The following is a 71,507-nucleotide window of genomic DNA, read 5'->3' as shown; positions in this document are numbered from 1 at the left end:
GGAGCACGTGTGGGCCACGTCACTCAGGAATGAATCAGACCAGCGTCCTGGGGCAGTCTGCTAAGAGAATTGCCTCCTTGCGAGCTCCTGTAAAGTGTTAAAGATATTTACTGCGTGCATACATGCCGGTCCATTCCAACCCTTTCACTGGAACGCAGACTTATGTGAGTTCAATCCTTTGTCCCAGACCCCTTCCTGAGCGTAAGAAAAGTAGGATGGTGCTATAGAATCATCAGTGCGATTCATTCTGCCCTTTCCTCTAGGGCTTTTCTGGCAAACATTAAACATCACGAGGGACTTCCGTGGTGGCACAGTGGTTAAGAATCTGCCTGCCAATGCAGGAGTCACGGGTTCGAGCCCTGGTCCGGGAAGATCCCACATGCCGCGGAGAAACTAAGCCTGTGCGCCACAACTACTGAGCCTGTGCTCTAGAGCCCACAAGCCACAGCTACTGACCTTGCGTACCACAACTACTGAAGCCCGTGCGCCTAGAGCCCGTGCTCCGCAACAAGAGAAGCCACAGCAATGAGAAGCCCGCGCACCGCAACAAAGAGCAGCCCCCGCTCACCGCAACTAGAGAAAGCCCGCGTGCAGCAACGAAGACCCAACGCAGCCAAAATATAAATCAATAAAATAAATAAACATCATGACACCCCATTCAAGGGACGCGAAGTACTCATTTCACAGACGGTAAGACTGACACACAGGTTTTGCCTCCGTGACACCTTATAGCCAACGGGATAGATTTTTTTCCCTCTCCGGCAAAGTGGGTGTGAGATGCATTGATGAACTTTTAAAAATTTTATTGAGGTACAGTTGATTTAAAATGTTGTGTTAATTTCTACTGTACAGTAAAGTGATTCAGTTATTCATATAGATGTGTATCTTATTATGTGTATGTTCTTTTTCTTTTCCATTATGGTTTATCACAGGATACGAATACAGTTCCCTGTGCTCTACAGTAAGACACTATTGTTTATCCATTCTATATATAATACTTCGCATCTGCTAATCCCAAACTCCCAATCCATCCCTTCGCCACTCCCCCTCCCCCTTGGAAGAGATGTGTTTGTGAACTTAACCTAAGGCTTGGGTATGGTGTCAAAGAGGTCAGGGCTTCTCCTGACGGTCGTGGGGCTGCGGCGGGGTCTGGAAGTCTGGAGCCTTTGTTTCCTGCTCAACACTGGGCCAGGAGGCATCAGTCATGGCCAGGTGCAAGAGAACTTTCTCTACGCCAGAAGGTCTCCAAAGTGGGGGCACACACACCCTAAGTGGCACACAAGACAATTCTTTGAGGGGTAGTGTTCATGGGTTGAATTCTGTCCCCCTCCCCAAAATTCATATGTTGAAGTCCTAACCTACAGGACCTCAGAATGCAACCTTATTTGCAGATAGGATCTTTAAAGGGGTAATAAAGTTAAAGTGAGATCTTTAGGGTGGGCCCTAAAAAATATGACTAGTGCCCTTATAAAGTGGGGAAATTTGGACAGAGATACACATAGGTGAGACAATATATTTCTGTTGTTTAAACCACCCTGTCTATGGTACCTCGTCACGGCAGCCCAAGCAAACTAACACAGATAGGAAGAAGATACTAGAACTTTAGAATTTCTGTTTATATCATTTGCCATGTCACTTTGCAGTGCTTCCCACTGTGGGGGGGAATATACTCCCCCCATGCCAGTGACATTGCACTTGACCAAAGGAGTATTAGTGGACGTGGCTTGTGAACAGGGCTGTAAACGTGTTGTGTGGTGTGTGATTTGCCCTCTTGAGCTTCTGCCGTCACTAAGAGAAGAACAGGTCCCAGGTGGCTACAATCACATCAGCCTGGGCTCCAGACCTGCACAAAACCTGCAAGCTGGAACCAAGCCTGGCCAACCTGCAGCCTGAAGTCACCCAGCCCAGCCAAGATCCATTAAGACCCCGCAGGACCAGGAGCGCCAAAAAACCATAAATGCCTATCGTCGTGAGCCGCCGAGTTTCGGAGTGTTTGTTTCGTAGCATCATCGCAGGAAGAGTTGACTGTTACAATGACCAATACGCAACATGTAGATTGACCACATGGCCTCACTCAGGCTGAATGTCACTGCTTGGCATCCAGTGTGACAGGCAAGGAATGCCAAGGGAAGAGGGACAGTCCTGGAACTTGGCTGGCATCCGCCTCGCGTGATCTTTCACCTCAGTAAACGGCCTGTTACGAGTGCCATGTCGAGTGATTTGCAAATTATATGATCTTGCTCTAACTAAACTACTCATCACAAAATGGGCAAGGGGCTTGAAATGCCTCCTCTAAAGAAACCATGGCTTGCAGATAATACTATGAAAGCAACCATCAGCTAGGAAGGAACTGGTCAGCTCCGGGGTCCAGAGCTCTGCCAGCCCGATTAGGAGGAAACACCGTGATCCGAACCAGATTTGACAAAGAGTACGTTTTAAAAGTTTCAGACTTCAGAAGATCATTTGAGATGCAGATTTTCGACTTCTAGTGTTAAGAATGGGCCTCGCACACATATATATGGCCTTATGCTCTTAGCAAAAAACATTAGCACATGAATGTGATTTGTAAGTAAATAAATATACTCCAAATGTGCAAAAAATGATCACTACTCGGGTCAAGACCACTTGAAAGTCGCTTGAAAGTGAGTCCAGCCTATCAGACTGATTTATTAACCTTTTGGGCGAGTTCATTGTTTTTAATGTTGAGGGATTATTAGGGTGCCATCGTGAACATGGGAAAGACCCGTCCCCTCGAAGTGCAGTGTGCAGAACCCATGGGCCCTCCAATGTTTGGCTGTGTTCACCCTGTTTCTAAAGCCTGGGGGAGAAATTGATGTCACGCGGAAAGTGAGGACGCACCTCAGTGCCGGGCCTAAGGAGGACCTTCCAGAGCGGGGAGCTGCCGCGCTGTTCAGCAGAGAGGGTGCCCAGGGCAGGGGAGCCCTGCTTTGGGCCCAAAGACTCCTCCCAGCTTCAAGAAGTCCTGAAAGGGCCCAGCTCTGCTGCCCTGTCCCGACTCCAACACCACCATTCAGGGCATGGAGACAAGGAGACACACCCCACTCCCAACCAGAATCTCACTCTGGGCACAGACACTGGGCAGCCTGACTTCATGCCCAACTCTGATTAAACCAGAAAGTGTCAAATAATGCTGACCACTCCCTCCACTCCAGAAAATAAATATCTTCCTCCCTTGAACTCTTTTGAGCTGCATCGTTTCTTTTTCTTTTTCTTTTTGTTTTGGCTGTGCCGCACAACTTGCAGGATCATAGTTCCCCACCCGGGATCAAACCCGCACCCCCTGCAGTGGAAGCGCAGAGTCCTAACCACTGGACCACCAGGGAAGTCCCTGCATCGTTTCTATCTTCCCTACAATGCTGACCCCATTCTGTCTTCAAGTATTGTCACTTAGACTTCCGCATGGGTGCGTCCCGTCTCAAGGATGTGGGCCAGGCCTTACGGAGGTGAGGACCCCATTTTATATTCCTTTGAGTGTAGAACCTATTTAGGGAGCTGGGTGCATGAGTCCCTGGGTTTCTCTCTGGGCTGCTGTGAACATAGGGCATTGCGTGGGTTATGGGTGGAGGGGAGGGTACTGTTTGACCCTGAGGTCTCTGTTCTGAAGGATTTTCATCAAATTCATGGGAGGCCACCCATGCCCGGGCATTACTATGAAGAGACTGGGACAGAAAGGACGAGGAGGTTATACCAGTTGGGGCTGGAGCAGGGACGCAGACCACGATGAGGATTATGGAGGAAGGGCTTCATAATGGAACAAGAGCTGACCCCACTGTGGGAGAGTCTGGGAAAGGAAGGGTCCAAAGGCGAGGCTGGAGGGTCCAAGGAGAGTCACTAGCCAGCCCTCCTGCAGCCAGGCGCGAGCAGCTACCAGAGCAGGGCCACGAGGGGGAGTTGGGGGAACAGCCCACAGAAGATGTGTCTCTACGTCTGGTGGCAGGCCTGGCATGGCTGTGGCTCAGCAAGGCCTGCAGAGCAAGGACAAAACGGCCCCTTCCGGCGCCTCCTGTCTTTTATTGCATCTAACCATGATGGCCAGAGACGAGTAGCAGCTGCTTCTCTGCCACCTTCCAAATGTTGTGCAAATTTCTCTTCTGATCACCTCTAATGTGGAATCATAAAAGGAAGGGAATTCTGGAAAAGGCTCCAGCTTAGCTGAGGTGACACGACACAAAACCACCACAAGATTTGAGCTGTCACAGGGTCCGCCATGGCTCTTCTGCACAGCTCCTTTAGAAGTGAGGAGTACACTGCTTGTCCTCAAACATTTCTGTGCCCCAGGCTTGGCAGGTGGACTGGGCTCACGGAGGGAAAGACCTTTATGGGACAGCACCTTCCAAATCTCACCAGCAGGTCAAGCTCGACACTGTCCTGTTGACCCCCTTATCACTCAAGAAGAATGATTTCAGCTTGAGAGACTCAGAGAGGAAAATAGCTAAGGGCCTATGGCAGACTGTATTTTCCAAAGAGGGACTGAACTGTGTCCCCGCCCCGCCCCCCCCCCAACGAATCCGTATGTTAAAGCCCTAACTCCCAATATGACTGTATTTAGAGATGGGGCCTCTAAAGAGACAAGTAAGGTTAAGTGAGGTCATAAGGGTGGGGCCCTAACCCATTAGGATTGGTGTCCTTATAGGAAGAGGAAGAGACACCAGGGACTTGCACACACAGAGGGAAAACCACAGAGAGGGTGCCTGTCTGCAAGCCAAGGAGTGAGGCCTCAGGAGAAACCAACCCTACCAACACCTCGATCTTGAACTTCCAGCCTCTGGGACTGTGAGAAAAGAAATGTCTGTTGTTTAAGCTACCCAGTCTGTGGTATTTTGTTATGGAAGCCCAAGCAGACGAATATGGCCACCACACTATCTCCCATCCCACAGGCTCTTCTTCAAATGTGACAATGACACTCCAATGACAATACTTCCGATGGTGGTGTCTACACCCTCTTGCCTTGAACCTGATCAGGCCTTCATGACCGCCTCAACCAACAGAATACAGCAGAAGTGAAGCTATGTGACTTCCGAGACTAGGTCCTAAAAATGCCATGCCCTTCTACCTTGTTCCCCCAGGACACTCACTCTTAGAACCCAGCCACCATGCTGTGAAGAAGCCAAGAAGCCACAGGGAGAGGCCACGTGAAGAGTCCACAGCCAACAATCCCAGCTGAGGTCCCGGCAGCAGCCAGCATCGACACTAGATGTGCGATCGAGGGAGGCTTTGGGTGATTCCAGCCCCCAGCCATTGAGTCACCCCCTACCCTTTGAGCCACCCCAGAGGCCATTCTGTCCCCACTGGCCACGTCCAGACTACAGATTTGTCAGCAAAATAAATGAGTTGTTGTTGTTTCAAGCCACTGATTTTGGTGTGATTCATTATGCAGCAGTAGATGACCAGAAGAGAGGTCCTCAGAACAAAGGCATGACCGCCTAAGAGAAAATGGGGCCAAGCCAATATATAGGCTTGACCTGTTGTGGGGGGTACTGCAGTGATTTCAGACAATCAAAGCGGTGCAAACCTCCGGCATCAATGCAGAAAAACAGGCTGTCAGATGAGCGGTCCTCTGAAGCTCACACCCACTTTACGATTCCTATTCATTTTCCGGCAACTCTGAACATCTTCCCAAGGAGATTTTTTTATTCACGTTGGTCAAGCTCTGGACAGAGTTTAAAGGAAGCGTGTATACAGAAAGAAAATGGTGGAATCGGGAGGTTAAGCTGGAGGCTAGAATAATTAAAGGTTAAACTCCAGGTTTGCATTTGGTATTTATAGAATTTTCCATGCTTGGTGTGAGGGTTTTAAAACCAGGCTGAGCAGGGAAGCGCCTTTCAGCTCTTAAAGGAGGGAAAGGATTCTAACACAAGGAATCCAACCTGCCTAGTTCAAAGTTTTAAAAGGAAGGATAATTAAGCTGCTTTGTGGCTTCAAGTGATGCTGGTAAGGTGAACAGGGCTGGGAAAGGAGGCTCTGTGAACAACACAAAGCCAAACAAAACATTTTCTTTCCCTACCCGGCACCCAGGGCTGTCAGCAGCGGTTCCCTGGGTCCTCGAAAGCGGTTTTCTGCCCCTGCTGCTCCCTGCTCTGAAGGCGCCTGAGTGTTGTTTATAGCGTTTGACACGAGCCAAGGCAAGCATGGGGCAGCAGTGTTCCGGCAGGCGCATTGTGGGGGTTACCAATGGATGCGCGCGAAGGATGTGGGTGGAGGCGGAGGTAGCGGGGACCCGGCACCCGGTGCTGGCTCGCGCACAGCTGCGCTCTGAGGCTGAATGCAAACTCCCCGGAATGCACTTCTGCTTTGCTCCAAGCTTCCTCTCGCCTCCTTTATCCCCCTCCCGTTTTCAGTATAGAACTTCAGAGAAACTCCTCTCTCTGTCTTTCAGCTTGTTGTTATCTGTTTGCGGGACATGGTTGTCTCTTTTTGTTTCCTGAAGCTTTGATGGGGCTGGGGATGAAAGGTCAAAGGAGGCGAGGCCAGGGGTGTCTGCACTACAGGCTCAAACTGCTTCTCCCAGGAGTTTTCCAAATGCATCCTGCTCCCAACCTTCAAAGGATGCGGGGTGCAAAGGCTTGTGAGAACTTGTCTAAACTGGCCCTGCATTTCTTTGTGAAAATCTAGTTACTGAGACAGGCTATAATGCAGCTATTCAGAAAGATGATTATAAAGACCATGTGGCAACATGGAAAAGGCAGGCGTGACATAACATTAAACGAAATAGTAGAACTCCAAACTGTGCCTGAGGTACTGTCACAACTATGTTCAAAGTGGATTAGGAGCAGGGACTCAAACAGACACTTGTACGTCAATGTCCACAGCAGCGTTATTCACAGTAGCCCAAACGTGGAAACAACCCAAGTGTCCATCGACGGATGAATGGATAAACAAAATGATCAAAAATTCCTCTTTGACCTTAAAAAGGAATGAAATGTGGAGACCTGCTACAACACGGATGAAGCTTGAAGACGTTATGCTAAGTGAAATTAGCCAGTCACAAAAGGATAAATGCTGTATGATTCCAGTTATACGAGGCCCCTGGAATAGTCCGATTCAAAGAGACAGACAGTAGAATGGTGGCTTCAGGGGCCGGGGGGAGGAGGGAATGGGGAGTTGTTGTTTAATAGATACAGAGTTTCTGTTTGGGATGATGAAAAAGTTCTGGAGATGGATGGCGGTGATGGTGGCACGACATTGTAAAAGTACGTAATACCACTGAACAGGACACTTAAAAATGGTTAAGATGGTAAATTTTATGTTATGTATATTTTACAATAAAAAAACTGGGCTTCCCGGGTGGCGCGATGGTTGGGAGTCCGCCTGCTGATGCAGGGGACGCGGGTTCGTGTGCCGGTCCGGGAGGATCCCACATACCGCGGAGCGGCTGGGCTCGTGAGCCATGGCCGCTGAGCCTGCGCGTCCGGAGCCTGTGCTCCGCAACGGGAGAGGCCACAACAGTGAGAGGCCCATGTACCGCAAAAAAAAAAAAAAAAAAAAAATTAACTTTTTTTAAAGTGCATTAGGTAGATTGGTGACTGCCAGAGGCTGGGAGGAGGAGGGCATAGGGAATAACTGCTTAATCAGTACAGGGTTTTATTTAGAGATGATGACAATGTTTTAGAACTAGATATAGATAGAGGTGGTTGGTTGTACAACATTGTGAATGTACTAAACACCATTGAATTGTTCACTTTAAAATGGTTAATTTTATGTTATGTGCATTTCATCTCAATTTTTTTAAAAACGGGATTAGGAGGAGACTGAAAGGGAATGTGGAAAACTGAGAACTGTTTAATGCGTTAGGATGGTTAGGACTATTGGTGGATTCATTTTGATTTCTGAAAAAATGGTTAAAATACAGTTTGTGCAATGTATTTTTTACATATTAAAAAAAACTGTCAGGTAGAAAATCTGTCACAAAAAACAGAATATATACGGGATTAACATATACACGCTACTATATATAAAATAGATAACCAACAAGGACCTACTGTATACAGGGAACTGTGCTCAATATTTTGTAATAACCTATAAGGGAAAAGAATCTGAAAAAGAATATATACATATGTGTGTGTGTATATATATATATAAAACTGAATCACTTTGCTGTACACCTGAAACTAGCATGATATTGTAAATCAACTACACTTTAATAAAAAACAAAACACGGGAATTGCCTGGTGGTCCAGTGGTTAGGACTCCATGCTTTCAGGGCCGAGGGCCCAGGGCCCAGGTTCGATCCCTGGTCGGGGAACTAAGATCCCACAAGCCGCATGGCACAGCCAAAAAAAACCCAAAACAGACCATTAATCAACTAAAGCAAAGTCTCTTACTTTTTCTTAAGACTTGTGGGGCAAGATTGTACAGAGAAAAACCATAAGGAAAGAGAAATTGAGGACTGGGCTAAGATAGTGTTTGTCACTTTTTAGTATGTATTAATATATACTATGTGTCATGTATTAATGTGTTAATAATAAAGAATATATATTAATATAAATCAATAATAAAGACTATAAGAGATAATCACAGTGAGTCCTTACCAATCAATCAAATATATATATGTTTAATATCCAGTGTCCCCAGCATGACGCTGGGCCCTGTGGGAGGCCCAGAAGATGAGGCAGAGTGTCCTTTTGGAGCTGACACTGTAGGGCTAACTTGTACGACGCTGATGACAAGTGTGTGAGGTCAGAAAGAAGCTGAAGCAAGCTGCCTAAAGGGAGTGGGGACACCTCAGCTGGACTTGGAGGGGTGGCAGGGTCTGCACAGGCCAAGGGCAGAGAGAGGTCCTTCTAGGTGTGAGGGGACAGGCAGCGGGCAGGAACGCCAGTGTCTGTAGTCAGGGAAGGAAGGGGAGAGCAGAGAGGTGTGCCGGGCGAGTTGAATGAAGCCCAGTTAAAACACCCCCCTTGAGGGATAAACACCATAGACAGTGGGGAGCCACGGTTGGCTCCTACGCAAGGGATGGAAGCCATATTTTCAGATGGGGACTCTGCCAGAATGACAGTAGGCCTTGGATCCCCTTTCCCTTTCACTCAGGGGGCCCAGACAGGCCAAAACACAGCCAGACACCCCCAGCCCTGACATGGATTACAGTAGCAGCAGCAGGGAGCAATTCTGGAAACTCTGTTCTCTCATTGATGGTTTCTAGTTCCTCGTCCCCAAAGGGAACACTTTTAGAGAAAAATGATATGTCTGGTTAAAGACTGAGGATTGAACACATGCGTCCATCCCTCTGCTCCAGGCCAAAACTTCATGAAGATGATAGTAATGGGATTTTCAAAAGGCATTCACCTGCAAGTATAAAGGGAACGAGAAAGGAGAAAAGAGCCAAGAGTTCTGGAAGTTGGAAAGCAGAAGGTTGTTTGGTGACTAACTTATAGCAGGGCTGAGAACGCTGAAACTCAAACTGGCTGTGGGGAAAGCTGAGAAGCGGCCTGAATGGATGGCATCGCAGAACCTCTCCCCGCTCCAAAGACTCAGAAGTGGCAATGCCAGGTACTTCTGGAAGAGGAGGTGAAACTGGTACTAAGAACAGGAGGATCAACTGAAAGTCCATTTAAGAAGCAGTCAGATGTTCGGATGCCTTTCCCTGTGCTGTGAACCTAAGTGACTGTCCCTTCACTCCCTCACCCTCGTCTCAGACAGAAGACTGGACTTTTATTTAGTATCTGGAGAGGGTTTTAAAAAGGGTCTTTGCATAGAAAACAAACTTATGGTTAACGAAGGGGAAAGGGTGGGGCGGGGGATAAATTAGGGGTTTCGGATTAACAGATACACGCTACTGTATATAAAACAGATAAACAACGAGGACCTACTGTATAGCATAGGGAACTATATTCAATATCTTGTGATAACGTGTAATGGAAAAGAATCAGAACGTATATATAACTGAATCACTTTGCCGTACCCCTGAAACTAACACAACACTGTAAACCAATTATATTTCAATTAAAAATGAAAATTAAAAAAATAAAAATATTAAAATTAAAAAAATTTAAAATATCTCTATTTTTGGATAGAGATATAAAGCATAGTTGAAAGTAGGATGCCCAATTGAAAACAGGGAGATTAGATACAAGTCTTTTTTTTAATGAACACTGTACCCCCAGCCAAGCTCCCCTGCTCATTCAACTCCCAGAAACTTGATATTCAGGCTTGGACCCTCTAGGAAGGAGATCGAATACCGACATCAGAGATTTGCCAATTAAAAGTCTTACCTAGATCAGCATAGAGTGGTGGTTCTCAAACTTTAGCCTGCAGGGGCTTCCCTGGTGGCACAGTGGTTGAGAGTCCGCCTGCCGATGCAGGGGACACGGGTTCGTGCCCCGGTGCGGGAAGATCCCACATGCCGCGGAGCGGCTGGGCCCGTGAGCCATGGCCGCTGAGCCTGTGCGTCCAGAGCCTGTGCTCCGCAAGGGGAGAGGCCACAACAGTGAGAGGCCCGCGTACCGCAAAAAAAAAAAAAAAAAAAAGGAGTTTTAGAAAGAGAGACAGAGGGGAAGGAAGCATCAAAGAAATAATTCAAGAAAATTTCCCATCCCTAAGGGACACAATCTTACAGATGGAAAGGACCACAGAAGTATCTAACACAATGGATGAAAACAGACTCACATAAATACATATCATCATGAATTTTTAGAACATTGGAGACAAAGACCCTTAAAGCTTCGAAAGAGAAGATATATACTATATACAAAGGATTGAGAACATTCCTGGCTTTGGACTTCTTAATAGCAAGTCTGGAATCTGGGAGAAAATAGAAAAATGCCTTTCAAAATTCTAAGGGAAAGTAATCCAATTTAGAATTCTATATCCAGCCAAACGATCGGTTAAGCGTGAGCACAGAAAGAAAACTTCTCTGACATGCAAGGTCTCACAAAGTTGCTGCCTGTGCATCCTTTCTCAGAAAGCAACTGGAGGAGATGGTCCACCAAAATGCTGGAAAACATCAAGAAAGGGGAACACGCGGAATCCAGGGAACTGGGGATGCCACCCAAGATAGAGGCAGAGGGAATTTCCATGATGAAGGAGGCAACCTCAGGGTGACGGCTGAGCTCCAAGCATAAGAAGCGACCAGCCTAGATAGGAGCTGCTCAGAAGCCTCTTGATAAGCCAGGAAGAGGGACTTGAGGCGTCCGGACACAGTGCAAATCTAGTAAATTGAGAAAGAGTGTGGGTTGCAGCAACCTTCTTAAAGCAGAGGCAGCCAGAAAGGTGGTAATAAAGCTCGGTGACTACAGCCTGAGCTGAATTCCAATTTTCCATACAAAGATGAAAGGTCCTGGCTCCCGCCTCTGCCTCCCTCCACCGACAGCCACATCCCCATGCATATTTGGGAAGGCAGAAATATCTAGGCCAATTTTATCATACTAAAAAGGAAGAAGAATCATCGAAGTTCAAACTCTCCATCATCAGACGATCTCAGAGTCTCCCCGATGTGAAATTCCAAATGTCTGGGTCCAGGTGCTCTCATGTGTAGAAGGGAAACTGGTGGTTGGCAATGTTCATTGTTTTATTGAACAAGAACTTGCTTGCTGGGGTATAATTAGATGACACAGATTCCTTTTTCATTTTTTATAGGGAAGTATTTTGCCATTACCTCGGAGCATAGCATGATATGTTTTACGGCCAGGGATTTTTTTCACTGTGTAGTCTTTCTCTCAGCGGTTTATTTAAAGTCAAAATGACACCAAAACGGAGAGCGAGTGGTTTGCGTTCTCACCCCAGTCCCACCCCAGAGCTGCAGCACAGGTAAGTGTCTGTCACCTTGAGACAGGCTGGGACCTAGGACCCTTTGCTGCAGTGCTGGCACCTGGACCTTCGAGCAACAGAATACAAAAAAAAAAACTATAAGGGGCTAAAAGTAACTGCACGCATGCCCAGTTGGGGCAAATTAGGAACAACAAGATACAAAAAGAGCAAAAACCCAAGTGCCACTTCTGAGGTGTCAGGAGCAAAAGCAGGGGACTGTGCGTGATCCCTGAGCACAGCACCGCCAAGGGGGTGGGCAGACCTCCCAGGCCATCCCTCTGGCCCAACCCCTGGACGCGCCCCTACCCCCACCCCATGTAAGGAACCAGCTCATCCCCCCAATCAGGGAGCCAGCAAGGACACCTGTTACTTGTTTTCGCTCCCTCGTGCTGCAGCACGAGTCCCATTAAAGCCTCGTCTGAATTCCTCCTATGGCCTCTTAACAATTTCTATTGATTTAAAGAGTCCAAGAACCTAGGTCGGTCACAACCTAACACATTTCCCTTCGGTGGAACTGGCCACCTTTAGTGATTCACATTAGGTAATGCAGTCCCATTCTGCAACTTTCGTGGCATAAAATGTAGGACTAATCAGGATAGGAAGATATCTCAACAGGTTGAAAGAAATAACAAGTCCTCTGCCTGTGGCCTAAAAAAAAAGGCACCAAAACAATCCATCCCATTGCTCCATGATACAACCAAGAGTCCTCCAAAGGAGACAAGACCCTGTGGACCAGGCTTTGGTCCCGCCCTGCTGCCTGTCATGATGCGCCCACCCGCCATGATGAACAACTGCCCGACACCCACTGTAAGCTCCTTCTGGGAGTCTGGCAGACCCTCTCCAGCTTCCCCATCCCACACCTCCTCTCTCCAGACCAGGGGTCCCTTCCAGACTGAGTCCAGACAGGCCAGCAGCACTCCTACCTGGTCCCTGTGCCCCCTACCCACTTACTTAGGTACCTTTCTCCCAGGATCCCAGGACTGGTCACTGCCATCTCTCCTGGCACTGTGGCCAAGGGAGGGTGGAAAATATAGATGATTTCAGCTTTGAATCTGAGCACCTAGCAGAGTCTGGCATGGAATCGTGCCTAATAAATACTTGTTGAATGAATGGGTCAATGAACAAAACGAATGTATGGATAACTATGACTTAGGGGCTTTGGTAAATGCCAGATGAATTTCTTGTGTCATGTGACCGCCCCCAAAATGCTAATACCAGAGGCTTAATGCTGCAGAGTCGTGGTCTTTGACACTCCACTGGGGTGCACCAACAGCTTTCATTTCTCCCTTATGTTTTTAGGATAAAAAAATCTACATAAAGTCATAATGTAAATATTAGTGGAGATTAATTTCTTTTTATTTCTAGATTAAAATCAATGTGACTAGTCTCTATGTTTACTGTGCAGATCGCCACTTAAGGATGCCCTTACCTGGCCAGTAGGACTGTGAATCGCAGTCACGGGTGGCACGCACGCGGCTTCAGGAGAAGGGCAGGAGGCTCACTCCGTCCTCCACTGTCAGCATATTGTGACGCATTGCGGCTTACAGGTGCCTAGTGATGTGGATTTACTGATCATATGACCTAGTTTTAGCTTAACTCCCAAATGAGCCATAGGGCTTAAAAAGATTCCTGCGAAGAAACCATGTGTTAAAAATAATACTAATAATACAAGCACGCTTGAACAAGATGGAGGCCGAGCAGATGTTTCTTCTACTATGAGCTCTTTGTCAGCCACATCATGTGGCAGAAACAGCCATAATCTAATCAGATCTGAGCCGAAGTCAGCCCCCAAATTGAAATTATCAAGAGACAATTGGAAACATGAGTTTCCCATCACCGCTGTCTTAATGACAAGCCTGGCCTTGAGTGTATATGGTATATGGGGACTATCTGGTGAACGTCACAAGCCTCCAGAACAGAGGTCCTTAACCATAAATAAATACATCGGATTACAAAGGAAACCAAGGAGGTTGAAATCTTTATCAAATTATTCAAACAAATTTGTGTTATAGATACGTACGTATGGGCTTCTTTAGTAAATCGTTAAGTAACAAGATCCGTGGCAGATCTAATGACTACCATCATTTCACAGTGTTGATGAGCATATGTGATATTTTAAGATATCTGCTAATACTACTGAGACTTGTTGCCTATGTAAGTAATTGAAGGAAATGCTAAGTTGTAGTTAGAGGCTAGTGAAAATGGAGATGCCGTGTTTCCCCCATCGAATTCACAAACCCTGTGAATTCTATCCTTGAACCGCAAGTCAAGAACTGCGGTCTAGTGCGGATCAAAGGCTATTGGTCCCATCTCGCACAACCTTGTTACCAGGTGTTCTGTTAACAGAAATCACACATAAAAACGTTTATTACAAGCAGGCACAAAAACCAGTTACCCAATCTGGCTAAAAGCTACGCTGGATATAGAAGTGACAATATTTAAGTGGCAGGATCCGACTAACCCTCCGGTTAGAACAGGCACAATGTCCTCTGTTAGGTGGCAGGCCACAGGAGTAAACGAAGTCTGTGGCCTGGGATGCCACACCCCAGGGTATTTCCCCTCTAGGTTCCTCACGTTCACAGACCCCATTCAGGCAGCAACAGAGGTGCTAGTACAATATTTCTTGCCAATCCCCATGTCTTTTTTTTTTTGAAGTACAGTTGATTTACAATGCCGTGTTAGTTTTAGGTGTACAGCACAGTGAATATATATATACATTCTTTTTCAGATTCTTTTCCCTTAGAGGTTATTACAAAATATTGAGGACAGTTCCCTGTACTCTGTAGTAGGTCCTTATTGGTTATCTACTTTATTTATAGTAGCGTAGCCAAGCCCCATGTCTTGAAAACCACTTATTTTGTCAATATAAACTTTCTTCTAACATTTAAGAATGCTAATCAGTGAACCCTCTGGTACAGATTTAGATGGCGGATGTGTAGTAGGTGTCTTTGGACTGTGGATTTCCGATTCAGGTTTTTCGAATGTTAACTAACCATCCCAGAGGTGTGCATCCTTCATCAGTGTATTTCAAATGGAAACCCACCTCTTCTACAGTATAGATTTAAAACAAGCTATCTATACTGAGGCACTTTGTTATGGACTGAATTGTGTCCCCCCCACACACAAATTCGTAGGTTGAAATCTTAACCCCCAGTGCGACTGTTTTTAGAGATAGGGACTTTAGGGAGATAATCAAGGTTAAAGAGGTCATAAGGGTGGGGCCCTAATCCTATAGGACTGGTGTCCTTATAAGAAGAGGGAAATTTGGACACAGACACACAGAGAAAGGGGAATGCGTGTGAAGACACAGGGAGAATGCCATATGAAGACAATTTCAGACAATTTATTACATCTCTTAATTGCTGTGGGTCAGGAATTCAGAAAAGTCACAGTGGGGACAGCTTGTCTCTGCTCCATGATGTCTGGGGCTTTGGTTAAAAGCCATGAAGTCAGGGCCTGGAAGATACACTTCCATGATAGCACACTCACATGGCTGGCAAGGTGGTGCTGGCTAGTTGGTTTCTCACCATGTGGATCTCTCCACAATGCTTCTTGAATGTCCTTACAACGTGGCGCCTAGCGTCCCCCAGAGCAAGCTACACAAGAGAGCGAGGCAGGGCTTCCCTGGTGGCGCAGTGGTTGAGAGTCCGCCTGCCGATGCAGGGGATACGGGTTCGTGCCCCGGTCCGGGGAGATCCCACGTGCCGCGGAGCGGCTGGGCCGGTGAGTCATGGCTGCTGAGCCTGCGCGTCCGGAGCCTGTGCTCCGCAACGGGAGAGGCCACAGCAGTGAGAGGCCCACGTACCACAAAAAAAAAAAAAGAGAGAGCAAGGCAAAAGCTGCAATGCCCAGCTTAGTGATTATAGACAACAATACTGTATTATAAATTTCAAAGTTGCTAAGAGACTAGATCTTAACTGTTCCATTAAAAAAAAGAAATGATAATTATGGGATGTTATAGAAGTGTTAGCTAATGCTGTGATGGCGATCATATTACAATATATAAATGTATAAAGCCAACATGTGGTACACCTTAAACTTATACAATGTTATATGTCAATTATATCTCAATATAAAAGAATTCTTTAAAGAAAGAAAGTTGCAATATCTTTTATAACCAACCTCAAAAGTCACATGCCAGCACACCTGCAGGAGTCTACAGGTCACAGTAGATTCAGAGTGGATCCACCCTGATTCAGTGTAGGAGGGGATTGCACAAGGACAGGAATACTAGGCGTGGCTCATTGGGCCCACCTTGGAGACTGGCTTCCACACCTCCCATCACCTCTATATGTGGATAATGATGCATAATAATGACAAGGACAGAAGGTCAGACATGGCTCTCCTACTCATGGCTTTTGAGAAAAATCCCAGCCAAGAAACATTATCTTAAAAGTTTCAGGATGTGTCTTCCCCTTCTCGTATTCATCCACTAGGGATCTAGACTCATCATCGTTACCATAATAACAATCATTATCTTTGTCACTGTTGTCAGTTACTGAGCATTCAACTATGTGCCAGGCACTGTGTCAGGTGTTCTACAAACATTATCTCCTTTAGTCTTGTCAAAAATCTTGGAAAAGGAAGTATGATGAGCCCCACTTTACAAATGAAGAAAGTGAGATTCAGAAGGTTAAGAACTTCACACCTAGCTAGTAATGGAACCAGAATTTGAATACGGGGCTCTCTGGGTCTTTGTTTTCTGTCACACTGCCTCCCTGTCTGTATTAGGGTTCTCCTGAGAAACAGAACCAATAGTGTGTGTGTGTGTATGTGTGTGTGTGTGTGTGTGTGTGTGTGTGTGTGTAGAGAGACAGAGATTTATTTTAAGGAATTGGCTCACATGATTATGGAGACTGACAAGTCCCAAGATCTTTAGTCAGCAAGCTGGAGACCCAGGAGAGCCAATGGTATAGTTCCAGTCTGAACGTCTTCAGGTTCAAAACCCAGGGACAGCCAATGTTTCAGTTGAGTTCAAAAGCAGGAAGAAACAGATGTCCCAGCCAGAAGGCAGCCAGACAGGAGGAGTTCCCCCTTACCCCCAGGAGGATCAGCCTTTTTGTTCTCTTCAGGCCTTCAACTGATTGGGTAAGGCCCACCCACATTACAGAGGGCAATCTGCTTCACTCAGTCCACCAATTCAAATGTTAATTTCATCCAAAAACACTCTCAGAGACTTCCCTGGTGGTTCAGTGGTTAAGAATCTGCCTTCCAATGCAGGGGACGCAGGCTTGACCCCTGGTCGGGAAACTAAGATCCCACGTGCCACAAGGCAACTAAACCCATGTGCCACAACTACAGAGCCCACGCACTCCGGAGGCCATACGCCACAACTAGAGAGAAGCCCGTGCACCACAAGGAAGAGCCCGTACGCCACGACGAAAGACCCTGTGTGCCGCAACTAAGACCCAACGCAGCCATAAATAAATAAATAAATAAAAACACTCTCAAAGACACACCCAGAATACTGTTTGACCGAATATCTGGGCTCCCGTGGCCCAGTCAAGTTGACACCTGCAATTAGCTATCACACTGTCCTCCATGAACTCAACTTGCTTATCCTTGCACATTTTTAGTTTGTGAGACCAGTCTTGCTCTTGCTTGGTCTAAATTTTATGCTTTAAGGAGTCCTGCCCTCACCCATACATAATTCATGTATTTTCACAATTTTATTGATGTTGATAATATCTCCTCTTAAATTAGGTGGGGGAAAATAGAAGACAGAAGGAGTATTAGGGTATCCTAGTTCTAAATACTTTTTCTTAATAATTTGGGGAAAAATCAATGCAAATACCTTAATAGGAAAAAAACAGGAAAATACTTTAATAGTCTACGACAGTTTTTAAATTATAAAGTGCATCAGAATCACCCATGGACCTGTTAAAACACAGATGGCTGGGCCCCACCCCCAGAGTTGCTGTTTCAGTAGGTCTGGGATAGGGCCTGAGAATTTGCATTTCTAACAAGTTCCCATGATCCTGATTCTGCTGGTCCATGACCACATTTTGAGTAGGAAAATGCTAGGGGGAAAAGCGTGTCCATAATGTGCCCAGAACTGATATGGCACTCGGGGACCTGTGTTTCTGCTATCTTGGTACACTTCACCATTCTATGCCACCTCACAGTCCCAGATGGCTGCCTGAGCTCCAGCCATCAGGACTAGATTCTAAGCAAATGTTAGAAGGAACAGAGAAAGACCACTCCTTTTAAGGATACTTCCCACTTCCCAGAAGTTGCATGCAAGACTTCCACTTACATTCCACTGACCAGAACTTAGTCACATGGCCACACTTAGCTGCAAAGGAAGCTGGGGAAAAATTTTTTTTTCTCCAGGAGGCTATGTGCCCAGCTAAAATTCTATTACTTTATTACTTATAAATAGCGGGGAGGAGGGGAAGAGCTATTTAGGGACAGTGAATGGCCTCTGCCATGGGGATCTTACAGCTTGTTTGGAACACAAAATAATTCGTTCCTCTGTCAGCGTGTAACTTGGGCCTACCTTCCCTTCTGAGGCAGCGGCACAGTCCATGCAGCTCAATAAATAGGACTTAGAACCTTGCAAAGCCTAGTGAGTAAGGAATTACCAGTCTGGCCTATGTCACATGTTCTCCCTGCTAACTGCTAGAAGAATGAAGATGGAACTCCAAGGCTAGATACGGGCATTCCCGTGTTCCCTCTCACTGGTTTGGTTAATTGGTTATCCTGTTAACTGGCAGAGGTCTTGGTTTCCTCTGGATCGCTTGCCTTCTGAAATCCGGTAAGGACCAGACGTCAGCAACTTTAGGGGTGAATGTCCTCTGGAGGAAAGACCTGGAACTCCAGCAATGCACATAATTACACACGCTTGGTTCTAGAGAGGACATAGAATAAACAGGCTTTTAACAATCCCCATAGCCGTGCCAGCCAACAGAGGTTTTTCTAAGACCCCTCCCCCCACCAAATTCTGGGCTCCAAGGTGGAGGATGAGCCCACAAGATCTTGGCTGCTAAGAGGAAAGGAAGCGTGGGAAAAAAATGCTACCAGAGTCAAAGCCCAAAGAGACATTTCCTTCAATGTTTGACTCAGTGGTTTAATTTTTAAATGCAGCTCTGGTTGATAAAACTGAGATGCAAAAAGAAACTGTTGTTCCCTGATTAACCCTTCTAGCCACTGGGTGCCACTATTGATTTGTTTGGTTAACCAAACTGTAAAAAAACACTTTACTATGGGGCGGGGTGGGGGGAAGGGGGGCGGAATTCTCAGTGTAGATTACTTTGGTAAAGCAGGAAGTGAAAGCTGGACAAAAAAAAAGTCTGTATGTGTATATATATATATTTCCTTAGATGTATGTTGGTTATTTTTTTCTCCTGACTTCCTCTCACCAGACAACAACATACTTTTATTTCTCTGTAGTATCTCCTCCTTGATCTCATAATGAATTTCAGAATAATGCTTGAGGTACTGCTTCAAAAATTATATTTTGTTTCCTAAAGTCCCTTCCCGCTCTCAAAAAAAGAAATATGTACAAACTCTACTGCTTCATGATGTTTGAAATCATTGATACACGTCATCATCATCAATAACAAATGTTTATGAAGTACCTACTATGTGCCTGGGGAATAGAAAAACCAAGAGGTTCCTGCCAGCAAGGGGTTATACTCTCTCTATTCAAGGAAATATGACATACAGTCAAGCATATAAAGGTAGGGACTTCCCTGGAGGTCCAGTGGTTAAGACTCCGCACTTCCACTACAGGGGACACAGGTTCGATCCCTGGTCGGGGAACTAACATCCTGTATGCTGCCTGGTAAGGCAAAAAAAAAAAAAAGAAAAAAGAAAAAAGAAAAAAGGATAAAAAGGCAAATAGGTAGGCAGGTAATTGTGGCCAAAACTACAGGTTGCTTATCCAAGGGTCCGTTCTCTCCTTCTATGCCCTCAAGGTCACTGCATCTTCCTCGATGGCCAAGCCCAAATTTTGTTCTGGTGTTCATCCTGCAGTGTGATCAGGGAAGGGGACCCTCTCGCATTCTTAGGGGGTGAGTTATGCTTGATCCAAGCCAACCATGATGACCTCATATTCTTTACCAAAGATTGGTGGAGCACAGCCTTGTGACCCAGTCCTAGACAATGAGACTGGAAGTAGAATGCACTACCCACAGAAAAGGAGGTGTCAGTTTCTTTAAACTGAACCTGTGATGTCTGGAATTGCTTTAGTCATCTTTACACCATGAGGATCGTCACCTCCAACAAGCAGAGGGTAGTGGAGCAGAGAGATGCTACCCCCGCCCCCAGCCCACCCCCCAAAGTGAACCTGCCTCAGGAGCTCTCTTGTGAGACGCAGTCCCATTTTGTGAAGCCACTCTTAGCTGGGTCTTCCGTTCGTCGCAGCTGAAGGCACCCTGTCCGAAGCAATGGCCATGTATGCTGGCTGCGTCACATACGTTAGCTCACTGCTGTCCATCTGCCTGCGAGGAAGACGTTATCAAGCCCATTTTAGGGATGAAGCAATGGAGTCTGAGAGGTTAATACCACATCCAACGTCACACTGGTGGAGCCCTATTTTAAGCACCATCAGTGCTCAATAACGGTTCAATGGCGGGGGATCCATGGCCCAGCATGGGGTGCAGCTGAGTGGCTGAAGGGCACAGCCACTTGGTGGCCGGGAAACACAATCGTCTGTGGGACGCACCCTGTCCCAACCTTGAGACGATTCCTAGACCCTCCAGCCTAAGCATCTCCCAATTCATGCCAAACAACAGTTTTCTGGGTCTCACTGAAAAGCCTCTAATGGAAATCCAGGGTGAAGACTACCCTTCTGACCTGGAAGTCCTTCCTAAGATCTGACCTCAGACTCCCCCGTGGGAGAGCACAAGACAGCCCTGCCCTCTTCCTTCTCTTTAGCAGGAAGGAGAAACTGTGGCCTTGGATTCAGCACCCCGCCCTCCAGGCAAAGCCGCGACTGTGAAAAGAAATCTCTTTGGAGACAAAGACTGCCGGCTCCCTGCGGCTGTCAGCACCGAAAGTCCGGGAGCTCCGTTTCCAGCGTCCTTCACACTCCTTAGCCAAATGGAGAGCCCGCACAGCAAAGCGATGCTCGTGCTTTCCCTTTCTTTTGTTCAGCGTCCATTACAGGACGGTGATGACTGCTCAGCGGGCACACTTCTCTCTGGCTCGCCACCCAGCTCCGAAGCTGGGACTCGAGGGCTGTCCTTCACCCGGCGCCTCACCGCAGCCCATCCCAGCCAGCTTCCCGAGGGCGGTGTTCTAGGCGAGGAAAATTGCCCCCGAGATTGCTTAAGGCCCCTGGGGAAATGACAAGGAGAAATTAATCTTCCATTGCTAATCTTCCTACACGGCTGGATCAGAACTGTTGCCTGCAGGAGATCGTCGCCTGGCTCCCGCGGGGGCCCCGGATCCGTCCACACTGCCGATGGGCAGGGGGCAAGGCAGAGGAGGTCAGAAGGAGGCCCGGGGTGTGGTTCTCACACACCTTGCCCTGTGTCCCCCTGCCAGAATTCTCCACCGGTTTGAACCCAATCACTGATATGTGACCTTGATTGTCTGCCTACACTTAACCCTCCAGGTGCACAGGATCTGGACCCCGTTCCAGCCTCCACTTAGGGGCGCTCCGTCTGGGCTTCAGCAGCCCACCCCCTTCACACCCCAAGGCCTGGACCTGGGCCAGGCCCTCTGACTGGAGTCCTTATTTGTCACAGGTGTAATGACTTTCATGTCCTTGTCCCTGGCAGACCATGAGGACAGGTGCCTTATCTAATTTGCCACTGTACCTCCAGCACCTAACACGGCGCCTGGTATGTACTGAATACTCATAAATAGGTGTTGGGTAAAGGAAACTGTTCCTGGAGCTTCGAATGTGCAAAGCACTGCCTTGGGCACTGTGAATGAACACACAACTTTCATCATCATCATCATCATCACGGCTAATTCACTTAATTTGCACCAATGGCACCAAGGATTAGGTACAATGATTCTCTCCATTTTACGGAGGAAGAAACTGAGGCACACACACGTTAAGTATCTTGCTCGATGCAGGTCATCCATTCCAGAACATATGTTCGTGGACCCCTATGCGATCACGCCTCCTGAACTATAGGCCCTCTTGGGAGGTTCCATTGCCTCCAACTAGACTGGGCCCCGTTTTAGGACAGGACAGGCCTTCCATCTCCTTGGTATTTTCCCCTAGCCCGGAGCAATCCAGGCTCTCAGTTAGTGCCAGTGAACAACGCTACGCGATTCAGTCCAAAGAAATCCCAAGGCTAGTTTTCACGGGCTTGCTTTCTAAGACAAAACGAGACAGAAAGTAAAGAAGAAATGTAAATGACAGGGGAATCAGGGAATTGTCCCCCTAATTGGATAGATTCTTATCCTTTCGCTTCAGATCTTGCTCTCTCTGTAAGTCTGAAGTAAGAAAGAAGGAAACAGAGGCTGGAAGGTGAGTGACGCAGGTCAGAGACTTGCCTGTGGTCTCCGAGGCCACCTGCATTCCTCAACCTTTAAGCCTGAGAATTCCCAAGAGGAGCCTCGTCCATCCCGCTTGGGAGAAGCCGTGGGATTTGGAGAGAGGCAAGAACAGGAGTGGGAGTTGGCGGGGCAGGGGCGGCTGTGCTGCTCCAACATTTGCCAGCCTGCTGCAGAGCAGCTTGACTCACCGGCTCCACGACTTGAAAATCTAGGTTGCAGCCACCACTGACCTTGGCACCCTGAGCAACTGTTATCAGTTAGGTCTGCATTAGGGTGCAAGTAACCAAGCACTCCGTGAACGGTGTCCTCAACAAACCCGGGGGTTATATTCCTTACAAAAGAAGAAGTCTAGAATTAGCTGTCTATAGATGTGAGCTCGGTGACTTAATACATAAGGGACACCAGCGTTTCTGTTATCCTCTTGGCCTTCCCTTCTGGCCTCAAGACAGCTGCGGCAGCTCTAAAAGCGTGTTCATGGTCAAGGCAGGAAGGTGGGGGAGGTATTCCAGCACCAAAAATATCTGTTCCTTTTATAAAGAAGTGAAAGCTTTCCAAGAAAGTTTCCAAAAGACTTTGGCTTATGAGCCAATACCTGGCAGTGGGTCACGTGGCCACCTATAATTGTGCCCTTTTGCCTTACGTATCGGGGAAGGGGGTCGGGAATGGAGAGCTGGCCGAGGTTCCCCCCAAAGCAGAGCCTGAGATGAGAATTTGGGTGCAGGTCGCTTATTGGGAAGGTGACCCCGGGAAGCACGGTGAGGGAGTGGGGAGGTGAGATAAAGAGGAGAGCGTATTCAGGGGGTGTTGATGAGCAAGTTACCACTGAGGGCAGCTGCTCCACCCCACCCGGGAGCCCCTGAGAGGCCATGTGGGGCACACATGAGAACACATCCCCCGTTCCAAACACCCAACTTGGGGTAGCAGGGTTGAGAATTTCCCCAGGATGCTAACTCCATGGCATTTCCAGGTTGCATGCTTCCAGCAAGATCCCTGATGCCAAAGAAAGTCCACAGGCTGAGAAGAAAAGAGAGACGAGCCCTGCAGGCTTTCTAGAAAGAGCTCAGCGTACCTGCAGGTGAACTCAGAGGCGGGCTGAGGGGATGCGGAGATGGGCATCAATAGTGATGGGCTGAGGGGATGCGGAGATGGGCATCAGTTTTGCCAGAGTGACTCGTTGGTATCCCCTGCTGTCCCTCCTTAACTGCACACCTCAGGGCCCAGTGCTTGGTGACCATGCCAGGGGCCCTCCCTTCAGCCCTCTCCCTGCTGGGTCCTTCTCTATATCCATCCTCTCCCCTCCACCACCTACCCTCAGACTGGCCCTTTGGTACTCCAGAAAGAGTGTGATGAACTTACACCAATATTGTAACAATATCTCAATAACCACAGTGTACACGAGGCTCCTTAGAGTTCACCATGAACCTTTACACGCATTATATTGTTAAAAACTCACAACGTTGCCTAGCAAGGAATCTGAGACTCAGAGAAGTTAAGTAATTTGCCCAGGGATACTCAGCTAATACACTGACCAAACTGGGTACCTTCTAAATGCTAATACTCCAAATATTAAGCTATTCCTACCTTGCCACATGCCTTCTGTTTTCCTGTCGTGAGTAGGCGCTCAATAAATATTTGTGTTGAATGGACTTTTGCACCAAAAAAAAAAATTGCTAATTGTGGGAACTGTAGACATCAAAGAGTCCGTTCGGAAACGTGTTCTAGAATAAAATCCAAACTACTGATCCTAGCCAACATGGCCCCGCATGGTCTGGTAGTTACCCGCCTTTCCTTTCATCTCATCTCTCTCCTCCTGTCTACCTGCCCTCACTTCCACAGGTCACACCCTTCACTAATTACACTCCTGTACCTCGAATAGGCCATGCTCTTTCCTGCCTCTGAGCCTCTGTTTTTGCTGTTCCCTCTGCCTAAAATACTCTTCCCCTGGTTCTATCATTGCTGACTCTGACTCACCCTGAAGCGCTCAGGTTAAATGCTGCCTCTGTTGTCAAGATAGGAGTTCTCCTGAAAAACCCGTTCTTTTCTCCCTTGAGAAAAAAACTTCCAGTTTTTCACTGAACCCACGGTTTGACAGAATAAGGTCTACATTTCCCAGTTAGATGTGGCCATGTGACAAAGTTCTGGCCAATAAGGGGTAAAATGAAACGGTGGATACAATTTACAATAAATGCCCTGAATGTGGAGTCTGCCCTCAGAAGAGTAGCTGCCTCTTCCCTGCCGGCTGCAATGGGCACCAGAAGGCTGGGGCTCAAGCAGAGGAGACCAGGGATGGTTGCAAGCTACACGGAGAAGCCTCACATCCAACGTGGTGCCGGAGCCGCAGGGCAGCTACAGCCCAGGAGGCCTGGAGGCCAACAGCGTCCTCAAGCATGAGGAAATAGAGCTGTATAAATGTTTCCATCCCCAAGATGGGCACAGACGTGGTTGTGAGGCTGGAACACCAAGAGGCCTCTGGGTAGCGGTGAGGGAACTAGAGTGGACTTAATGAACCAGAGATGGTGGCAGCTCTAAAAAGATCAACGGCCAGTGCACGGAGAAGAGAAGGTGTAGCAGACCGTAGTTGGAGAGTGGCCTCTACAACACTTATGAATTCACATGCTCTTCTAGTACGTGCCATTTCCCCCCTCAAGAGGTGGAGTCTTCCTCTCCACCTCTCGAAGTTCAGCGAGCTTTTGTGACCACCTTGACAAACGGAATGTGACAAAGTGATACCACACGATTTTTAAGGACTAGGTCATGAAGGGCAAATTGGCACACCCCTCCCCTCTCTCTTCATTTACCCTTAGAACCCAGCTGCCATGTTGTGAGGAAACCCAGACCACAGGCAGAGGCCACGTGTAGGCGTTCCATCTGACAGCCCCAGATGAGGTCCCAGATGAGGTCCCAGATGGCAGCCACCGTCTGAGGGGGCCTCGGAGAGATTCCGACCCCCAGCCTTCAAGCTACCCCAGCTGACACCAAATATCTGCGAAGCCCTGCTCAAATTGCAGATTTTACAGGAAAAATAAATATTGTGTTCGTTGTAAGTTTTGGAGTGGTTTCGTATGCAGCTGGAGATGAATAACACAATTGGGCAGAAGTCAGCGAGTACCAATGGTGGCCTGTGGGCCCCTTCCTCAGGCCGGGACCAGGGGTCAGCCCTTGATTACCCCTGGGAGAAGGGAAGGAGGATGTGAGGACGAGGGAGTGCCACATTCACCCTGAGAGGGACCACCTTTAAACAGGAAGTGCTGAGCTGGGTTGAATTGGCACGCTGACAGTATTCACCATCAGTGGAAACGAGAGCTCAAGAGCAAAGGTAATTCTAGTTCATGCTGGCGCTTGAGCTTCCCTGGTGGCGCAGTGGTTAAGAATCCGCCTGCACTGGCAGGGGAAACGGGTTCGATCCCTGGTCCGGGAAGATCCCACAGGCCGTGGAGCAACTAAGCCCGTGCGCCACAACTACTGAGCCTGCCCTCTAGAGCCCGCGAGCCACAACTACTGAGCCCACGTGCCACAACTACGGAGCCCGCGCACCTACAGCCCGTGCTCCGCAACAAGGAAAGCCACCGCCGTGAGAAGCCCGCGCACCGCAACGAAGAGTAGCCCCTGCTCGCCACAACTAGAGAAAGCCCTCACGCAGCAACAAAGACCCAACGCAGCCAAAAATAAATAATTTTTTAAAAATACATAAATAAAAAATTCTGGCATTTTATTACCAATAAAGCAGAATTCCTTCGCCCTGCCCTGCCCTCCTCTCCCATCCTTACCCCCCACACACACTAGTATGGATGTTTGCTTTTAAAAACGCATGTTAATAAAAATTTAGAGGCTGCAAAAAAAAAAAAAAAAAGAATGAAAAAGGAAAATAAAGAGCATTAGTGTCTGCACACCAGACTTTGTGACCAAGCAAAAATTCCTACCCACTTTACAATCTGGGGCTGGGTGCTTCCAACCACAACTCTGATTCTAGCCCCCGAGCAGACACTAAATTCACACATACAAAGACTAAGGCTGCACTGTCCCTTCCAGCAGGCAATCGTGATTCAGCGGTATCAAGTCATGGTTCCTGGAACCAAGAGGGTCTCTGCTAAGTTCATTCCTCTGCCAGCCCAGCCCACCTGAGGCTTCTGGCAACGGGAGAGATGGGGAAAGATTCGTGCTGGGTGGAGAGCCCCATCCCAGCTCCATTCTTGGTGGCGGTAGGGAGCACTTTGTGGCCAAGCTGCAGCCCCACCTGTCTGCAGCCTCTCTTCTTGGCCTCTGCACAGAGGGCCACATGCTGGCCCAGTGGCTTTGTGGACAATCCAGGCAGAAGGCGGTGGGATGGGCCAGATGTGCCTCCAGGCAACCCCCACCTTCCAGTTAGGAGACAGACGTTTTATGAATTAATAGTTTGGGGAAGGCAATCTTGCTGCAAGTATGCCCATGGTAATATCTACATCTTAAGTTTTTACAAAATACATCTTTTTTACTTTGAGATACCTGAAACAGCTCTCCGTCCCCAAACATGCCTTTGGAACTCTTTGGTTTCCTCTGTGCACTAGCCGAGCAGCGCCGTATTTTTTCTTCCTCCCACAAAGTAGGTGCACATTCTCTGGAATAACACATGGTTGCCATTAATGCTCGTGATGTTTGGGGTCTGGTGTAAACCCACATTTTATCCATTGAACTATTTCTTTTTTCCAAAATAGTGAAAAGAAGTACAAAACACAAAAGCAATTACACGACTTAACTTTCCATCTCTGTCAAGCTGTGATTAAAAGTGGAAAATAATACTAGCACTTAGGTTTCTTTCTCGAAAGGCAAGAAGAAAAGGCAATTTGTCGCGATGGTTGTTTTTTCAATGCCATAAACTAGCAGTAAAGAGAAGTGGAGAGAATGATGGGGGTGCCTGAGAGCACAGGAGCTAAAACGAAAGGCCTTTTTCATGTGGGACAAGGGTTTGGTGAGCACCCAGGTCCTAGAGCAATGGGAGATGTTCCCCATCGTGTAGCTTGGGATAGTCATTTAGCGTCTGATGGCTCATTCTGCGCTGGTAGAGTCCAAGAGAGATTCACTGTCATCTCGTGATTTATAATAAGAAACACAGATCTGGTCTGGTCCCCTTCTGGCACAGAGCTCCTAAAACCCTTGGAATTTCTTAAGTGCTGAGAGTGATAAAAAGGTGTCTTTTGTTATGTTAACGAGATGACTTTTGGACACCTCATTAAGGATGGGAGCTGGTCACCAGAGGAACCAACCCTGTGATTAGCAGGTTGGAACTTTCATTCCCACCCCCTGATCTCCTGGGAGGGAAGAGGGGAGGGAGGTTGAATCAGTCGTTGATGGCCAATGATTTAATCAATCGTGCCTGTGTAACGAAGCCTCCATAAACACCCAAAAAGACAGGGTTTCGAGAGCTTCCAGGTTGGTGCACTCGTGGAGACGTGGGGGGAGTGGTGAGCCCAGAGAGGGCATGGAAGCTCTGTGCCCTTTCCCCACACCTTGCCCTATGCATCAATTCCATCGGGCTGTTCCTGAGTTGTAGCCTTTTATCATAAACCAGTGATCTCGTGAGTAAAATGTTTCTCTGAGTCCTGTGAGCTGCTCTAGCAAATTAATTGAACCCAAGAAGGAGGTCGTGGGAACCTCTGATTTATAGCCAGTAGGTCAGAGGCACAGGTGACAACCTGGACTTGCAATTGGCATCTGAGGCAGAGGGCAGTCTTGTGGGACTGAGCCCTTAACCTGTGGGATCTGACGCTGTCTCCAGGTAGATGGTGTCAGAATTGAGTTGAACTGTAGGACACCCAGCTGGTGTCCCAGGCACTGCTTGTTGTTGGAGCAGGTAGGGGGGGACCCCTCTCCCTCCATGCATTGGAATTGGAATCTGGGCACTTTCACTCACCAAGAGTCTATACCAATGAGGAGGACGAACTGGCTCCGGGTTCACCACCAAGCCTGTATGATCTCCCCTGGATTCCCTGAAGATTTTTAAAAACAAGCTTGGAGAGGTCCTCCCACGGCCATTTAGCCCTACTCTACCTACTTTCATCTGTCCTGGTTTGCATCTGTTGCCCTGGCCACAGTTTAGGCCCTCTGAGGTCTCCCACGTGCCCATGATCCTTGGGAAAGTGGTAAAGGAACATCCTGGTAAAAGTAAAGAGGCTTATATGATTCTGTATCACACAGGACTGCATTCAGCTGCCCATAAGAGAAACGCAACAACTGTGGCTGTTGGCTTAATGGTAAAGGCACTGATTTATCTCAGGCAGTAAGAAGTCGGGGTAATAGAGTCCAGGTCTGGAAGGGTGGCCCACGAAGGCCAAGAAGAAGCCTGCCCGTCTCCCCCTCCTCGGAACGTGGCAATGACGCGTGCATCTCCAGCCCCAGCCCCTCACTCCAGCCAAAGGAGAAAGCAGCAGAAGAGGCAATGATAGGTGACTTCTGACTGTGTCCCACTGGCTGGACTGGAGTCACACGGCCACCTCTCCTGCACAGATGTCTGGGAAAGCGCGTTATTGAATGTAGAGCCTTGCTCTAAAGGACTGTCAGCAAGAGGAGAGTTGAAATGGGTGTTTAGGGACCCAACAACCTACCATACCTGCCCTGGTCTCTTTGGGACTGATGGTTCCTTTCTGTCTTTCTTTTTTAAATGAGATGTAATTGACATAAAACAGTATATTCGTTTCAGGTATACAACAGAATGATTCCATATTTGTATATATTGCGAAACGATCAGTACGATGTAAGTCTAGTTAACATTCATTACCATACATAGTTACACAATTTTTTGTGTGTGGTGAAAACTTTTAAGGTCTATTCTCTTAGCAACTTTCAAATACTGCAATGCACTATTCTTAACTATTATTAATGTATAGCATAGTCACCATGCTATACATTGCATTCCTATGACTTACTTATTTTATAGCTGCAAGTTTGTACCTTTTGAGCCCCTTCACCCATTTCACCCACACCCCCATCCCCTGCCTCTGGCAACCACCAATCTGTTCTCTATGAATTCTGTTTGGTTTGGTTTGGTTTTGTAGATTCCACATATAAGTGAGATCATACAGTATTTGCCTTTCTCTGTCTGACTTATCTTACTTAGCACGATGCCCTCAAGGTCCATTCATGTTGTCACATATGGCAAGATTCCCTTCTTTTTTTTAATAGCTGAATAATATTCATATATACATATATATATATACCCCACCTTCTTTAATGATGGTGTAGCTTCTGTCTACACTTTGCTTCAGTCAACAGGCTGGACCATGTGCAATTCAGAAATAGATCCTAACCAAACTCCCCAGGGTGTTTCTTAAGTCTTATTTTACTACTGACATAGGGTTGAAAACCAAAAAGGTGGTGTCCGTTTTGTTGTTTGAGGGGCAGGAGTAGGAGGGAAGTATCCTATCAAATATAGAGGGGCTGAGAAACGCTTATACAGAATCTCCGCACCTCTGCCAATCTCAATTCTCATAGTAAGGTTATTCAGCATCCGAAGAATTGCTGAGCTAATTAACCTGTAGAGTAGTAAAAACTGCTTTCCGTGATAAGACATAGAAATCCCCATGGAAACTGGCTTACATACTTATTGGGGAATGTACTGGTTCACATAACCTTAGAGTCCAGAGTTAGATCTGGCTTCAGGAAAGCCCTGACCCAGCAGCACCATGATATCTCCAGTGGCATGGTACCCCCTCCCCCATTTCACTGTTCTACCTTCCAAGGCACAGGTTTCTTCCTTAGGTTTGCTCCCCAAGGCAGACACCATTGATGCCCCACTCCTTACGCCCTGGGCCTGCCTGAGTTCGCGGGCAGCTATGTGAGACAATTCACTGTACTCTGACAACTTCCTTCCTCCAGCATCCACGTATCTTTGATGCTCTGCCTGGATACCTTCTCCTACAACAGGGGAGCTGATGCTACTGCAGGCTGGGAATTGATACTGGGGAGACACCGCCTTTCTCCGCAGCTACATACATATGTGGCTTGCGTTATATTTCTATTGGACAGTGCTGCTATAGATTCTGTGCAAAGTACAGCCTGTGCACCAAATCTGGCCCACTACCTGTTTTTATAAATAAAGTTTTATTGGAACCCAGCCACACCCATTTGCTTATATATCGTCTGTGGTTGCTTTGGCTGCAAGGGCAGAGTTGAGTAGTCACAACAGAAACTGTCTGGCCTGCAAAGCCTGAAACTTTTCTTCTCTGGCCTGTCACAAAAAAAGTTTGCCGATCCCTGATAGAGGATATTGACCCTAAGGATATTTCTAGGCTGCAAAAATATTACTGGCTTTCAGGAAAGAAGAAAGGTTTGGTTATTTTTGGAATATATGAAAAATACATATTTAATATGTGTGTGTGCACATCACGTGCGACTGGTGTGTGTGTGTGTATTTTGGGGTGGAAAAGGGAAAGACGGAAGCCATGTGGAAATTAATGCAGACAGCAATGTGGACCCTTCAGCAGAACATTGAAGTCCCTGCTTCCAAGTGATGACTGACCTGACGTAAATTTTGACTAAAGTGAAAAGCATTTCTAACACACTCTTAACAACTTGCCAGAGAAGTACAAAAAAAAAAATTCTTATTAGGCTCAGCGTCGCAAAGTAACTTGCTCAAAGTCACACAGCTTGTGGTCTCCGATCTTCTTTTAAAGGAAACTATCTTAAACCTCCCCTTCTCCCCCCAAAAAAGGTTACCAAATAAAGTAAAGGTGACAGAATATAGCTATTATTTCAGTCTGCCCAGAACACATTCTCATACCCCTTCTGCTGAGACCACCCCTACCACCTTTGATGAATCACTCTAGCCCTAGGCGTCTGGTATGTGGCCGTAATAACATCCCTGCCTACGCCCCCAGGAATGAACACATAAAGTAGGCTAGAGCTACTCTACTTCCTCCCGGACAGAGCAGTTGGCTCAAGAGGTAGGCATGTGACCCAAGCCTGGCCAATTGGAGACCTTTCCCAGAATTTTCTAAAGAGTGGTAGCTGTAAGAGTGTAATCCTGGGCTCTGTATTCCACTTACAATCGCTATGGAACAAATTATGTCAAAGCATAGTGGCATGAAAGAACCATTTATCATGCTCACAGATTCTGTGGATCAGGAATTTGGACAGGGCACCATGGGGAGGACTTGTTCCTGTTCCCCAATATCTGGGGCCTCAACAGGAAGGACTCAATGGCTGGGGGCCAGAGTCATGTGGAGTCATCTTCACTCACATGTGGTGGCTGTTAGATGGGACCTCAGCTGGGGCTCTTGGCCAGAACACTTTCATGTGGCTTCTCCATGTAGCTTGGGCTTCCTGACAGCATGGCAGCCTCGGACTTCTGCCATGGCAGCTCAGGACTCCAAAGGCAATGTTCCAGCAAACAAGGCAGAAGCTGTATCGTCTTTTATGACCTAGCCTAGAAGTCACACAGTGTCACTTCCACTGTCGTCACAAGCCCACCCATATTCAGAGGCAGAAAACACAGACCCTACCTCTCAACGGGAGGAATGTCAAAGTCACACTGTAAGATGAGCAGCTGGGATGGGAGATACTGTTGTCATCACTTTTGGAAAATATAATCTGTCGTTCTCTTGGTAGTCATTTTCTCTGCAAAAACAAGGCCAAGTGCCTCAGTGAGGGACCATGGAAAGAGGATCCGGCAGGTGAGGCCCTGGTTCTTAGAATCACTCTGTACATTTTAGAAGCTACGCCAGTCATCTGACCCCAAAGATTTCCTTTTTGCTTAAAAAAACTTTAAATGGGTTTCTAACACTTGCAACCATGAGTCTGGCTGATAAAATAAGTTAATTATTGATTTTGAAACTGAGAGAAGATTTCATTCATTCACCAAATATACATAAATATGTATACATGGTAATGTGCTAAGTACTGTGGGGGAAGACAACACCATGAGTAAGACACAGCCCTGAGTCACCCACAAGGGGTTTACAGGCTGTATTAGCTCAGGTTGCCATAACAGAATACCACAGACTGGGTGGCTTAAACAAGAGAAATTTATTGTCTCACAGTTCAAGAGGCTGGTAGCCCAAGGTCAAGGTGTCGGCAGGTTTGGTTTCTCCTGAGGCCTCTCTCCTTGGCTTACAGACGGCCACCTTCTCGCTGTGTCCTCACATGGCCTTTCCTCTATGTGTCTAAATTTCCTTCTCTTATAATGACACCAGCCAGTTGGGATTAGAGCTCCCTTCATGGCCTCATTTCAACTTAATCACCTCTTTAAAGGCCACATTTCCCAATGCAGTCACATTCTGAGGGATTGGGGGCTCAGGCTGCAACATATGAATTTTGGGGGTGGACACAATTCAGTCCATAACACAGGCTTTTAGGGATGATAATTGTGAGAGACTGGAGTATTGTTCAGCAAATATTTACTCCCCTCCCCCTCCCTCTTGGGCTGTTGTGCTCCCCTGCTCCACTGACCTTGGGCTTGACCCTGTGACTTGCTTTAGTCAACGGAATGTGAGCAGATATGATGCCAGCAAAGGCTTTAAAGGTGCTTGTGTTGTTTGGCCTGCCTTTTGCTCTCTGGTGATCTGCCATAAAATGAGGATGCTCCAGGAAGCTGCTGGGCCAAGGAGGATGAGGAGACATGTGGAACAGGCCTGGACCCAAGCTACCGAGTACAGCCAAACTCAACTGAGATCATCAGAACCCCAGCCCCCGACCCCTACCCCGTGAACAGGAAATAAACATGTTAAGCTGCTGAGTTTGGGTGTGCTTAAAACTTTTGTTACACAGCATGATTGCAGCAATAGCTGACTAATGTGATAAGTAATAAAGTAAATTACTGTGCCATGTAGACAAAAAGCTTTTCCTCTATGCTGAATTTTATTTGACCAAAGATTTCAAATAGACAGAACTCCTTTTTTTTCTAATGGTTAAACAGATGAGCCATACATTATTTTGAAAATCTAACGTACTTGACATGGAGGAGAAGATTTTTCCAAACACACTGCATGTTTTTACTTTCAAGAGGATTATTACTATTTCGTGAGTGTCAGCAAGGCACTAAGCGCTGACCTGGGATTCCAGGAAGCACAGTTCATGCCCAGAAACCTCAACACTGGAGTCACCTAAGGACCATCAGACAGATGAGGTCATAAGCTAAGAATTTCTTAAATATGTGAAAGGATTGTGAGTAATTATGTCATTATGTTGGTGATTAAAAGACCAAGTTGGCATACCTTCAGTCTCAGGTATGGTTCCCTACATATTTCCAAATTGAAATTTCTCAAAGCTTGCACGGCCCTGGTATGTCCAGTTTCTTATTTCTAATCCTAGGAATCTGCTCCCGAGGTTGGAGGCTCATCTTACACCTAGTGGGGTCCAAACACTGGAAGCACCATTTATCCATTCTTATCTTCCTGATAACCTGCCAGGATCTAAGACTTATAATCAACTGCATGGGATTTTGAACATTAGTTGAAATGACACTTTATATGGCCTCCGGATCGTCTGTTTTATTTCATTTAGGCTCACCCGTTTCCATTGCATCTATAAGCAAAGGTCATGACCTCTTTTGAAAAGGGCTCAACGGAAGGGAAAATAGCAAGTCTACATGTTGAAGTAAAAGAATTTGGTTCATAAAATAAAACTAAGGCGACAGAAGGCAAAGGGAGTTTCCGCTCTTTGAAAAGGGGCTTTCTCAGCACAAGCTTGGAAAAAAATGTTGATGATTTATGCAAATTAGAGAGGAAACGTGCCCCGAGGGATCTTGGCGCAGAAGCTCAAGTCGGAATTCTGGATTCGAGGCTGGCGGTGTCTCCGATTCACTCTGTGACTGGGGCTGAGCCATTGAACCTCTCTGTTTCTAAATACCCTCATCTATAAACGCGGGCTAACAACCCTGTTCTTCCTGCCCCTGAAGGGGAGGCAGGAAAAATGAATGCAGTGTCGAGGAATTACTTCTAAGAGCCATCGATTAGAACTACGGCATATGGTCTTCACGGGAGCTTGTTTCTGCCACAGATTTTTCCCTGGTCCCTATGATCACTCCAGCTAGAGTGCCGCAGAAATCAACTTCTCTCTTCCGCTATCTTCACGTGCCGCTCTTAAAAGCACAGAGGTCTTCACAACAGAACTCCTGCCTGCTCTGGGCGTGCATTACGAAGCCATGGCTCCTGGCTCTTTTCGACACAGGGCCACGCAGCCCAGATTTTCCGAGACGGTGGTGATTTAAACTGTTCTGTCCCATTGTCAGACCGTGTGTCGTAACATGTGTCAGATCACGTGTCCTGATCATTGCTTCAGAAAATACGGTCACTCACACCTTCACGGGAAAGGAAGCACCTGCTTGTTGCCTAAAGTCCTCTTTGGAAACGGATGGGAATAAGCGATAAAGCTGTAGGGACCAACTGATTGATTGAGCAGTGGATATAGAAATAGTGGAGGGGGAGGGGGGAGAGTGTTCATTTGACTCAATCATTACTACGTGCCAGGGTCGGGTGGGGCGAGTTGTCTGTTTATTAAGTAGCTAAGTTTGTGCTGGGCCCTGGGCTAACAACTGCGGTTACAGAAACTGATAGACAACATCCCTGGCCTTGGCATCTTACGGTACAGTGAGGAACAAAGGCAGGTAGCAATGAACAAGCCAAGGGCGTGCTTTCAGGCTGTCACGAGAGCAAGGACAGTTTGTGGCAACGCAGGGAGAGCTTCACAGAGGTGGTGCCACCACAGCTGAGTACTGAAGGACGAGCAGAAGCTTACGGGGGTGGGGGGCGGAGGTGTGTGCTAAGAAGGAGCAGGCATTCCAAGCAGGGGGGCCCTGCGAAGACCTAGCCGCAAGCTCTGTTGGTGTCCCACCCGTGTCCCTCCACCCGACCCGGAAGGCACCTGAAAAGATTTCCCAAACACAATGAGGACTTCCTGAAACCATCAGAGGGAGTTCTCAGGCCGCTGAAGCATGCTCAGCTGGCCACCATATGGGCGAGCAGATCCTAAGTGCTTAGCTTCCCAGAAACAACCCTCAGCTAATGCGGAATGAGAGCTGGGGTGTGCTGGAGCAGTGGTACTAGCTCTGGAGAGCCTGAGAGCCTGACTGTTACATATTCAGAAAATTTGCAAGCCAAGTGTTAAAACATTGGTAGCTTCCAATCAGCCACACTGGGAATATTTATATCGTGGCCACTGGCAAACACTACAAATTGGGACTTTCTTTGTTCTCCCAGAAAGCTGGTTTACCAGCTGGATGGGAGTTGGTGGGTAAACACTCCAGCTTCCTCACCCCTCACCGGGGCAGTGCTGAGGGGTGTGCTACACAGGATCTCAGAGAGGCACCAGCAGAATTGAGCCCCAGTTGCCCATATCGGTAACCTGCTCACAAACGTACCGTATATTGGCCTTCCTCCCTTCCCTGTCTTGATTCTCATTCCCTCACTGTGCTTCCTGGGATCACCTCTCTTATGGCCCCAAATCCTTAACCAAGGTGTCTCCGGTCTTGAAAGATTTTAAAGAGGGAAAAGGCAGCAAGATCAAGTTTGTATTTGAGGAAGGTCCCCTCCCACTGGGGCCTGTGTGACAGATGGAAACAAAGGGAGGCAGGAGGATGGTAGTGATGGTTTCGAAACATGAATGTACTTAACACCACTGAATTGTACACTTACAATGGTTAAGATAGTCGGTTTTATATTATGTGTATTTTACCACAATAAAAAAAATGGGGGGAAAAATTGAGGTGGGAGAACCAAGAACTAGGTCAGCGGGCGAGTCCAGGGAAGAAATGATAAGAGTGTTGGACACCCATGGGAGACGCCACCCACAGAGAACACAATGAAGCTGTCCTTGCCACAGCACTGCTTGTGGATCAAACTCTGAGCACGGCCGATGTTGTAGGAGCAGATACCAGAAGAGGAGGACGAGACCCAAAGGAAGATTGTATCAAGGAAGACAAGGCAAAGGGAATGTCAAGAAGGAAGTGTCACCAGGGTCACAGGCCAAAGAGAAGTGGTTGTGAGGATTAAATAGGTTAGGGTTTAGTAGCTGATACAAACTTCTCATTGACTCCTCACCAGAGCCCTACATTAAATTCAGTGACCTTGATGAACTCCCTTATTAATTCTAATAGTTGGATTGTAGGTTCTTTTGGATTTTCTATGTGCACGAGCATGTCATTTGAGAATAATGAGAGTTTCACTTCTTCCTTTCCAATCTGGATGCTTTTTCTTTCTTTTTCTTGCTTTATTGCACTGGCTATGACCTCCAGAATAATAATGAATAGAAAGAGTGATAGCAATCATCCTGTCTAGTTCCTGATCTCAGGGGGGAAGCTTTTAATATTTTACCATTAAATACAGTGTTTGTTGTAAGTTTTGTTTGTACATACTCCTTATCAGATGAAGGAACTTCCATTCTCTTCTAATCCTGCTAAGCGTTTTTACCATGAATGGGTACTGAATTGTATTTCTGTATTTCTCTGGGTGACCCTGGGAAAGTAACTTAAACTGTAAAATGACCTACTGCTTTTGCATTAGATATAGCTGGTTTCAAATTCCAGCTGTACCATTTTCTAGCTGTGATTCTGGGCAATTTAATTAAGTTTCCTCATATAGAAAATGGAGACAATTATAACTCCCTCATAGGAATCTGAGATTATTTTTTGTAAGTTCAAGAGCCCAAGAGGCTGGTTTTGAAGCAGGACTAGGATTTAACATCCAGAGCCTATGGAATTAGCTCTCTGCAGAGGCTGATGTTCCCAAGAGCCTTTCCATCTCCTGCCCCTTGCTGAGGATTTCCCAGAATACTTCTGATGATGAACTGGGGATGGACCTGAGCTCTCCCAACCATGTCCTTGCACTTTGCCCCCCAGGACTAAGGGAACAAACATATAAGTGGTTGGTCCACTGTGATAGCTAGTCTCCAAAAATGCCCCCACCCATGACCCATGCATCCTGGTATTCACACCCTCATGTAGTCTCCTGCTTTTGAATCTGGGTGAGCTTCTAACTCTCCTGTAATGAGGTGAATCCGCAGAAGTGATACCACATGATGTCCAAGGCTAGGTCAGAAAAGGCTTTCTAGATTCTATCTTGGTCTTTTGGAACTTGGGCAACCACGGAAAAAGTGACACTATCCTAAGACCACCATGCTGGAGAGGCCACAGATAGGAACCACATCCTACAGTCCCAGCTGAGCCCAGCCTTGGAGTCATCCCCACCAAAGCACTATACTTGTGCATGAAGCCAACTTGGACCCTCCAGACCAGCACATCCACCACCAGAGTGCCACCGAGAGCCCCTAGTTGACCCCACATGGAGCAGAAGAATCACCCATCCTAGTCCCGTCCCAATTCCTGGCCCACAAGATAATGAGATACAGTAACATGGTTGTTATTTTGAACCACACATTTGGGGGTTGTTCATTGTGCAGCGATAGATAACTGGAATATCTACCTTATGTGTTTAGTCTTTAGTCATGGAAATACGCTAAGCAAACCTGTCTAGTGCTCAAAACCTATGACATCCATCTCGTTTGACCCTATTCTAACCACTTAAGTTAACCAGATTCAAGTAGGCAGTATCGAAGTACTGAGAAAACAGTCAGAGAAGGAAGTTGTTTCACTCAAAATCCTCTACATGCCTTTGTGTCTTAAATACTTCTATTAACAAGAAGGGGTGTAAACAGATAATCCTTATAGCAACTTACAACGTTGGTACCATTAGGTCCAGCCATTTTTTTAAGGTTGAAGAAACGAAGCCTCAGAGAGAATAACTAACCTGCCCAGGGACTTCCCTAGTGGTCCAGCAGGTAAGACTCCGCGCTCCCAATGCAGGGGGCCCAGGTTCGATCCCTGGTGGGGGAACTAGTTCCCACATGCATGCCGCAACTAGTCATGCCACAATGAAGATCCTATGTGCCACAACTAAGACCTGGTGCAGCCTAAATAAATAAATATATTTTTTAAAAAAACGACTCGCCCAGTATCACACAGCGAATTAAACGGCAAAGTTGGGACTGAAACCCAACACTATAAACTGCAAACCAAGCTTTTTTTTTTTTTTTTGGTCTGGGTTGGGGCACTTTTAGCTGGTAATCAGGGGAAACCATTCATAGTAGCACAAGGAACAGAAGGGAACTGATGAGAAGAACTCAGGAGCAGAAGTACAGGCAGGTCCCCACAGCGGGCAGGAGCCGGGCACTGGACGCCCTTCAGGAACCAATCTTTGCCCTCTCTGGGGCCCTGTTTCTGAAGGCACTCTGTTTTTTACCGCATTTCTTTATTATTCTCTGCCTTTCTGCAGACTGGCTTTCCCTGGCCTGGCATCCACAGGCTTGAACGCAATGGCCCCACGGTCAGACAGGGCTGACTACATAATTTGTGGGGCCCAGAACAAAACTAAAATGCAGGGTCCCAGCCAGGGGCTGGGACCTCACTCTCCCCTTCCCCCGCACGCCCACTGCCTCCACCCAAGGTACTCGCTGGCCTCCAAGGGATCACAACCTCCATGCTGGGACACATTCGGTGCCTGGATCCTCCGTGGAGGAGAGGACCCTGCCATGTGTCCGGCCAAAAGTGCTGCCACCTTGCCCCACCCCCAAGGCACCGTGAGGCTCCCCAACCCTGACCTTCCCAAAGTTAGTACCCAGGGGCAAAGGGTGGTAGCAGTCCCAAGGCCAGGGTGGTGTGTGGGAGGCCAAGCAGGGCCAGGGTCACGAGGAGGTGGGGAGCTGGCATCCAAGGACTCATCTCAGGAAGGTGAGCCGGGGTGCAGGGCGGGAGGTGGAACCATGCAGCCTGCCCTGCCCTGACTGACCAGCTTTCTCTCTCCTGATCCCCCATTTCCAGGGGAAAAAAAAAAAAAAAAGAACAGAACTGGCTCAGCTAGGGGCAGATTCCACCTGCACCTACAGCAACATAGAGGCTGCTGGCATCCCAACCCCACGGAGGAGACAGAGGGCGGCTCTCACAGAACTGGGATGTGAACCAGGGAACAGAGCCCAAAAGGTCCCTCTCAAACTCTCTCCTACCACCTACTAAGTGATGTCATACTGTCTGTCACATACCCTGTGAGTATATGAGCAGAGGTGGCTGGCTGGCCACCCCAGTAGCCATGCCCCTTCCGTAGTAACCTGAGGCAGCAATGGCCTCACGCTAAAAGGTACCATTCCTCGGCCTCCCCTGCAGCAAGAAGTGGCCAATGAGACATAAGTAGAAATCATTAGGTGGGACTTCCGAGAAATCTTTAGAAAGGAGGCTGACTCAGCTGGATGGGGGTGTCCTTATCTCCCCTTGTCTCTCCCCTTCTTGCTGCTTGAACGATTCAGATGGAGGAGGCGAGTTTGGGGAGGGTGGGTTCCATTGTTCCACGAGGAGTCCTCCAGGGTCTGAATTAAGGATGGTCGGATGAGGAAGAGCCCAGGATAGACGTTAAGGAGGTAGGACCTACAGGATTCGACGGTCGGGACCACATCCGGTACCTTGCGCGTGCCAAGCGAAGTAGAACGTAAGCTCCGTGACGCAGGGACTGTGTCTCTGTCGCTTACCATTGCACACCCTGGGCCAGCACAGTGCTGGGCACCAAGTGCCTAATCCCTAAGTGTGTTCCAATAGATGAATGAAGAATGAATGAAGCTGCCCCAGGAGTCATTTGGGGGCTTGACTCCTAATGGTTCAGGAGCACCCGTCCCCAGGGAGCCCCTTGTACCCATGGAATGATTCCCAAGTACGACTTCTCTTGCTCTGTGCCACCTGTGAGCGCCCGCCATCCCCATGCTCAGACCCAGGCTGGGTTTTTGGGGACCCGGAGGACGAAAGCCATAGGAATGCCACCCTGCTCCGAGCTTTTCCCAACTCTGGCTCTGATGTGGTTTGCAGGCCAAGTTAATGCCCCTGTTTCCACAACATCACTTCCTCTGCAGCGTGAGAAAAGAGGAAGAAAACTCGCTCTGTGACTCTCCTCTTCCCCCAGGGAAAGCACAAAGCTGTTGGAAACAATAAAAGCAGCCCTGTGTAAAGGGGAGACTTTTGTCTGTGCAGTCAGGGGTTGCTGCGCCCGCGACTTCCTGCAGGGACATTCGGCAGCTTTGCAGATAAATAAATGCTCACATGCAGAATGACCAGCCTAGAACACTTCTATGAGTCTTTTCTCCTCCCCAGGCTGTACACAGATAATAAATCATATGAGCATCCTGAACCTCTGGTTCGGCATCACTTGTCACCAGTTCCCCCTGCACGAGGGGTAAGTGAATTTCGGCAAGAGTGTGTGCAGCTACGATCTGACCAAGTAGGATTGAGGCCTGTGGCCTCCTTGGAAATCCCTTGATGTTTCCAACCTGGGCTGGCCACAAGCTGAGGTCACAGGGTCCTGCTGGTCCCTCCAGACCAGACTGTAAAAGAGGCGGCTGAAACCCCAGCCTTCTAATCAATATTGGGTTGTTACTTAGAAAATAAACGCTTTCATTTCTTGGGTAATTATCATAGGAACATGAGCCAAAATAGACAACTGTCAGAAAGAGAGAAAGACAAAGGAGGAAGGGAGGGAGGAAGGGAGGGCGAGAGAGAGAGAGAGAGAGAGAGAGAGAGAGAGAGAGAGAGAGAGAGAGAGAGAGAGAGAGGAGGGAGGACAGACTATATCACTAATCAGAAACAGAGGCTAGCCATTTTCCTCCTCCATGTTCTGCCTAATATAGTGACTTACACCACAGAGGCATTCAACAGATGTTGGAGGAATCAAACTGGAAGGGAGAAAGTTTACTTTCAGGTAACCGGAAATGAAATTTGTCCTCATTTCAGGCTGCCCAATTAGTGACACAGAAGGAACAACTTGTTAGGTTTAGAAAACGGGGGCGGGGGGGGGAGACGGCGTATGACAATATGGATTACCTGAATATATGCATTTTTAAAACTCGCATCCTCTCTTTGGCTACCGGAAGGAGTAGGACAGCCCAGAGCACCAGCGGCAGCTCTCCCAATGGCAGATACGGTCCCGCTGCCCAGCATCTCGGAGCTGTTGGTTGAGGTAGATGACTGCCTTCCAAGAGATGTGACCTCACAGCTGGTGAGGGCTGGGACTCTGGAACACGCTGCACAGACGCACGGATCATGGTGTTCCTTATGTGGTCTGTGAATTAAAAGATAACCACTGAGCTGCAAGTCACGCTCCCCCCACGCCAACACCACCACCACCAGCCTGTGGAAGGGAAGTCAATGAGCCACGTTTGGTGGGTGTATACTCTTTTCCTGGGATATGTTCAGAATCACTTCAAATGCAGCTCCAGGCTGCCTGACCCTGAGCAGAAGCCTACGGAGAAGGAACAGGGTAGGGAAAATGGCTGAGATCAAGTACAAGCTGCTTTGGGTATGTGCCCCAGCAAGTTCAAACGCTGCCAGGCTGATTGGCTGGGGGGAGGGGTGGGAGGTTAATATATTTTTGAATAAGAGTTTCCTGTTATCTGCAAACAGTCACAAAACAGCTAGAGATTTTATTAAGGTAAAACAGTCCTCTTAGAAGGAGCAGTGGTTGGGGCTGTTTTCTCTAAAATCACTTGCCATCAGTGATTCTGTCAATCATTTATTCAGACACCCATTCATTTCACCATTATTTATTAAGGCCTACTGGGTACCAGTCACAACGCAACGTGGAAAATATGTAGCTCTCAAGTGAACACTAAGTTCTGTAGATGGGTCTGTACTTTTGATTCCAATGTGAGTACTAGCATAATGTTTAACCACCCCGGACTCCGGGACACCTGGGTTCAAATTCCTACTCCTACTAAGTCATTTAGCTTGCTGGGTGACTGATAGAGTCAATTAACTGACCTTTCTCTACGCCTCAGTTTCCTGATCCGTAAAGTTCAAGGGCTTGTAAAGTACTCGGCACAGCGCAGAAGTGGGAGCTACTATGACTATTTAGCGCAATCCCTCCACCCCACCCCAGCTCTGATCCGTGCCGCACTCCACCGCTCCGTGGTATTTCGGAGGCTGTCCAGGCCCTCCGCCGCTGGGCCGTGACCCTGGAAATCAGGTCAGGCACCAGTCAAGGCGGCGCGCGCGCGCGCGCGTGTGTGTGTGTGTGTGTGCGCGCGCGCCCGCGCGCGCCCGCGTGTTGGGGTGGGAGTGGGGGGTGGCTTTCTTTGCGCGCGGCTTTCCCCAGGGCCTCTGGACAGTCTAAAAACTCACTTGGGAGGAGAGGAATGAGCGTGAAGTGGCTCTTTCGATCTGAGACACCCCCTCCCGGAGGAATCACCCCCTCCCGGAGGAATCACCCCCTCCCCCCAGCCCAGCGCGGAGTGAAATCTTAGAAGCCGCCGCTGCCGGGTTTGAACAGAATGCCGGAGTCGGTGGAAGCTGGAGCTGGTCGGCCCGAAGGTCAGCGAGTTGTTTTGAGTTCTCGTACCCGGAAGGGGGGGAGGCAAGGAGGAGAGGACGCCGGGGCCCGAGAGACCCCGCGTCAGAGCAGAAATTGTTTGTGCTCCGGAACAGGCAGATAGGCGGAAGCCGCGACGGGGGCGGGTCACGTGCGGCGGTGGCGGCGCAGCTGGCGGGGGAGCCGGGCTGGGACAAGGGCTGGGACAAGGGCCGGGCCGGGCGGGGGTGGCACGGGGCGGCGGCTTTCGCAGCCGAGGGTGGAACCGGCGTACTCCGGGCGCTGAGAGCGAGTAGTGCCCCGAGCCCGGGGCGAGGGAGGTGCGCGAGTTATGGAGGGGCTGGGGTGGGAGACAGCGTGCTCGGAGCTCCGCGTGGTGCCGCAAGGGCGGGACGAGGGATTGCTGGGGGGTGGCACGGGGTACGGAAGCGGGCCCCCCAGGCAAGAGTGGCGATAGCGGGACCGACGCGGAGACTGCGCGGGCGTCTCAACCCCGAGAATGGAGGCGCCGCTCCTGTAGTCGCCGGCCTTGTTGTCTTCTTGCACGCAAATCCCGGAACGACCGGAACCGCCATCCTTGCCTGCGTCCCAGGGGTGCCCCATTACGCGCGGGGAAGGCTGCATCCCGCAGGGCGACTCCGGGCGGGGCAGGTTGCGGAGGTGGCTCCGCGGAGGATGCGGGCCGGAGTCGTGGTGCACACGACCCACGCGCCTCCCCCTCCCCCGGAAGAGCGGGCGAGGGAAGGCGCGGGCCATCTGTGGGGACTCCCCGGGGCTGTGGGAGCGGTGCGGGGGCCGCAGAGCGGGAGAGGGTGCTGTAGAGAGACCATTGGCCCTACCTTAAAGACAGGGGTGGCCTCGTGGCCGGGGTTGAGGAGTCTGAAGTTTCCCCAAAGTAGCGAGCGCTACTCCGGCGTGGGATGGAAAGAACACAAACTTGGCCGTCCGCCAGAGCCCTTGGGGACGCCTGACTTCGGTGCCGCCCTCCGAGTGGCCCGAAGTGTCCCCCTCCGCTCCGTAGTCCACGAGGTTCAGGTCCGAGGCCTAGAAAAGTGGGAGGGTGTGGTCAGGCCTCGGACGGGAAACCCACCCAAGTTCCTCTCCGACGCCACGCGAGAAAGGCGCGGAACAGTCGTCTCGCAAAGTTTCCCGCCCCCCTCCCATCGGGGAAGGGCAGCTCTTCCGGCGGTGGGGGCGGGGGAATGGCCTCGGCCCGGGGAGCGGTGCTAGTTCGTTTTCCCGCGACCAGGTAGCAGGAGAGAGGCGCGGGCCGCCAGCTTGTTCGCGTCCCCAGAGTGGCGACGCTTGGCCCGCTGCGACGTCTGCTCGGAGTCTCGGCAGCGGGAGCTGTGCAGAGTCTGGGACGACGCGAGACGCCATTTGCATCCCCCCCTCCCTCCTGCAGGTTGGCGGGGGCCGGGGTGTCGCCCGCCGCGGAAGCGTATTCCTGGCAGTGACACTGATTAGATGCTGTGTCGGTACGTGCACAGAATCGGGTGGGCCTTCACCTCTCCTGTGCGCATACACTTTCTGTTGGAAAAGTTGCGGGTTATTCCCCCCCACCCCCCCGCGCCGCACAGCTGCTGTCTCCAGGGCGGAATTTGAAGAGCACGTTTGCTCAGCCCGAGGGAGAGAGGATCGCGCCGGCGCGGGGAGGCCGCCGGGCCCAGGCTGCGAAAATCCAGCCCTGGCTTTGCGTCGAGCTGCCGAGTGCGGCGCTTACGCGCGCCCGGCCAGCCGAGGCCTGGTTTCCATCTGCCCCTTTTGCCTCCGTGTTAAGTTCGCCGGGGAAAACCCAATGATCCGTGCAGAGCCCCTCGGAGGAGAACACCTCCCCCCCCCGCCGCCCGATTCTGACCGATGGAAAAAATGACAGTATAGGTCAGAACAGGCTGCCCGCGAGTATTAATGCGGCCGTCTCCGTTCCCGGTGCTTGGGGAGGATGGGCGCCAAGCCAGGAAACCGCCGAAGGAGGAGCCTGCCCCTTCCCGGGCTAGAAAACGTGGATTCTTAGAGAGACCAGACAGACATGGGCAGACAGCTGAGAGAACTTAGCTCATCTAAATACAGGTTGTTAATGTATCTTTCAAGCAAGATAAATCTTTTTTTAAAAAATCAAGTAAACGTTGAGTCAGTTATAAATACTGTGAGAACTAGTTGATCTGTAGATGAAACTCCGCTCTCTGCCTGCTGTTAAACGTGTGTGCAGGAGGTGCCGGGCTGAGCATGATGTATCTTAGCACAGCCCGTGTGTGTCCTAAGAAACCGCGGTCCCCTTTGCACTCCACCTTCGAGGACTCTTACTATAACTCTAAACGGGGATTTCGTTTAGTTGTAGTTTCTATATGGGGGTTGCTTGCTCCTTGCAAACTCCCTCCTGAGGTTGTTTGTACTTCAGACTAGATGGTCCTGGGCTTTGGCTTTTATAAGCCCACGTTTTTCTCTTGCCTTTTTCTTTAACCTGCGTTCGTGCTGCTGGGTGCCGGGGAGTCCCCGCCCCCGGCCCCCGGCCCCAAACGTCTGCTCCCGCCGCCCTCGGACTCTCACTCGCGCACCACGCGGCCTCGGAGGAGGGGAAAAGTGAACGCTCCGGGTGGCGCTCGAGAACTGGAATTCTGACTTAAGGCTGCGGGTTTGTTCCGGAGGCTGGCCGGCAGCGGCTTGGGAGCCAGAGGCTGTGAAGGGGAAGCCCCGGAGGTGACCCTGAGGCTTCGGGAGCAAACCCGGAGGCACCCGCGTCTTTTGTCTTTCGCGGGGCTGGCCGCCTGGCACGCACAGTTCCGATAAGGATCAACTGCGAGAGCGAGAGCGCACCGCCAGCACATTTCAGTGATTAGGCGAACGCCGGCAGCCACGTAAGGGAAAGGCCATTTGCGTTGTCTTTGAAAAGGAAAAGGCTGTCCCACCTAATGAATTATGAGCGACCTGGGAGAGGCCAGGCGGGGAGTGAGTGGCGCCGAGGCCTCCTCGGGGCGCTTCTTTGCCCCAACTCCGCCCCATCGCGCAGGAGACCCCATTTCAAAGGAAATGGGAAGCTTTTTGAAATTAGAAATCTGACCCGTTCTGTGTACGTAAATAGTGGTGCGTTTGTGAGTCTCTAAAATGAGACTCACCAGCAGCCCGGGGACTAGGGCCTGCCGCCTGCCAGCTCTGGACCAGTGTTAAAATCTGGCTAACTTACATCCCCAGAGGATGTGGCTTTTGCCCAGCGCCTCTAAGAACTGATTTATAGGAGGTGGCCTTGAGCCATCAGAAAGGGTGTCCTGGAAGAGTCTACCGGACGTCCTCTAAACCAGTGCTGTTCGCCCAAGGCCTCAGGGAGAGGGTGGGTAATTGTGCCTGAGCCCTAGCAGGAGCTTCCCATTAATCCAGCCTAAATGAGCACCATTAAAGCGAAGTTCCCCCTTCCATCCCTACCACACACGAGGGTCTTTAAGGGAAAATCTAGTGGAGACAGTTGGAGCCCATTTCGCCGCCTTTTGTGGGCAGCAGTGCCCTTTCTACCCTGTGCAAACCCCACCTTCACCTGCTTCAGCCTGGTAAGAGGGTACCAAACCCTAACAACAAACACTGTAGCACTGTATGCCAGGCAGAGTTCTAGGCACTTTATGTATTAACTCTTATCCTGAAAACAACCCCGTGAGTTAGACACGTTACTGGTCTCATTTTACAGATAAGGACACCGAGGCCCAGAACTGTTAAGCGGCTTTGTTGCACAGTTTGGGCTATGGCCAGGATCGCCCCCCGACCGAGGAATGTAGGGCTGTGCTGCCTCCCCAGTGTTGTGTAGTGAAGGTGAGCTGTTTGGGGGAGTGTTGGACCCCCCACCTTCCAAAGGGTTATGGGAAGAGATGAGGAAGCCCGACATTTGGCCCTTATTTTGCACGTTACTGTGGCTCCGCGGCGGAGAAGGGACCAGGGAAGGCAGTGCAAAGGCCCCTCGCCCCACCTCGCCACATAGCATCCGGCGGTCACGTCCGCCGGAGGTGACTGGGCACTGGGGACAGCCGATTGCCGAGGAACTCCTTATCGCCGAGAGTCAGTGGTCCCGGGAGGCGGAGCTAAACTACCGCCTGCGGGGGCGGCTGGGTCACGCCGGTCCCTGGGCTCCGGGCGCGCCGCCGGGCTCCTCTCGCGGAGCTGGCCGGACGCCCGGCAACGCCTTCCGCACCTCCTGGCTCCCCTCCGCTTGAGCCGCCAGCCCTGGGCACGCAGCCTCACGGCCGGGGGCTGGAGAGGCCAGCTAGGCAAGTCCCGATTGGGACGGCTGGTTCCGGGTTGCTCACACTCACCCTGCCTCCCCCAAACACTCGTCCCCCTTTCCGGGCGCGCGCGCCTGCGCGTGTACACACACACACATACACACACACACACACACACGTCTCAAGCGCGCAGCCCGCCTCCCGGGCCTCCGCCTTCCCTTCCTCCTCCCCTCTCCGGCGCTTCGGAAGCCCGTGGCGGTTGTGTGCTGCACCGGGGAAGAATCCGGGTGTGGAGGGACCGCGCTGCCCTGGTCCTCCCCAGGGTCCGTGCACATGCTGGCACCCCTGGGACGTGCAGCCAGGCCTGGGGATCCCCAACTTCCCCGGAAGTGGCGGCGGCTGGGGGGGGGACCTGTGCGCTCTGTGTTTCATGATGGCCCGGGGAGTCAAAGGGGAAGGCTACACAGTGAGGCCTACGCGTGGGTGGCGGTGGCGACAAATACCCTCTCCGCAAAGGCCGGCCGGGTCTCGGGCCACCGCTACTGGTAGTCTACCCTGCATGTCTTGTATTGGCCGCAGCTTGACGCCCAGCGTGCCCGGGCCAGAGTGCGGCTCTGTGTGTCTTGGGGCGGGGGCTGTTGTGATCGGAGGCGGCTGGGCGATCAGCTCCCCATCTCACATCCTCGAGCCTTTACTTTTAGACCGCGAAGACCCACGGGCCCCCGCTACCCTAGCCACCGCCGGGCCCGAGGAGGGACAGGCTGGCCAGGCGGTAGGCTGACCTACCCGCACTTGCGGGCGTTGAGAGAGGCTCCGAGACCCCGGCCGGCTGCCGAGCCGAGGGAGGGAGCGCGGCAGCCAGCGCGCCTAAGGCAGAACACACGCCTTTCCCGGAACCTTGAAACACAGGGGAGCCGCTGCCATCTTCGCGTGACGAGCAGCGAGACGCCGGTGATTAAGTGCTGCTTTCCGGCTCCCTCTCCGGGTTGCGGCTCTCCTCCTTGCCAGGGAGGGAAGGATAAAACCTGGGGGGAAAAAAGCACACTACTGCGCTCTCCACTCGCCCTCGATGTCCTCACTGGTCTCCCAGGGTGCGTCTGTGCGGGGCGCCCTCCCCCCTTGCACCCCGCCTCGCCGAGGATCGAGGCTTTGGGGTATCCACATACCTCAGTTTCCATCCGCCTCGGCCCAAATCTGGGAGTTTAATGGGGGGGCACACATTGCCATAGCCACCCGTCCCCCATCTCTTCTCCCATGGGGATTAAAGTTTAATACAGGAATCCCCCACCCACACCAGGGACTAATCCTGCCGCCCCTCCTGGGATTAACTCGGCTCACAGGTCCATAAAACACTTCCGGCGCGGCCAGAGGGTCTGTCTGCAGAAACACTTTAAAATTGTCCTCCCGGGCCTGGAATCGGAATTGACCCGGTGGAGGGAAGTGAGTAAACAGACGGTTGTAAGAGACTATCCCGTGCGGTTTGCAGGCTGTGGAAAGAGATGCCTAAAATGTGAGCCGTCGGGGTTGCTTCAACCCAGAGGGGGGCTGGGGTCTCAGTAGACACATCTCAGAAAAGGATGCAGGATTTGCTATATGACATTGACCTGGAGGAGGGTAGATGCAGGCAGGAGCTGGCAGGTTTCAGAAGGCTTCTGGCCGCAGTTCAATGAGGAAGACTAGATTCCTGAAACTTGGCGGGGGGGAGTCTGTCTCCTTATCTGTAAATGGGAACAGTAACACTCATCCTGTCCCTCTCAGGTGGGATTCTGAGAACCAAAGTCTTCAAGCACTTTGTAAACGGGGCCTGACCCCCCTGCACATCACTGTGACTAATGTTCAGTGTCTCTTACTCTAGAAAACACAGTGATTTGCTGATTAAAAAACAAAACAAAGTAAAAACCAGCTCTTCCTCAAATCCATGCAGGAATGTACAAAGGGAATCCAAAAGCTGTTTAAGATTTTGAACATCCTTTTCATTTACATCACTTCAAATTAAGTTTCTGAGGTAATGGGAGAATCTTTGGAATGCTCTAAGAAAAATCCCTGTCAAAAGTGGGGTTAAATGGAAAGAAAAAAGACCTCTAAATTGGGTGAAATCACATTTTAAGGAGAAGAAAACTGGATGAAGAATGTAAATTCTAAGTAGCTCTGTGGCTCCCGTATCCTCTCTTAGTCTGGAGAGCAGATGCTATAGATAGCCACGCTACCCCCCAGAACCCCGGAAGGAGGCCCTGACTCGGGCGCGATCGGTTTTGGGCGAGGTGACTGGCGTTTAGGGTGGGGACAGTGACGAAGGGCAATCATTTGCTTAAAATGAACGTAAGAAAGACCTAGGCCTGCCTCTGCGCCCTGAAGGCCCAGAACTGCTAAAACTGTGCGTGGGAGGGGGCGCCAGGTGACCTCCTTCCCCGCAGATGGACTCACGCAGCGTGACCGGCCCCAGGTGGCGCCCAGGCGCGCTGGGGATAGAGGCCTAGGCTGCGCATTCGCTCAGCCTCGCAGACTGCAAGCGGGGGCCTCTGGCTGGACCGCCCACCGACCTTTCTCTCCCCGGCCAGGCCCCGAGGCCTCCGGGCAGGGTCTACTCGCCACCACCCCAACGCCCCTCGTGCTGCGCCCTCCCTTCCCTGGCACCCGGCCCGGATCCCTAGGCCTCCCCCGCCCGCAGCCGCCGTTCTTCCCCTCGTGATTCAATTAGCAACGGTGCAGAAAGCCTGTTTACCTCTGCAGGCCAGGGCGACTAGATCTGCGTAAAAAGCCCTAACGCCAGCGCCGACCGGTAGGGGGGGATTGTCCTATAGATTATTTCTTCTCCTGGGTTTTTTTTTTTTCTTTCTTTCTTTTTTTTTTGAAACGAGAAGGCTTGGTTGGAGAGGGGGTGGGGTGGCGTGTTGCTGCTGTTTTTTAAAACACCGTATTTGAAAGAGAAACAAAAGCCACACAAAAGCAGTTTAGGAGGTACCAAGGCTGTTTTTACATATAAAAAGTGCAGCGAATACCAAGGGGCCCCCAGCAGTGATAAACTAAATGGTTGGCCGATTTCGACAATTAGCAGTTAATGTGTTATCTGCGATCTGCAAACAAGTTTTGAGGCTCGAAGGACACCAAATTCCTGTTCCAGTCGACAGCGTTGTACTCGAATCTGTCGGGCACCTCCGATGCTCTCGGTTTCCCTGAGTGCGAATCCAGCTTCGGCAAACGTGGGTTTCCCGAGTTGCAGGACAGACTTGGGTCTCAGAAAATTCACTTGGGCAGCCGAGAAGACCGCCTGCATCGCCCCTCCGGCCCTAGCTTGTCTCTTTGTTCCAGTTTCTCCAATTTTTTTTTCACTCCCCCCTAATTTTGCAGACCTCTTGATTTTGCACGTAGTAGGCCTTCAACAAATGTGGAATGAGTGTCAGAAACCAAAGTCAGTCTCTTGGCCTGGAAGGCAGCCTGGTGCGCGGCCTCGCCCTCGGAACCCCATTTGGGTGCCCAGAGCCCTCTGGCCGCCGCAGCCTGCGCGCAGCTTCGCCCTGAGCGGGCGAAGGGCCTGAGCGGGCGGGGGAGGCCGGGAGGCACGAAGCGCCCGGAGCCTGCACGATGATAAATATTGCGCAGACAGCCCATAAATAATTTGCATTATGTTCAGCTGACAACGCAGGGCGATTAATTTTAATAGCTACATATTTGCCTGGGCTGCTGCTTTCGTAGGCCCGGTAATGAAAGGCGAGAGGCCGCCCTGGCTCTGTGCTCGCGGTCCCGGAAGGCAGCCGGGAGGTGCGGGAGAGCCCGACACGGCGTCTCCTCCAGGCAGCGTCCCGGCGAGTGTCAGCCCCTGGGCCCCCCTCTCGCTCTCCCGGCCGTGTAGACGTGGGGTGCGCGCGCGCCGCGGGAGCACCCCCGGGGCCTCGAGCAACAGGAACCACCATAATGACACTGCACATTTGTCTATATGGGGAGAGCCACTTGTGGACCAGGAGACCCTCCCCAATGCGATATGCCCCACCCGGACCAAGTCTGGAGTGAACTCCGGAGGGGATTTCACGTTCCAATTTTGGTGGGGGTGGGGAAGTGCTAAGTGCTTAGCCCGCCGATTCAACGGTGGGCCCCAGCGCGGCAGAGGCTTTTCCGCCCTCGGGACGCCGGCAAGGGGCAGAACAAAGCCCAGCTGCCCACGCGTCCTCTCCGCGCGCGTCCTGAGTCCTGCGGTCTTGCGCCCCGCGGGAGCCCCCTCTAAAATGCTTCCCGAGCTCCTCGATTAAAAGGACCGCACACATAAAAGACGGAAGAAAGGATTTGGAGCAGCTCTTAAAAAGAGGGGGCGGGGAGGGGAGCGCAACGAAGAAGCACACGGCGCAGCGGCTGCCGCGGTCCCGTGGTGGCCGGGTGCGCGCGTGTGCGTGTCTGTGTGTGCGTTCCGATGACAAAGCCCTGCCGCCGCCTGCGAGCTCCAAGCTGCCTGAGCACTGGTGGGGGAAGGGAGGGGAGGGGAGGGGAGGAGGGGAGCCAGCGCTCGCGTAGGTAGCGGGGAGTCAAAGCTTCCCGGGAGAAAGAGTTCATTCATAAGCTGGAGGAGGCCTCCTGGCCGGGCCAGGTGGAGCCTCCCGAAGCCAACACCTGTGTATTTTCTTATTTGAAAAGGGGCGAGCGCATCGATCATTACCATATTTTAATTGCCTTTCGCAAAGGTCATCTCTAATTATGGGTTGCGAGGAGGGTTGGCCAGGGTCTGTAAGCCCTTTATTATGTGTGTGCGTGAGTGTGTGTGTGTCGCCACTGAGACAATGCGCCCAGCTTATCGAAATGCCAATCCGAGGGTGTCCGTGCGCGCCTGCGAGGCGGTCACGACGTGCTGGATCCACGCAGACAGACCAGGCTGCGTGCACAATAAAAGCCGAGCAGGCGGCGAAGGGCCGCGCAGACCCACGGGTTTTCTTTTTAGAAACGGTGGTGCGAAAAGACTTGACAATAATAACACGCAGCAGAATTAAATCAGGGCGGGAATAAGAAAATGCATTTTCGTTTCTAGAACCGCATACTGTGTTTAACCCATCCGATCCCCCAAGAGCTTTTTGCGCCCACGTGGAGGCCCGCGCAGGGACAGGTGCGGGGCAGAGAGTGGCTTTGGGACTGCCTGCTGATGGTCCAGGACAGCCACCTTATTTTAAAATAATACTAATCTCTTCCTTTAATTCAGCGTAGTTGTCAGCTACAGTGAAGTGGAATCCTTAACGATGTCTGTTTTATGGGGAATGATACCCGGCTAGTTGAAAAGGAGAAAGAAAACATTAAGGTTTTTTTTTTTTAACTTTTAAAAGTCTGCATTTCCTTAGTTTTCGTCACTTGCGGAAACCCTTGAGGCAGAAGCCTATTTTAACTTCGTCTGAGGGAGCAGCCGGCAAGGTTGTTGGAGGGTCAGGGGTTCTTACGAGGCTATTTTGGAGACGAGGGGGTGGAAATCAGTGAAGAGCTGTTGGTCAGGGGTGGCCAGCAGCCACTCTAAACTTGATGTTATCAAAGGAGCCCGACATCTCTGAGCCACCATGCTGTTTCTGGGAGTCCCGCCTGGCAGAGCCAGGGGCTGGGGTCAGAAGCCTCCGAGAGTTAGAGGGGTTTGTACCAGCTCTGCTTCCTGCTCTGCCCCCCACACCTGGCCTCACCAGCAGCCTGCTCTGCCCGGAGGAAGGCAGAGCCAGATGACTGGTCCAACCCCCGAGAGACCGCCTGGCTTTCTCCTCCCCTGTAATCAAAACCAGATGCACTTAAGCGCCTTTCATCAGAGGAAGCCCAAAGCCCTTTAACAGGCTTCAATAAAAGCCTTGCTAGGGCCTACCAGTGTCCAGGCCCCTGTGCCCATGTCTCACCTGAGGAAGCCTGGGGTTGCAGACAGGGTCTCGCTCCTCCCAGAGGGGCCCCAGAAGCCAAGAACATCTACCCAACCAAGGCAGCCTTTCCAGGCAAGTAGGGTGCCAGGATCCCTGCCAGGTGTGTGAGTACAGACTCCGTTGATAGGAGAAAAGAAACAGGCATAGAAGAGAAGCCAGCAGCTAGTGCTTAAGGAAGGATAAAAGCGGCCTTGTGAGAAGAAACCGGGGGGGGGGGGTCGGCGGCTAAGAAAGTAGAAGTGAAGTGAAAGGGTGATGACGATCAGATCAAGATATTCAGAAGGGCTCCAGGTACTTGGACCACCCTGCATTCAGAGCCCCCATCCTACTGTATTGCAGTGTTTCTGTCTCCCCCACTAGACTTCAAACTCCCCAAGGCAGAAACTGTCTTATTTATCTTTGCAAGCCTGGCACAGGTTGGCACAAAACACGTGATCAAAATGTTTGGGAGATCACAGGTGTGGTGGAAAGCTCTGGAGCAAGACACATCTGGGCTTAAGATGAGAGCTCTGCCCCCAGCGGTTATATAACCTTTTTGAGCCTCAGTTTCCTTATCTGTGAAATGGGCACGAGAATGCCCACATCACCAGATTGGGGAAAGATTTGGTGAAGTAATTGCATGTGAAGCAATAATAAGGTTTTCATCAATAATAATAATAATAATAATGTTTTAATAAATGTTGTACCCTTGTTCTTGAAGGACTGAGGAAGGGTTGGGGCTGATATTGTTTGAAGCATAGGAAGAAAGGTCCTAGCTGGGCACAGATCTCACTGGTCTGGGATTTGGGTCAGCAGAGAGAATTGTTTCTAAAATGTGTGCTGCGGTAGCCCTGTGAATTGGAACTGCAGGACCCCACTGTCTGGCAGGCAGGCAGTCCCAAAGCTGTGAGCTCGGGGAGCCGTGTCAGCCTTTGGACTCAGGCTCTGGGGAAGGGGTAGGTCCCAGGCCCTTGGGTTGGGTGCTCCTCTGCAGGGCTTCTTGTGGCTGAGCCCTGCTTGTGCCCTGAGGGCCAGGCCACCTGAGATGAGTGGCTGGCATATAATCCCAGTTGGTGCTGGCTTCCTGTGGTCTGGGGGAGAGTCGTCCCTTGGGATTGACCTCTGCTCCTGTTTCATGGCTGTATTTTATCTTTGACGAGTTCACCCCTTGGCATTTGGCAGGACGGGGGGCGGGGGCGGGCATTGCCTACTTCTCTTTGCGGCTTGGCCCATTTGGCCTGTTCAGTAGCTCCTCACCTCTCACCTCCCCACCCCACGCAAAATTCGGCCTATTTTTCTCCACATTGCAGGCAACTTGTTCTTTTCTCCTGCTCCCTGGCTACTGTGCTTATTGGGTGTGTGTGTTGGGGGATGGGGGATTAGGACCTGGCCCCTCCATCTTCCCCTCCGCAGTCTTCCACATTCCAGATGTCTTGCAGCCCCTCCCCAGGTCTCCCCTGAGCTCAGCATTTCCCCAGGAGGGCAGGCTGTAAGTTAGGGTCGGTGGGCTGCCTGGGCAGCAGGGGCCTGTGAGTACCTGCCTCAGGGGAGGAGAAAGAGGGGGAAGGGGGAGGGAGAGGCCAGGGGTGCTGCTGGGTGATTCTGTAGGTGTGGCCAAGCAAATGTGACTCTGAGTATCATGAATGGAAACGTATTTGTCTGGACTGTGACACAAATGGGGTAGTTGGGTGCCAGGGAATGAGAAGATGTGGGGTTTTGGAGGAATTGGGAAGAAAATGAAGTAAGCTGATCTCTCTTCTGTATTCCATCCCACCCCCTCCCCAACATGAGAACCTTCAAGAAGAGGCAAGGAAAACGTGGGGAGGGGAGGGAGGAGGAAAGATGGGAAAGCAAAGCTAGCCCGGTGGAAATGTTCCGTCCCTCTCTCCTGCCCCGTGAACTGGCTCCCTTGTACAGCCAGCATAGGTCAGGAGGGAACAACAAATGGGGTCCTTTCAACCAGATCCTTTAGGGGAAATGCGAGATCAGATTTGAGAAGGAGACAGGTCACCGTCTGTCCTCCAGGGATTCCATAAACAACAAGGCGTTGTGTCATCCGAGGTGGAGGATTTGGGTTGTGATGAAATATGTCCCGTTCTCCACACTTCTGTTCTTAATCTGCTCGCCTTCTTCTATGGATTTCACAACATGTTATAAAACTGACCTCCCCTACTGACTGTGGCAAGTGAGGGTCAGAGCTCATCAGCTGCAAGGGAGCTAGTGCAGAAGCAATTGAATTCTGCTTGGGGACTCAGTGGGTCCAGAATTTGGTGGCAATTCTGGGAGCTGGAACCATCTGGATGCTGCCGCACCCAACCTTTCCAGCCGCCGGTTGAGACCTCAGCTGCGTTCTGCAGCACAAGCACAGGGCTCTCTGTGTGACTTGGGCTTCCTCATAGTATGGTGGCTTAAGGGTAGTAGGACTTGAAGTTACCTAGCAGCAGCTCAGGGCTCCAAAAACAAGCATGCCAGCATCACCTCTTCCAACCCGCCCTCAGAAGTCATGTGGTGTCGTTTCTACTGTATTCTGCTGCCTACGATGAGGCAAAGGCCCACTCAGATTCAAGGGGAAGGGACATAGACCTTACTGCTCACTGGGAGGAGTGTCAAAGAACTTATGGCCACTGAGAAGAAAAAAAAAAAGAAAGCAAGCCATGCCAGGCACTCTTGAGAGCTAAGCCTAATTAGCACTGGCTCTAAACAGAATAGTCTATGTTATAATAGGAGCGTGTACCCTCAAGAGGCTGTATAAATTATATGGGGGGTGAGGGGGAGACAGAGAGCTAAAATTAGGCCAGGGTAAAAGAAATAGAGCCGTAAAGCAAATATGAGTTTTATGAAAAATAGACGATATCAAAGGACAGCTCTCTCTGTGAGCTTGTGAAGTGTGGGAAGAACTGAGGAAGAATTGGTTGGTGGAATCAGCTGGGTTTTAGGCCCTTCAGTGTTGAAAGGGAAAGCAGGTAAAGGACAGGACTGGGAATCTGGCCACCACCATCCTTCACCCGCCATCTTGGGGGGATCTGTGGTAACCCTTCAACGCTTCAGGCAACATTAGTTTCACGATTTGCTTGCAAATCACCTTTTTTTTTTTTTTTCAACATACAGATATCTTTCTGTGGTACAGAGCTGGAAATGTAGTCAGTGCATTTGCTAAAGTGTGGAAAAAATAATACATTACTCTAATAATAAATTACTCTAATACTTACTGTTCATCCCCTACCCCCAGGTGTGGTTTTAAGTATCCAGCACGGGTAGTGTTGTGACTGCAAAGAGCTGGGTACATCTCTAGGGCCTCGGGTTCCCATTATCCTTGTCTCTAACCCCTGAATGGAGAGTTTGACTTCTAATTTCATGCTAGGGGTTTCACAGGCAACATAATTGTATTTGCCTCTGCCTTTGATCTGCTATTTGATCTATTTCATTGTGGCTTGACTAGGAGACAGAGATAGCAACGTAGTGGAAAAACACGACTTTGCTTTGCTTCGGAATTGGCAGTTATGATTTTCTCTGGCTCCCTTAATGTGACACACCTTCCCTAAATCTGAAATCTAATCATTTTCCCGTTTTTGAAATTCCAAAAGACATGTGCACCCTCTGGCCTGCTTTCCTCTTTGCTCATGAAGATTTCATTTTCAGCAAGGCTTTAGGGCAGGATGGTCATGTTTTTAAAAGATCTCTATGAACATCGAAGTCCCAGAGTTAGTGGAGAACTCCTGGGTGAACTGGGACCTACCTGCCCCTTTCCCGACCTCACCGCCACTTCCCAGGATGCAGCTGGTTCACCCCAGCCTCTCTTCAGGTGATTAGGGTCTGTAGGGCTGAAAACCAGGTCTGCTGTGCTGGAAACCAAAGAAACCCAGATGCAGCAGGAACCTCGCGGGTCAGAACTGAGCAACCTCCAGGGTAGCCCCCGAAATAAGCTGGCTTCTCAAGCAGGGTCACCACATCAGGTTGTGTAGCTTGTGCACTGCACTAAGGTTCCCAGCCAAGACGGGGAGTGAGGACTGGAATTCAGGCCCAGAGGCACCTTTCTCCAGTGCTCCCAAAGTCACCAAGTAGGCTAGTGGCAGTTCTGCTCTCAGGGCAGAGGAGAAACAGATTTTCTCTCTGATCAAGAAGAAAAGACATGGTGACACAGGGCAGGACGGGGGGGTCAAAAGGGCATCTTGGGAGCAGAGCGGGCCAGCCTTAGGCTGCAGATCAAGCCAGTGTTGACCCAGCAAGTTGGAGCAGTAGGCCCGTTACTCGCTCTTTGTTTTGTCCCCTCTCATCTGCAGGGTCCAGTGTTCATAAATTACTGAATTACTAGATCTCTCCTAGGCTTTATTTGGAGTTTTTTTAAAAAAAGACAGGGGTGTCGCTCTACCTATGTGTCTTGTTTAGCCAGCAAGGTGGGATTTGAGGGGGGGGGTGTTTTCTTTGTTTTTGAATGTGAAGCCTTTCAGGGATGTTGTTAACTGCAGGCCTTTGTGTAGTGGGTGTAGGCATTTGAGTGTAAGACCCTAACAGGTGGTGCAATAGAGTTGGACATCCTAACAGGTCACCTGTGAACTGAAATTCACACTAACGTGTAATGGACGAAGCCAATTTGCATTTAAAAGTGGAGGATAGTCCAGAGGGCAATTCCTAGTCAAAGTTAACTCCAAAGAGGGATTTTTCTGGTGTCGGCAGTAGGCTCCTAGGGGAAACCTTTGGAAGCCTTCTAAATTAGCCCTGTAAAGCTTACTCTTGTTCATTTCTATAGTGGACAGTATGGGTGTGTGGAATTGCATTAATATTGGGGAAGGTATTTTCACAGTAAAGCCAGAGATGACATCTCTCCCGAGAACAGCAAATTTGCTCTTCCTTTATAACTAGGAATGTACAGGCCAGGAGCTCCAAATCCATTCGCCTCCCTCCCTGTTTCTTTCTACACTTTGGGTAATTGGAGCTGGGTATGCGGAAGGAAGATACTTTCAAAGAACATTAGTTACATCATTGTGGCTGAGAGTTCGCAGAGTTTGATTCTTCTAAATCAGTGTGCGTTTTTAATTAAAACAAATTAATTTGTATTTTTCATGAAGGAGTATTTACCCGAAGTTTATGAAGCCAAATAATATGTAAAGGCTTGGAACAAAAAAGCAGTCCCCTGGGAGCACCTCCCTCTCTTGTTCTGCTGGTTTCTTCTGGTAGATGCCATCATATTTCTAAGTAACATGTAGATGTGGCCTTCTCTGAAATAATCCATAACAATAATATCATCTGTTGACCTCCTGGTACGATAGAGGAGGATTTTAGTTCTCTGCCTCATACTTCCCCTCCCCCACTCTCACAATAGAACTATATCATACTTTCTTATTAAATTCATATCCAGTGTTTACTTTGTGACCACACATAGATTGTTTATCGATGAGGCAGATGAGCTTCAGTGATTGCATTTCCTTTCTTGTACGATTTTTTTTTTCCTGGAGTTAATAATTGCCTCATTTTTTATTTGCTTAATTTTCTTTGACCTATGACTAATTTTCCCACACTCTCCAACCTCTGTACAAATCATCTTGGGACGGTTTTCTGCGTTCACATCTTGGAGACCATCTGCAAACAGGCTGATCTTTTTTGTTTTGTGTGTTTCTTTTTTCATTCCCATTTTCTTTAAGTCTGAAACCTTTTTTAGAAGTTTCTAATCTTCCATTTAGTTTTATTTTCTAAAACGCTTTCTTTTTTATGAAGTGTGGTGGGAGTTTTACCGATTTCAAAGCGGGGGAGGTAGGAGGTGGTGGTATTGTGTTTGGATGGAAAATTGCATCTCTACAGCTCAGCTTATGTCAGGAGCTGAGAAATGAATCCTAAGTTTCTGAATCTTGGTATTTTGTTTCGTTTAAATAAACTTTCACCATTTTCCCTAAACATCAACCTTTCAGAAGTGATGACTGTTATTCCCTGGGACCCTGGAACTATTCAGTGTTAGCATATTTTTATCCTCCCTTCCCCTCCCAGAACTGATTCTACATTTTTAGAAGTAAAGGTTATTTTAAAAATAATTAATTGGCCCTTCCCCAGACCATTTACTGCGGGATTCAGGCCCTTTTGTTTACATTCATTTCACGTTGCCTTTTATTTGTGTTTAGTGAGTCAGTTACAAGTCTGCCTTCCCATCTAGATAGTAAATTACTTGAGGGCCAGGGGTGCGTTTTTACAAAATTCACTTTTGTACTTTTGGATTCCCCTAGGGACTAAGCCAGTGCCTTGCCCTTAGCAAGCTCTCCATAAACGCCTGTCAAAAAGAGGACAAGTAGAGTGCCAGTCTTCTCCAATCAAGATCCCTTAAAGAGAGGTAACTTTCAAATCCTCTCTTGCCCCGAAAGCGGCTTAGAGACCCCTCGAACGGCGGGGACTGTGCTGCAGGCCTCGCCCCCCGGGATGACAGCAGCCCAAGTTGCGAGATGCGCGGCCGGGCCGCTGGGCGCGGGAGAGGTGATAACGCGTGGACCATTCAGGAGTCCGGCAACCGGAGGTCGTTTCTCCGGATTAAAATCCGCTCTGGCGTGGCGGCCAGGGGCGACTACAGGCCGCGCTTTAACCAGGAGCGGCCGCCCCGGGCCAGGGGTCAGCCTTGACCCGCTGCGCGGAGGGGCCTCCGGAGGGAGCGGGCGCGGCTCCCCGGGAACGCCCGCGCGGCCGCCTCGGTCCGGCCTGCGGCTCTGCGGTCCCACCGCCGGGGGCAGCGCCGCCCGCGCCGCCCGGGCTAAGATGGCGGCCGGCGTGCAGCCCGCGCCTGGGGGAGAGGCGGGCGCAGTCCCCCAGGAGCCGGCGCGCCTGGCCCGGGCCCCCAGCGGGGAGGTCGCTCCTGCTTGGCCTGCCTACGGGGACCCCTGAGGGAGGACCCAGTCCTGCCTCTTCCCCAGACAAGCTTCCTGCCCTGCGTCCTACCTGGATGGTTCCTAAAGGGATGTTTTATCCCCCAACTCCCCTAGATTCCTGATAGGGGGAGGTAGGGACAGGCCCTGGCTGAGATGAGGACTGCGAGGAGGATGGCTGTCAGACTAGACACAGTGGACAGAGGACCAGTGGGTACCACTGGGTGCGGGCCTCACCCCCAAGCCATTTCCTCCCATCCCGGCAGCTCGGCCGCTAAGGCGTGGGACACAATACGCACAATTACACAATACCCATGACCGCAGGTCGAGAATCCTGCCCGATTAAGATACAGGGCCCAGAGCTCTTGAAATCAGGAATGTCTTGGAAAACGGGGTACATCCGGTTGGGAAATCCAGAATATAATCCAGTAAAGGCTACAGAATGCGAGCCGCCCGTCACATTTGCACTGACATTTGCACATACGGTATGCGCGCTGTACTGTGTAGGCTGCCTTCTCCCTAGGACACTCCAGAGCCTGAGGTCCAGTTTACCAGAAATGGCATTGCTGAATACTGCCCATTCTGAGTGATCTCACCTTGGGCTCAGGTGGGGAGGTCAGAAGGGCCACCCGAGGGAGTAGCTGAAGCAGGTTGAATCACAATGGTAGGAACGGAGAAGTACCCGGAAAGGCTTCCCATTGCCCTTTGTAAACTGCAGGCTGACACCTCCCACTGGTTCCAGATTCCATCCAAAGTTTGCAAGTTGCTTATCAGCTCAGCATGAGAGGCTGAATGTGAACTTTTTTGTTTTGTTTTGGTGAAATAAAGTCGTTCTGCATAATGTTTGCACCGGCTGGTTATTCTCATGGAGAACACTTCCTTCACCCACCCAGGCGGCAGCCACACCAGCCTTTCTTTACTTCTGCAGCCCCTCTATTAATTACCTCTCTCTTGCCCCAGTTTAGGCAGCCCCCGGTGCTTTGTTCAAGTACAGCAATAAACCCGAGACTGGGCCTAATCCTCCCTGGTCCTGACCTTCCTTCTAGCGGGCCTGGAGCCTGGTGGGCCCTCGTGCCCCCCCCAACTGATTAGGGCCAAGGACCCTGCTTGTTGTGTTTGTGTTTTCTCCCCTCTGCACACTTGATACTTTTCAGACAGACCGCTTCACCAAAAAAAATAAATCGTGTACAAGAAAAAGTTCAAAGCGGCCCTTTGAAGCCAGGCCTGCAGGAGCCAGCCTGCCACCTAGCCAACCATCTGATTTCTAAACCGTAGCCCGCGCCAACGGGTTACCGCAGACCTTGCACCCACCGAATTCCTCTAGTAGCGCCAGATCGGGTGGCCCGGGGGCACCCACCTCCAGCCTTGTCCGGCCCCGTGCCCCTCTCGGGAGGCGCAGTAACCATAAACGGTACGACAGGCGCCGGCCGAACTGGTTCGGTAACGGCTCCCTGGAGACCGCCGCCTCGAGCGGCAGGCCCCATCTGCAGTGCAGCTGAACGAGTTAAGCTGCCCCGGGTGTGAGCGGCCCGGGGTGGGGCCTGGACGAGAGGGAACCGGCGGCAGCTCCGGGCAGCCTCGGCCTCAGGATCCCCCAGTTACAGAACTGGATGGACCTGACTCCTTGCTCCCGAAGGGCTGCGTGGGAGGCTCGGAAGGCCCCAGGCAAGGGTTGGGGCGGCGGCTTCCGAGCGGGTCCCGAAGTGTGAGGCAGCGCTGGGGACCTTGGAATAGGAGGGGAGATGCACCCTCCTGGCCCCCCACCCCGGGCGGGGAAGGCGCTTCTGCGCCAAACTAGCCGGGAAAAGCTGCAGCACCCGACCCTCAGGCTCCTGCAGCCGAGATGAGCCCATGATACAGGCAGGCGAGGGAAGCGCGGCTGTCCGCGCAGCCCCAGGTGTGCTAAGGTTAACTGGCCACCTCCAGGACAGCCTGCCCCCGCAGTGCGGCCCCTGCCTTCCACCCTCGGGCGCCGGCCGGATCCTGGGCAGCACGGGCCACCGCCCCGGGATCGCCGGGCTCAGCGCGGCGCGGCTCCGCCTCAGCCTCACAAAGGCCGCGTGCGGCTGGAGCAGACGAGGAGCGGCCACAACTCTCAGATCTTTAATTACGCCCCTACCCTTCCCCCCACCCCATCGCCGGCTTCCAGCCCTTTAATCAATTTCACGATATTAAATATTAATTTCCCGCCAGCCAGTCTTTCTCGAAGGAGAGGGAGGGGACGGGCAGGGCAGCTCCGAGGAAGGGACGGCTTTGTAGGGTGTGACCTGGATAGTAGGGCGTGAGGGCTCTTAAGTGACCTGTGCCGGGAACGCGGAGCCACCGGGTCTGCGCTTTGCGTCTGGGGAACTTGGAGAGTTATGAACGCCGGGATGCAGGCCTCCCGGAGGGGCAGCTAGGTGCGCCGAGAATCCCAGTGCGCTGGGCGACAGCCTCCTGCTCCCCAGCCCCCAGCCCCGAGTCAGCTCCACGCGGGCCCGCGGCGCGCAGCGATGATGGATCGCGCCTGGCGGGGGTGATTTGGTGTTGATCGCACATTATCACTGGCAGGTTGGACTGGTTGCTGATGGACGACTTCTAGCGGCTGCAGCAGCAGCGTCTTCAGACACCGCGCGGGGACTCGCTTGCTCTGCGAGGGTCTCTCTTTTTCCCCCCAACTCCTCCCCCGCCCCACTTCCCAGAGACAGGAGGCCCTGAGAGTCCGAGCTGGATCTTGCGGCACCCAAGGCCGCCCGCCCCGGTCTGGGTCCTGGTGTGGGCCGAAGGCCGGGCGAGGAGGGGAGCCAGGACGCCTCTCCCACTTCCTCCCATTCCTCCTTCCCCGCCTGCCCCCCCCCTTCCTTCCTGCTTCCCCATCGAAACCGGGAGGGCCTGGGTCACTCGCCGTGCGGTTTCCCCGCTGCCGGGTCCAGGCCGCAGGCGGCGGGGGGCAGCTACCCCGCCCCACGGCTCCCGCCCCTCTCCCGGGGCTCGCAGCACCGCGGCGCTGCAGTGCGCCCCTCCTCGCCTCTTTTTCTAAAGTGCCTGCAGATACAAAAGCGGTTTCGTAATGCCTTCCGTCTGCGAGAGCCGGAGGACCTTGGCTGACCTTTCGGAAACTGATTGCAACTGCCTGTTAACAGCCCGTACTGACCGCACCGAGCGGAGCGGAGGACAATCATTTAAGTGACAGACGGCGAGGTGGCCTCGGCTCAGTCGAGCGGCCTGGTTAAGCCCGCTCCGCCCCTCCCCCCGAGTCTCTCCCCACCCCTAGCTTCGGGCGCACTGCGGGCTGTGGCGGGCGCTCGGGCGGGCAGGGAGGGCGCGCCGTGCGCGCGCGCGCGTGTGTGTCCGCGATTACCGGCCGACGGGTTAACCCTTAGCCGAGCGGCCGGCCCTTTTGAGGCCGGACGCTGCTGGCTTAATCTGCCATCTGCAAAAGAGGAATAAAAGGGCCGCCTCCGCCGACTTTCCCTAATGGGTAAACTGTCCCCTCTCAGCGTGACCGGGGCTGCGTCCCTCCTGCTGCCGGGGAAAGATCCCGACCCTCGGCCCTTCCGGCACGTCTCTGGGTCCCCTCCGTGCGCCCCCTCCCTCCCCCGCACACAGACACCGACACGGGGAACAGCACGGGGACAACGCGAGGGGTCCAAAGGCTCCGAGAGACTCGCTGTGCAGTGGACGTGGGTGTTCCCAGTGTTTTCTGTTTTGGAAACTGGAGAAGGGTGGGGGGTGGGACCGCGCTGGGAAGGCAAGGTGGGGGAGGGGAGGCTGGTGACAGGGCACCTCGGGCTGCGCTCGCTCCCTCTCTCGGGAGAGATCGCCAGCTGCTCTCCAACAGGCAGCGCCCTGAAATCTATTTAAAGAGAGGGAAAGGGGAGGAGAACAAAGGGGGAGGAGGGGGGCGGCGAGCAGAGCCAGGGCGAGAGCGAGCGAGCAGGGAGGATCCGCCGCTCCGCGGGCACATCAAGCGCTCACATCTGTACACTCCGCGATCGATGGGGAGAATGGATAATATTTGTCAGCTGCAGACCTCTCTCTTCCCGGTTCCCGGGGAGGGGAGGGGGCGAGGGAAGGGGAGGGGGAGGGGCGGGCAGACCAGGCGAGAGAGGCCGCCTCAAGGACAGCGCGCTTCCCGCTGCAGCCACACGGAAACCCAGAGCCATGAAAGCCCGGGGATTTTTCTCTTATTATCATTATTAATTATTTTTTATTATTCCACAGCAGCCAGCGAACGCTCGGCGGCGCCCCTCCCCCGCTTGCCCGCCGCCTCCCTTTGTTGATTCTCAGCTGCGAGCGCGGCGGGCCCGAGCCGCCGCCGTCGCCGCCGCCGCCGCCGCCGCCGCCGCCGCCGCCGCCGCCGAGCACGATCTGCTCTTGCGCCCTCGGTCGCAGCTGCGGCCCAGGAAGCCTGGGCTGCGTCCCCGCCCTCCGCCCCCCACGGCGCGGCCGCCCCCGCACCCCCCTCCCTGCTGCCCGCCACGAGGCCGGCCCAGCCTCTTCGCTGTTCCTCGCTGCGGCTCCGCGTCCCCAACGCCGAGCAGAGGCGCTGGCTGCTGCCGCCCCGAGCCTCCGGCCGCGCGGGGGCCTTCGCCACCCCCCACCCCGCGGCGGCTGCACTCTGATGCCGCCGTCCCCACACATGGTCTTCATTTCGCACACTAGCTGCGTGCTTCCTCTCCGCTCCCCTCCTCGGGGCTTTTCGGAACGAGGAGGGAGGTTTAGAGGAAGTTGGAAACCCAGCGAGCCCAGGGGAAAGGGGGAAAACCCTCGCTCTCGTTCTGAGCTTCCGAGGCGGAGGGGAGCGCCCCGCGGAGGGTGGGGCAGAGCCTGGGTGTCCTCCCCTTCCTCAGGTGCGGGAAGGGCGAAGTGAGGGGTGGCGGTCGGGGGAGGACCGGGAGCTGGAGAGCGAGAGCTCCAGGTCTGCTTTCGCTCCGTTCCCTCGCCCGCACGCACCGGCCAGGGCAGAAGTGACCCGCCCTCTCGCAACGGCACAGCGGGCCTGGGAGCCGATCGGATTAGCGGTCATCAAATGGGACCAAAGACACCTCAGACTGTCCCCCAGCTCCCGCGCGGGGGAGCTCCCTGGGCCTTTGCCCCCTTCCTCCTCCAAGATTGAAAGCCCAGAGCCGACGCCCCACAGGCCCGGGGTCCGGGCCCACTCGGGGGGGGGGACTGTGGTGCAGAAAGTTCTAGTCAGGGTTTACTTGTAGCTTTGCGCCCCCCATCCCCGCTGTCCTTCTGCGATTCTGGGCCAGCCTGCGGCGGCGTCCCCGACTGCTCCGCGGTCCTGGGCAGGGCAGGAAGCTGGCACGGCCGCCGGCTGGGCCGGCGCCACTTGGCCGGGCCGGCTGCTCGCTGGAACTCGCGCGGCACCTTCGCGCCGAGTCGGGTTCCCGGGTCTCCCGCCCGGTCACCCTGAGCGGCTGACCACCCCCACCCCCCCGTCCGTCGTCCTCCCTCCGGAGTCTCCCTGTCTCCACCCGCCCTCTCAGCTTTTCCCCTCCTCGGTCTGTCTCAGGAGCCCCGTAGCGCAGTCAACCGCCCTTCCCGAGATTCAAAAAGAAGTTTTGTGTTTCCCCGGGGGCAGCAGCCTAATGCTTCCCTTGTTTTCCGGAACAAAGCAGACATTCAGTGGGGAGGGGGCAGGCGCTGACTCCTTCCCCTCCCCGCAGCACCCCGCACCCCTGCAGGTTCAGAACGCTCGCTCCCGGGCCCCGGTGGCCTGGGGGTGGCGTGGGGGCCCTCCTTCTCCGGGCTCGGCTACAAAAGCCTCGCCCTCGGCGCCTCCCCCCTTCCCCCCCAGCCTCTGCCGGGAGCCGGAGAGAAGGCGACAGGGTGTTTGGGTGAGGTTCCCAGCCTGGGCGGGGAGGGGGGGGCGCACGCAGCTGTTTACAGTGTGCCTGTGCTGCTGGAAGCTCAGCCGCCGCCGCCTGACAGCGTGGGGCACCCGCGCGCTGCCAGCTCAGAGGAGGCGCGGGGCGGCGAGCTCTCCGGCACTCGGCCCGAGGCCTCGGCAGCCCCGGGGCCCGGGCGCGCGGGGATGCGCGAGGTCTCCAACAGCGCATTCCTCTTCTAGCCCACAGACATTCCCCCCCCCCTCCCCAACAATGGTCTGAATCCGGTAGTGTATCAAAGGAACTGGGGGGAAGGAGTGAAGAGCTCGCAAGGGGCGCTCAGAGCAGTCTTTGCGCCCGGCTTCTGGGCACTCCTTCCCCTCGCCGGGGGTTAGTTCTCCGGCCAGAGTGAGCAAAGCACACCACTCTTGCGACTCGGAGATGCTTCTCCCTCCCGATAGCTCTTCGCAGGCCCACCTGCCCCTGCCCACCCTGCCCGATGGACTTCCCCTCGCCCCACCGCCGGGGGAACCGCTGCACTAGCTGTGCCCACGCGCGCCAGGCCTTCTTGTCCGCGCAGCGCTGCCTTAGATCCCGCTCCAGTTCTTCCCCTCTCCCGGGCCTGTGGCCGGCCCCCGGCGCCTCCAGCGCGGCCTGAAACTTGATCCCGTGTCGGAAGGACAGTGTGTAAACACCAGGCGCGCTCCGAGAGCCCGCGGGAGGTGCCGGGCGAGGGCCGCCCGGGCAGCTCCGAGGCCCCGCGCTCCCGCCCGCCTGCTCGCCCCGGGCACGATCGGCGGGGCCGCCGCCTCGCTCTCTGCCTTCCCAGTTGGCTCAGCTAATTGGAGCCGCCGCCGCCAGCGCGGCGGCCTCTTGTTGAATTTTCTAGATCGTAACCGTTCAGTCGTGGCTGCTTGCGGCTCCCCTCCCCCTCCCACAGCTGTTATCTCCGCCGGCAACTTGTTGGTGGTGGGGACCGTCCCTCCGCTGACCCTGGCCTCAAGCTCGGTGTACACCCCAGCAGTTCGGAGGTGTGTTTGTGTGGGGCACGGGAGGGGAGGTAGAGTCTTATCCGAACTGTGAGGCTTCGCGCCAGGATCTCAAGCCCCTTGTTTTGGTGGATGCAAATGGTATCCAGGGGATCCTACGGGCAGAAAGCCATCGTCCTCGCTGTCTTGAACCAGGAGGTAGTGAGAGTCCCGGAGAGGCTTCAGGAACAACTCCACCAGCAGTTTTGGTTGGTTCCAGGAAAACGTTCAGAAGGGCGGGGTGGTGGGGAGGCCCACCGGGGCTGCCTACCTCCTCCAAAGCGAATCAGCTCTGAGCTTGTGCCAGGAGGCCCTCCTGGGCCCTTGGGTCCCCCCAGCTGAGCCTCCCTTCTCCCTTGGCCAGCTGTCTCATACCCTAGTCACGTGACCCTGCTAGGTGCAAACTGCGGGGTCTGCAAACTGTCAGGTCTGCATGGGTCTGAAGGAGGCCCAGAGCCTGGCCCGACGGCCAAGGTGGGAAGGAGCCAGGGAGTTTGGTAGCGCCGAAGGACTCAGGAGGACGTTGCTGACGATGCTGGGGCAGTTGCTCTATATCCAACATTCGCCCTAGAAGGTCTTCCTCTGAAAAGAACTTTTGCTAGTGGGTTTCACAGGCCCGGGGCCCGGTGTTGTAAAAGTGACTGCACCCCCAGCCCGGAAACGCATAAATACAGGCAGGCAAACTCCCAGGGGGCTGGGTCTGTGAGCCACCACCGAGGGGATCTATAGCAGCCAGAGAGCATCAACTTTTCCTGTGACAGTTCTGAGAAGGGCCCCCTGTTCCCTCCCTTTGATGGTTTCTCTGACAACTGTTAGGGAACAAAGGGGCAAGGCCACTGGCTCATTAACTGTCATTTTCTAACACCTCTTTCCTTCCCTTCTAACTTTTACCCAAATTGCCACTTTGGGGTTTTCCTGAGGTGTGCTTTCTATTTATAACCAGATCAAGATTTCCGACTCGATCCATATTGATTTAAGCTATGGTAAAAAAAAAAAAAAAGGGAATCTATAAAACTAATATTATAAGTTAGTGTCTGGGATTACACTTCAATAGGTCAAGTTCACCTAGTTCTTTGGCATCTATAAACCTCCAGGCCCTTCCAATCAGATAACCTAAGTGTGTCTCCCACTGTTAGTTTCTCTTCTCTTTCTGTAGTAGAAAAAAAGGAATCCTTTCAAAGATGTTTATTCTCCTTCACCCCTTCGCTATCAGTGCGCGAGAACCTTGTTTCTGTGTAGAGGAAAGTGTATTTCTGTGTTTTGATAAAGAAGAAAGTAATTTGTGTTCCTCTTCAGGCCTGAAAAGATAATTGTGCGTCCCGGGAGCTCGCTCTTCTCCTGGCTGTTTAACAGACAATCTGGATTCTTGTTCTGTAGCAGGAGTACTTCAGTGTCCCAGCCTCCTTCTCGTCGTCGTCCCCTTCTCTGTCACCAGCCAGCCATCACCAGGCCCTTCAGCAGGTCACATGGCCGAGGGTTTCTGTCTTGAAGGCTGGTGGTGCCTCAGAAGACCCTGTGACTCCGAGCCTGATTCACAGTTCTTTTACTGTGCAAAGAATATTCTGAGCCAGTGGGATTCCCAGTCCATCTCCCTGAAAGCTTATGCCAAGAGCTCCCCATGGGGCCTATCGGTGATGGATGTCATGAGGCCCTGGGAAGGAGCCATTATGGTGGGAAGTGTTGAGTGCTTGCCTGCAGGACGCAGACCTGAACCAAACTGAAGTGCAAATGGCAGCAAAAAGGACGGCTCCATCCACCTGGTAGCTTGCTTGGAAATAAATCCTACCCCATCCCACTCCCCAGCTAGTAGAGCCTGGGAGCACATCATTCCTTTGGCCTCCCTTTAGCGTGACTTAGGAATGGTACGGTTCAGCATATCAGGAAGCTGAGAGGCATCCACTACTCCTCACTTCCCCTGGCTCTGGGCTCAGGAACTTGCCGTTCCTGCCTCTTTAGAGGAGCTGGTTGTGTTCCCGAAGCAGGATCGCACTGTGCCGCCTCCCCAGGGATCCCCAGCTATTGATTTTTAATATCCGTATTCAATATTGTGTATTAAATATTGAATCCATGCACGAGAGGATATGATGCAAATCACCAGCCGTGCCTGAGACTTTAATAGTTGTTTTATTGCCCGGAAACCACAGTTGGACGCGAGGCATCCTGCAGCCGAGGCTGGGGGTGGGGATGACAGGCAGAGAGGAGAGCTGAGCAGACAAGCAGAGCGGGGCCTCCCAGAGATAGAAGACCTCTGGAATAGCCACTGCTGAAGGCATGGCCAGGCACCGACAGCTCACCCCTGGGCAGGTGGGTTGGGGGCCAGCTCGCAGGCTGCTATGGAAAGAGCAGACAGAGGCTGTTGGGTGAGACCTGAGTAGAGGAAGAGGTGTGAGGCTGTGTCCTTCCTTCCTGGACTTCCCTAACTGGACTGTTCATTCCCGTCCGGCCATCCCCCTTCCCCTCCACACAGATATTCACCCAGACACACACACACACAGAGCTATTGAACAGGAAAGTGAACTTGGGAGCAGGAAACCCCAGGCCTGGGGCCTCCTCCACCACTCTTAGCTCTGAGACCTTGGTGCAGACCTCTCTTAACCCCTCTGGGCCCCATCTCTCTCCTCTGCCAGTGGGGGTAACGCTATCTGCTCTACCTCCCTCACAGCCCGGTGGGGAGGCCGGTGCAAAGGAGATAATATTCAGGGAAAAGGCTTTTGTAAACCGTCAGGCCCCACATAGGCTGGCTGAGGGATTAGTGCTGGCTTTCCCTTTATGCTCCCCTTGTCCTCCAGGCTGTGGCTCCGGGCTGGCTTCTTTTCTCTCAGGCGTGCGCCCCCTCCCCTGTTACGGGCCCTCTCCTCCTCTCCTCTGGCCACCTCCGCTTGGTCTCCCGGGCTCCCCACTCCGCCGGGGCTCTGCACTCAGGCTGTGCAGTTAGGTTTCGAGGACGCCCAGCAGGGAGACAGGAAGGGCGAGAACGACTCGTGTGTGTGTGTGTGTGTGTGTGTGTGTGTGTGTGTGTGTGTGTGTGCGTGTGTGTGTGTGTGTGTGTGTGTGTGTGTGTGTGTGTGTGTGTGTGTGTGTGTGTGTGCGGTGTGGGTGGGTACAGCCAGTGTGCCGCCAAGCCAACAGCCGCGGGAAAGCGCTCAGCTTCATTCGAGGAGGAGAGGCGCGCTCCGCGGCTTGCTGCCCCGGGTTGCGGAGCCAGCGGGGGGAGAAGTGGGGAGGATCAGTGAGTAGGGGGCGCTGCTGGCCCAGTGGGGGGTGGGGTGGGAAGGAGCGGCGGAGAACTTGAGGCTGGGGGTCTCTTCTCACATGACGCTGTTCCTCCTTGCGGGAAGTGCAGTCTTGATTCCCGATTGTTGGAAAGTCAGGGCGTGGGCTTTGCCGTTGGGGTCTTGCGACCGGGAAGCTGGAATGTCAATTCTGTCGAGGGTGGCGGCCTCCCAGCGCCTCCAAGTCAGATAAACAGTTGCCAGAGCCCCCCCCCCCCGCCCCAGGGTGGAGACTCGAGGGCTGCACTCTTGCCTTGAGAAAGTGCGGAGCTCCTCAAACCCATACCTTTGTCCGGGGGTCAGGGAGGGGCGGGGACCAGAGGGGTACCTATCATTTAAGCCCACTCCGTGGACCCCACCATCTGCTGGGAAGGTCCAAGCTGACTCGCCGAGCCAGCCCAGGCCCAACAGAGACCAGCTCTGGCAGTAGGCCCTGCCGGGAGTCCGCGTCGGCTTCCCTGGGCGCGCAAATCGGGGGACGCCAGGCAGGGCCTGGCTGCGCACGCCTCCGCGTCGGGGCTCGGGCATCTGCTGCTGCCTGCGTTTCCGGGTCTGCGGCTGAGCCTCCCTGGCTCTCTCCTCCCGCTTTGTTTCGCTGCCAACTTCTCGCCTGCCCTCGCCAGTCTCCTGGGTCGGCCGGTCGCGCTCTGCCTCCCCGAGTGCGTCTCAGCTTTTACGCTGCCTCGCTCTTTGCGCACGTGTGTGACCGCCTTCCCTCAACCCAGGCTCAGCTCGGCCTCTTCTCGCGGGCTACTTGGCACTGCCCTCGGATCGCTGCGAGTGCGCACCCCTGGCGCCCCCTCCCCCGCCCCAGGCTGCAGCGTCCGGGGCTCGGCGACCTCCGGGACTGAAACATGCTGAGGTTCTGGTTTAGCTCCCCGAAAGCAAACCTAAGAGGGCTCGGAGTATCCCTCACTGCGCTCCTCGTTGCTCCCAGCCCTAGGCAGCAACTGGAGGGGGACTTTTATGAGACCTACTTTGCAGAGTTAAAGGGAACCACTTCTGCGGCCGACCTCGCGCCGTCTGTGGCGTTTTGCGAACTCTCGAGACTGTAAGCCTCTGAGAATTTGAGAACACGGCTATGCCGCTGACCCGAAAGTTGGCCGGACGTGTGGGTCCGGGTGGCGGTGCCCGAACTGCGTGTGCATGTGCGGATCGCAGGGACTCTCGGTGGATTAGCCGCCACAAAGGGAGGAGGACGGGGCGCAGGCCTTGGACGCTGGGGCTGGGGGCCAGCCGGGGGCCTGCGAACACCCTAGGCCCCGGGACAGGTGAAGACACCCTTCCGAGCCCGCCCCCTCCCCTTGGGACCCGTGCGCGGCCGGTCTCTGAGGCGGAAACACCGTCCAACTCCTTGAAAGTAAACTTGCCGCGAGGGGAGCGAAGGGGGAAGGGGGAAGGGGGCTGGCGGGGGTGTCTGCGTCTGGAAGGCTTGTGTCAAGTTTCAGCCCCTAATGACTCGCGGTGGCAAGGTGCCAGGGCCCTGGGAACGGCGGCAGGGGGAAGGGCGGCGGGGGGTCGGGGTGAGAGTGACCGGACTCGCGAACCCAGAGGCGCACCGCGCGTTCTCCGGCCGGAGGAGGCCGGCGGGGCGGGGGCGGCGGGCGGGGAGGGGGCGCTCCGAGAGCCGCCTGAGCCGAGAGGAGCTCAGGCATCTTCCGCAATCCATTCATGCACTGAAGCGCGTGCAGAGCTGCTGATCGCTGCCATTGTTACTCGCGGGCGGTGTGGGAGCCGAGCCTCCACTCTGGCGAGAGATAAATGGCCTCTGACAGCCCCTCCTCGCCAAGAGAGCTCCTCGGATTTCACCGCGCGGCGGCTCTCAGGTCTGTGCCTCGCTCGCTTCCCGGTGAGAACCTTTAAATCAGCCTCCCGGCCCTCCCTCCTCCCGGACGCTGCCCCCCGCCTGCTCAGGCCCTGGCAGGGCCCCGGGCGCGCTGCGCGCAGTCTCCGGCCCCCTCCCCACCTGGTGGGGAGGAC

This window comes from Grampus griseus (assembly GCF_964374135.1).
Source record: "Grampus griseus genome assembly, chromosome: X".
NCBI classification, from domain to species: domain Eukaryota; kingdom Metazoa; phylum Chordata; class Mammalia; order Artiodactyla; family Delphinidae; genus Grampus; species Grampus griseus.
The sequence above is the reverse complement of the archived record's forward strand: the minus strand, read 5'-3'. Positions refer to the sequence as shown.